The sequence below is a fragment of the Phaethon aethereus genome (genome assembly GCF_964289735.1).
Source record: "Phaethon aethereus genome assembly, chromosome: 29".
Classification (NCBI taxonomy): domain Eukaryota; kingdom Metazoa; phylum Chordata; class Aves; order Phaethontiformes; family Phaethontidae; genus Phaethon; species Phaethon aethereus.
Window position 1 is genome coordinate 1,825,026 of NC_138605.1, and position 67,166 is coordinate 1,892,191.

General features: G+C 46.5%; 4 protein-coding genes across 4 annotated transcripts in view; all 4 read left to right on the forward strand.

Moving 5' to 3' along the window:
- The first annotated feature begins 17,855 nt into the window (after window positions 1–17,855).
- HOXC13 (homeobox C13) lies at window positions 17,856–21,399 on the forward strand. Its single transcript, XM_082011902.1, has 2 exons — window positions 17,856–18,826; window positions 20,968–21,399. The coding sequence occupies exons 1-2, from the start codon at window positions 18,196–18,198 to the stop codon at window positions 21,222–21,224; spliced, it is 888 nt and encodes a 295-aa protein (XP_081868028.1). The 5' UTR covers window positions 17,856–18,195; the 3' UTR covers window positions 21,225–21,399.
- Window positions 21,400–30,354: 8,955 nt separating this feature from the next.
- HOXC12 (homeobox C12) lies at window positions 30,355–33,139 on the forward strand. Its single transcript, XM_082011904.1, has 2 exons — window positions 30,355–31,410; window positions 32,207–33,139. Exons 1-2 carry the CDS (start codon window positions 30,846–30,848, stop codon window positions 32,443–32,445), a joined length of 804 nt encoding a protein of 267 aa, XP_081868030.1. The 5' UTR covers window positions 30,355–30,845; the 3' UTR covers window positions 32,446–33,139.
- Window positions 33,140–50,375: 17,236 nt separating this feature from the next.
- On the forward strand, window positions 50,376–54,067 carry HOXC11 (homeobox C11; the record flags this gene model as incomplete). The annotated part of the gene is made up of 2 exons (XM_082011896.1): window positions 50,376–51,051; window positions 52,340–54,067. 2 exons carry the CDS (start codon window positions 50,376–50,378, stop codon window positions 52,570–52,572), a joined length of 909 nt encoding a protein of 302 aa, XP_081868022.1. The 3' UTR covers window positions 52,573–54,067.
- Window positions 54,068–63,053: 8,986 nt separating this feature from the next.
- HOXC10 (homeobox C10) overlaps window positions 63,054–67,166 on the forward strand; it is a 5,216-nt gene continuing 1,103 nt past the window's right edge. The window contains exon 1 of the mRNA XM_082011892.1: window positions 63,054–64,483. Within this exon, the coding sequence (XP_081868018.1) occupies window positions 63,700–64,483 (784 nt within the window). The 5' untranslated portion in view covers window positions 63,054–63,699. The remainder of the gene's footprint in view (window positions 64,484–67,166) is intronic.

Consider the following 67,166-nt stretch of genomic DNA (forward strand, 5'->3'; position numbering starts at 1 on the left):
AAACGTAATAGACAACCTGGGAAACACACTGGGAAAATATTCCAGAGAATAGATACTGGGTGCTGTTGTAGGGCCAGGACATTGGTGTCCCCTTTCCCTGACCACGTACATGGTGGAGGTGATGGAGAACATCAGGAACGTCCAAGGTCCACATTCGCACATGGTGCACACTGTGGTGGGTGGGTGGATGGACAGATGGACAAGCAGTCCTAAGTGGACCTTCCTTTTCTTTTCATTGCCATTGATAATTCTCTTTAGAGACCCTTGGGTAAAGATCACTCAAGAATTAAAGAAAAAAACAACCCACACCAAGCAACTTTGCATTGAAAAATAATTCAATATTTTCAGTAAAAATGAAGATTTACGCCAAAAATATAATTTGGGGAGGGAACCCTGGTGTGCGATGACCCAGACGTGGGCATTTGTTTCCATGTTGAATTCAATACTGATCCCTGCAAACCCTGGAGGTTGGGGGGTACCTTCACAAGGGCTTCAGCACCCTGGGGGCTGCAAAATCAGCCCGCTGGTCCTGCCTCCCTCTTCTCCTCTCTCTCGGTGACCTTCTTTCTGGTGACCCTGGGAACAACGGGCCTCCTCGGATGGCCACCTGTGAAGGTGCAGAGAGGACCAGGTCTTCCAGAAGAAGAGTATTTCTCACCCCACGTGTCCCGCTGTGGGAAAGGGAGTCCTGTCCCCTGTGCCCCTCCTCCCTGTGCCTCCTCCCCAGCTCCTGCCTCCAGCACACCTGCATGTTGAGAAGGAAAACGGGTGTTTCCCAAAGAGAACAAAACTCCCCAACACCTTTGAAGTCATTCTTATAATAGATGTTTACAACAGACCTCCTGGTCTTGAACCCATTTTGTCCCCCGCCCCATACGTTGCCCTCCTCTGGGTCCTTCTCTCATAGCTTGGAGCATAAATCAAGAAATCTCTCCTCAAAATAGGTTGTGCCCCAGGATACCCGGCATTTGAGACATCTGGAGCTGAAGATTGCAACCTCAACTGGAGTCTCACATACCTGGGAAGGGGAAATAAAGTCTCATTTTTCACCAGGACGGGTCCAGGCTGGGCAGATGATGCGTTTGAATAGTGCGGTGGGGACATCAGGAGGAGAGGAGAACGGCCAGAAATGCCAGAGGAGCACGAAGAGATGGGCAACGGGTGGGACGCATCCAGCTCCGAGGGACACTGCAACCGTCGCTGCCCCGATCTGAAGAGGCGATGTACCCAGACATCATTTCCACACCCCCAAAAAAAATTCCCCCGGCGAGTTGGAGAGACAACTGCGTGTCGCAGAGGCAACAAACTCATCTTGGCTTCCCACCAGCCCGAGCCCAGACAGGCACCAACCCCACCAGGGCAGAGTCGCACCAGGGTTAGAAGGGGAGCAACCAAATTATGGTATGACAAAAAATACCCGACAGCCAGGGGAGAGCGAAAAAAAAAAACCTGTGGGAATGGAAGAAGTGAGGTTGAGCTTTTTGCTCCTTTTCTTAAAAACAAATTATTGTTTTCCTCTATATTTTTTATTTAAAGAGGCGAGGGGGGACAGGGAAGAGCGGTGCGCATTGCTTGGGGCAAAAAAAGGGGGAACTGGGGCCGTACGAGCACTGCGCGGGGGGGCGCGGAGAATCCGCAGCCCGGCGCGCAGTGCCTGCTTGGGAGAGGCGCCCGTACGCGCCCGCGCAGCTCCGCCAACGCGCTGTTTCCGCAGCCGGGGAAGCAGAAGGTGCGCGGCTTTTGCTCCCGGCCTTTTCCATCCCCAAAAATATGATTTCCCGCCCCCCCCCCGGAAAAAATAAGGATGCTGGGCGGCGGGGGGTGCTCGGCGCTGCAGGTGCCGGGGGGCAGAGCCCGCCCCCCCAGCTGAGCCTGGAAGCGCTCATCGCATTAGTCATAGGTCACCGGGAAGACTCCGAGTTAAGACATGCACAAATCATCATGGAAATCTCTCCCCATTCCCACGGGAGCGAGCTGGCACCGAACCACCCGTGCAGGGCTCCTTTCCTGGCTTTTTGTTATTATTATCTTTTCTTTTTTTTTTTTTTTTTTTCCCTCCTAGGAAAGCCCCAAGTAGATCCATATTTCCCCCCCTCTCCCCGAAAATAGCCCATCGATGGGTTTTAAAAGCACCTTCCTGCCCGGGGAGGTGAAAGAAAAGACCTGAGCACTTAAAGGGAAAAAAAAATAAAGCCCGAAGAAACGATTTCCTTCCTTAAATAAATTATTACCAGTTCAAAGACCGGCGCTGCGGTTTCGCGACTGATAATGATCGAATTTTTTTCTATCAGTGCTAAATTAATAGGTATTTAAATTAAGAACAAAAAAAAAATGACTAAGGAAGGCGTGTGTTCACTCAAGAGTAGATATTTGCAAGGTTGGAACCTAAATTGAAATTCCCGAGGGAAGAACATATATAAATATGCCCTGGGGGAAAAAAAAAAAAACACACACAACGATTTTTATTTAAAAGTTGGTGCTTTTTGTGTCCTTACAGAAAACCACAACTTTAAGCCTCGAGGACCTTTTCAAGAACCTGTTTTTGCTCTTTTTAAAAGAGAGTTTCTTATTTTCGGTGCTTTTTCCCTTCAGTATTTGTAATTTTTGTCCGGCAGGTATAAGTTAAAAAGGCAGCTTTTTGGAAGGGAAGAGGGAGAAACCAGTTAAAAATCGGGTATTTTAGGGCTTGCTCGCTTTTTTAATATTATCTCCGAGAAAGTTATTTAACTGTTTTATGATTTTTTTTAACATAAAACCTGCAGAAACGACCTGCACAGGGCACCAGGTGAAAAAAGCCTCCAGGACACTGCGTGGTCAGACATCGGAGGGTGACGGCTTCCCATTTTTACCCATTTTCACCCATTTTCGTGCAACTCCTGAGCCCAAAGTGGCGTTAAACGCCGGTCCCATTTTGTCGGGGTATCAATTCCCCACGATATTCCACAATTTCTCCTGCAGCTCAGAAGACAACCGATTTGGATTTTTTTTAAAAAAGGAGAAGGAGAGAGGAAAAAAAGAAAGGAAAGAAAAAGACAAAAAAAGCCGCTAAATTAACAACTCTGCTTAAAAATTGGGAGGAAAAAGCTTGGGAGGGGGATGAGGTGACCGGAGCGATCCCACCGCGCTCCCCATTTTTGGGGGATGCTGTGAGCGAAAATGCGGGAAAATGGGGTGTGGGGGCGGATGAGGGGGAGCCCAAAAGTGCAAGAAACACAGAAAAAATTAGGCCTTTGCTGGGAAAATATCTCGGGGGAAAAACAAAATTAAAAAAACCGGAGAAAACCGGAATAAAATGAAGTGGGGAAGGGGCATCGCGGTGCCTTCCCAGAACCCATCACTCCTGGTCGGGGTGGGAAGAGGATTTTGCCGGGTTTGAGCCCAGACACGTAATTATTCTAAATTTTTAATTTTTTTTTCCCAGGTGGGATAAGGGGAAGAGCAAGAATTGTTGCTCAAGTCATCCGGGAGCACCCGGCCCAGCGTAATTATTCTCTGACAGCCGCTGGTTTTATTTCTTTGGGCATTTCGGAGTGCCTGGGTTCCAGTGGCCGTTGAAAAGCATCGCCCAGAGCATCCTTTCCACTAATTAAAGCGCAAAATCTGCGCCAGACATCCGAGAGCACGGCTCCCCCACTTCCCCCTCCCCGTACCCCAAGTCCATTAGCACTCTATAACGCTCAATTAAGGCGTTCATCGCATTTAATTAGAGCGGGGAGGAGCCGCTTTGCCTCCCTGGCTTCCTGCCGACTCCCCCCAAATCCCGGGGTTCCCCATGACGCATCTCAGCTTGCGGCTCCCCTCAAACCCCAAGGCAAGGGGAGGCCGCAAGCCGGCTGGACCCCCCTCCATGGGGAAAGGGACTGGGTGGTGCTGAGTCCCAGTAAGGGCAGGATCCGGCCCAGAGCTGCACCAAGGTTTTGCCAAAAAATAAGCTTCTTGGAAGAAACGCCGCTTCTCGTTGCCCCAGCCCAACCCATCCCGTCGCAGACACCTCCGGGTGATTATCCCGTCACACATCTATACGGACCACGTGTGTTTATTGCACACGTGTGTTCACGTGTGCAAATTTACGTGCATGTGTATCTGTGGCCGTACGTTTGCATGTGGATGTGCCGCAGAGGTGTATGAGGACACGCAGGGCGCTGGATGGAGGGAGGGAGGGATGGAGGGATTGAGGGATGGAGGGATTGAGGGATGGAGGGATGGAGGGATAGAGGGATGGAGGGATGGAAGGATGAATATGCAGATGGATAGGGAGCAGAAATACATGTTCATATGGGGTGACTGCTAAAAAAAATTAAGATTTGTGTTCAGGCTATGCCTGGGCTGGGAGCGGAGGTTGCCACCGTGCGGCTCCGTGTCACGGCCCTGCATCGGGGGGGGTGGGAATGTGCGTCTCGGTCACCACTCCATCCCAAACTGTCCCCCTGGAAAGAGAGAGGTCTGCTTGTCCCTGGGGGTGACACCTTTCCTCTCCTGGGGTCGGTGGATTTCATCCAGGATGAAGGCAGGCAGGGAGGGAAAGGGGAAATGCATTTCTCAAGGGAAATGCACGGGTAGGTGTGGCAGGGTGAGCTGGAGCAGCTTTTTGGGGTGATCTCTCCATTCCAGTGTCCCAGAGAACATGGACCAACCCAGACGACACAGGCAGAAGTTGCCGCTCAAGGCTGGCATGAGGAGGTGGCCAAGGGGACAATAAAAAAGGGGGTTGGGGGAGGTCCCTGCATCCCAGCAGCCCTGGATCAGCCGTGATGGACCCGTACCCCAAACACCGCAAGACCGAGGGGAGGTCGGAAGACGCATGCCCCTGGCACGGAAGAGGCCAGATGTGGCCAGGCCCTGGCTACCGGCTGCTCCTATTGTTTTTGGGAGGGTGGAGATGACCCCATTGTTCTCCTGGGGGGCAGGAGGGGACCTCAGTTGCTCTGACCCACGGCGGCTGCTGGTGCTTCTCCATTGTTTGGGGACCATGTTGTGCCCCACGGGGAACAGTGGGGACAGCTTCATTGTCCCAGGGTGACTGGGTGGGATGCTGAGACTGGAGCAAATTTGGGCCTAAAATGGACAAAGAGGACCATCTGTCCCAGATCTGGGGTTGGGGCTGGAAGGGAAGAGAGAGAGAAGAGCTCTCTCTGGGGGCTGTTAACTCTGAAACCTACAGCCCAGCCCTGAGGGTGGGAGAAACCCAGATGGAGGGGACAGGGCAGGGGGAGTTGCAGCAACAAGGGACCTCGGGGCTGCAGTTCATACTCATCCCCATCCAGGTGGAGAAGACCAAAAATTGGGAGCTGGAAGAGGTATCCAGGAGCAGGACACATTCCGTGGAGTCACAGGGTGCCCATGGTGGGGGCTCAGGTTCGTGGCTCTGGGGCTCATGGGATGCATCGAGCACCCCACCGGCACCCTGGGGTGCAACCTTGCCCTCGGCTCCGCAACGACCCCTCCGCAGCCCCACGGCTTGCTGTTTTGCTCAAAATGGGCAAGTGGTAAAATGTGTGGCTAGGGAGCAAAGGACAAGGAACGCCAAAAGCAGCCGCCGTTGGGAAGAGAAGAACAGTTGCAATTATCTGAAATTGGAGGTTTGCCAGTAAAATTTTTCCTCTTGTTTCTCTTGGCTTCACTTGATCTCTATTGCCTTTAAAAAAAAAGATTAAAATCAGTTTCTTTTCTCTTTTGTTTTCTTTTTTCTTTTTTCTTTTCTTTTCTTTTCTTTTCTTTTCTTTTCTTTTCTTTTCTTTTCTTTTCTTTTCTTTTCTTTTCTTTTCTTTTCTTTTCTTTTCTTTTTCCTTTCTTTTCTTTTCTTTTCTTTTCTTTTCTTCTCTTTTCTTTTCTTCTCTTTTCTTTTCTTCTCTTTTCTTCTCTTTTCTTCTCTTTTCTTTTCTTTTCTTTTCTTTTCTTTTCTTTTCTTTTCTTTTCTTTTCTTTTCTTTTCTTTTCTTTTCTTTTCTTTTCTTTTCTTTTCTTTTCTTTTCTTTTCTTTTCTTTTCTTTTCTTTTCTTTTCTTTTCTTTTCTTTTCTTTTCCTTTCTTTTCTTTTCTTTTCTTTTCTTTTCTTTTCTTTTCTTTTCTTTTTTCCTTTCTTTTTCCTTTCTTTTTCTCTTCTCTTCTCTTCTCTTCTCTTCTCTTCTCTTCTCTTCTCTTCTCTTTTTTCTTTTCTTTTTTCTTTTCTTTTTTCTCTCCTCTCCTCTCCTCTCCTCTCCTCTCCTCTCCTCTCCTCTCCTCTCCTCTCCTCTCCTCTCCTCTCCTCTCCTCTCCTCTCCTCTCCTCTCCTCTCCTCTCCTCTCCTCTCCTCTCCTCTCCTCTCCTCTCCTCTCCTCTCCTCCTCACACTCGCTCCCTTTTTTCCCCTTTTTCTCCCCTTTCTCTCTGTCTCCTTCTTTCCTTTTCTTCTCCAAAGAGGCCACGATACACCACAGAATTTGCAAGGAAATAACCACATTTTTCACCTTTGATGGCCTCTGCCTGCTGCAAAAGCTGCATCAGAATTCCCAAATTCACCTAAAAAGCCAAGGCCGGTATCCCCCAAAGTCACAGCACTGTTCCAGCTAATCCAGTGCAGCCAATTAAACTCTTAATTAAATTCCCCCAACCATTTATCCGTATCTGGATGCAAATATGCATGTATATATACATAACCACAGGCATAGCCATAAACATATATATTTAATATGCATCTGTGTAGGCATAGATCCTTTTATCCTTAAATCTCTGGCTGTATATATAGGAGCCGGGAAAAAAGGAAAAAATCATCTTTAAATTGTATTAACTTCCCCTTCAGGAATATTATTCCTGCCACGGAATGAAGAGCAATCAGGGTGACTTCGGTGCTTGCTCGCCATTAAATGCATGGGGGATGCAGGATTTGGGTCCTTTCGGGGGGTGTTTGTGTGTCGAGGGGTATTTGGGGGGTAAATAACCTCTCCTGAGCCGGGGTGTGGGATCTCTGCCCACCTCAGGGGTCGAGGAGGCAGAAGCATCCTAGGCTTGAGCTAAGAGCATCCTCCACCCCCCCACGGGGCTCTGAGTGGGAAAACCTGAGTCACCGACCTCGGGTTTGGTCCATGCTCTTTATTTTTATTTATTTTGCCAGGGAGAAATGGCAAATTTGCAGGTTTTAACTCCTTAGCGCCAGTGATTCCCCCTCCTCTCCCGCACCGGCTTTGCCGTGGGGTGAGGGATGGCTGCAAAGGCGCCAGGGCTGGTGGCCACCGTGGGGTGTCCGTGGGCCAGCAAAGGCAAGGCAGAAAAAAAAAAAAAAAGCACCTTTTTATATCGCTATTTGATTTGGGACCCCTCCAGCCCGTGGGAAGCTCCTGCCAGTTGTGTGGGTTTATCGAAATAAACCACTTTTACCCCGCAGATTTCTTGCCTTAATCCAGTCCGGCTGTAAAAAATAATTCGGGAGAAAAATGAATTTAGTGTATTTAGCCTCCTAAATCCGCGCTCACGGCACAAAACGGGGGGGTTTAATCTTATTTTGGTTTTATTATTATCATTATTAACGAGCCGGTTTGTATTCAAATCGCCCAGCTCCCAAGAACTCCGATGTTTTTTTTTTCATTGAAAACCTCAAATCCTCCCAAAATCCCGGTGCTTTTCCCAGGTGCTTGGCACATCCCTGGAGCCTTTGCAGCATTGCGTGAGCAAAACCTTTTTGCAAGAAGGAGCAAAGCCAGGAGTTTGCAATAACTTCAAAACACAGCTGGAAAAATAACGCAGAAATATTTAGGTGGGATTTGGAGGGAAAAAAAAAGCAATTTTACCAGTAAATATTTGGAGAAGACAGATACAGGCCGGTAACTGTATGTATTTGGCAGCCAGCAATGCGAAGAGGACTGCTGCAAGAGCAGCTCGCTGGGGAATAAATCACGGTGCCCACCAGCAGCTTGAAAAATACCCAAATTTCGTGGAAAAAAAAAAAATTAAAACCTACGATATGCAGAAGGGACCCGGCTGGGACTTGGCCCTCCACGCCCCGGCTTTGCCTGCAAGCCGGGAAAGGAGCTGGCTCATCGCAAACTACCAAGGGAAATGTTTCTTGCCCGCTATTTAAAAAAAAAATAGTGGAAAAATATCTTTTCCCCCGTTATTTTTCACTACTTCTTCTCAAGGGGCGAAAGGAAAGAGAGGAATTAATTTAAGGAAGATGCCAAAGCAATAGCGGGGATGACACCCAGGGAAAATCGCTTTTTTTCCACCAAACTTAGGCGCATTTTTTATTTGAACACCCAAGAACAGGATTTTTTTTTTTTTTAAGATAGTGGATCTATCGATCTGCATAGATAAAACGTGGTTTATATCCTGGATTTTTCCAGAGGTCGATCCTTTTACCCTTAGATCTTCAGGTGCTGTTACCAGAAGCCGTGAGAAGACGAATAGAGAGAAGAAATCGGAGGAAACTGGTCCTCAATAGAAATTTTACTTTTTTTTTTTCCCCCTCCGTAAATAGCTCTCCAACTCACCAGATGCACTTACATATAATAATATGATATTACGTAAGATTAATAGAACATGAAGTAATCACTGCAAAAGCCACCAAACCACTTTCCCACCGCCAACCCGCTCCCAGGAGCTGCCTGAAGTTCTCACCTCCTGCTCCCTGCAGCTGAAATATCAATTAAATCCCCCATTTCTCTTCCCCTAATTTCTCACCTGGTGAACAGTTCGGAGCGGTTTAGCTCGGGAATTAAATCCTGGCTAGCGGGTTGTGAATGTTTTGGCTCGCCACTTGATCTGCAAGGAAGAACAGGGGATAAATACCCTAGGAGTATTTAATAAAGGTTTAGTAGACATAGTATTAAATTACACTTAATATTCATAAACAATATGTTTAATATATTAAATATATTTAAATAAATTCTATTTATATAGTATTAATAATTAATTAATACCGAGTGGAGGAGCCCAAATGCCCCCGCGCGAGTCGCCAGGCATTATTTAAAGGGTTTAATTCTATATTCATCATTGGAAAGACACAACCTGCCATCGGTCCTTCAAAGCGAGCCGTGGGCAGAGGAAATACAAAGCAAAGGACCCGCGTTGCCTGCGATTATTTTGCAGAAAGAGTCGAGAAGTGACTCTTTTGTGCTTGGCTCGGCTTTTGTTTTTAGCAAAAGGAGTGAGGTTGAATGAATCGGAAAGTAAATAAAATGTGAAGTATCTCCGAGGGCTTCGGCATCCCCTCCCCGGGCAGCGTTGGAAACTTCGTCGGGTTTTAGTTTATTTAGTTTATTTTCGGAATAGAGAAGTAGGAACAGCCAGAGCCGCAGCGGGGACGATGTGCTGGGGGAAAGGGCTGTAAAGGGGGGGGTCTCGGGTCTATAAATACGATATATAATAGTATAGGATATACAATAATGGCGTGGGTGGCTGGATACCTGGGTGGCGCGGACGCTGCTCCCGGCGCTACCTGCGCAGCGCGCTGCAGCCACGCACTCGAGATCAATTAATGTCGATGTTTTCATGTATTTTTTTAATACGGACTTTCGGTTAATTTGGGGAGAAACAAAGGCGGGTGGTTGGGATTCTCTGCGGGGTGGGGAAAGGGGGCGAGGGGAAAGCCCCTCCGCCCCCCAGGAGCCCTCTGTCCCGAGGGGGTGGGGGGCAGCATCCCTCAACTGAGCCAGTCCCTGCGTGTCTGCGTGAGTCCCTGTCACGCGTGGGTCACCGCGGTCCCACTGGGGTCTGGCAGGGGAGGCTGAGGGCGGGGGGACGCGGAGGGGACCCTGGGGGGGGCTGGCGACTCCGACTAGCGTCACCCCACCACCCCCCCTGCCCTTCCCGAAATTTGGCTGAATCAGGCAAACGGGGATTTGCACCTACTTACGGCCCCCAAAATGAGTATGAGAGAAAAAAAGAATATTTTTTCCCTCCGTTTACCCCCCCAGCCCTCAGAACAGGATGAATCCTCAGCCCGACACACACTATATATGGGGAAAAAAATCACAATTTCTATAGAAGCTTGGTGTTTGGGTTGTTTTTTTTTTTTTTAAGATAAACCTCCCTATTCAGAAGTCCCCAAGAGCAAAATTTTATTCATTCCCCCATTTAACTTCTTTTTTTTCTCGGCTCAGCGTCCACAAACCCACCGCCAGACCCCCCCCTCCTGCTCCTGCCTTCCTTCCTCACTTGTAGCTGTCCCCGAGGAAGACTCTGCTTTACGCACTTGCCGCTTAAATGCCGAAAAGCCCCCGCGTGACATATACAAAAGCCGATTTTTTAAAAAAAATTTTTTTCGGTTTGCAAAGGCACATCCTCAGGGAGGAAAAAAAACACGAGGAGGGGTTTTTTTCCACGTGTTTGAGGAGGGGAAAAGCACATAGGAGCTGTACGGGTCACTCGTGGCATGCCGGAGCCTGAGAAAGCCTTGGGGGACAGGGAGGAAAACCACTTTTTTTTTTCCCCCCCAAATAATGGAGCAAAATTCCTTTTTCATCCCTTTTTTAACCGAGTGCGGAATGAAAACGTGTCTTGCTGGTGCCAAAGTTTTGCTGATGCTTTGGATGGCCTCGGAGCAGCTGAGGGAGAGGGGTGGAAAGGCAGCAGCCCTGCCTGCGTCCTGCCAGGGCTTTTTTAGCCCATCTTTAACCCCAAAATCACGAGGTTTAACCTCTTGAAAGGAGAATTTCATCAGGTTCTTGGCATTGAGGATAAACTCTGAGTATGAAAATGAAATCAGTGGAGGATGCCATGGAGGATAAATACCTGAGGTGGAGGCACAGTCCCACTCCTGAGTGAAAAATCCAGGTTATTCCCATCCAGGCGGATAAAGATCCTGCAAAAAGCAAAGCGGCCCATCCCACGCACAACCCGCACGTTTTGGGGGAAAACACAGAGATTTCAGCCTCTGTCTGCCAAAGTGGAGTCATGTATCGCTTTATTTCCCTAAGCATTTATTTGCCTTTAAAATTCAACGAGCAAATAATTTTTGGAACAGGCTGGGATCTCTCCATTTACCAAAAACGTTTTTTGAAGAGAAACATCGGGCTGCTTTTTTTTTCCGTGTTCTTGCTTCTTTGCTTATTGCATACATATTTCCCCTAGCTAATGCCTAATAAATCCCAGGTTTTCCGTAGAGAGTTACACTTCTCCCGTCGCGCTGTTGCTTGGAAATGGAGATTGCATTGCTCTTTCACACTCAGTGTGAGCGTGTGGGCATCGGTCATACCTATTCATCATTTATATTCCCCTATTTAATACATGCTAAACCCCAGTTTGGCAAACACAGTTCATTTAAGTTCAGCTTCTACCTCTGGACATGAAACTCTTCAGTGTTTTGCTTTTGAAAATGTGAATAAACTTGGCAAAGAGCTCCCGCTCTTCCCTCTCAATCCCTCCAAGCAGCTCCGAGGAATGAAATATTTGGACATCAAGTGGACCAAGAAGTAAATAGTTTGGGTGGGAGAAGGGGAGAAACAGCCCTGAACAGACAGCTCTCATATAACTGGTTCTGAATAACATTTGGCAAAAGAAAGAAGGTTTCTTACATTGGCCTGGTGTTAGTCTCCGTCCTTCCAAATGCATCTTGAGTTAATTCGGTACCAGGAGATGGGGGAAGAAAATAACCCCGGATGGCTGCAATCCCACGGCCAGAAAAAAAAAAAAAAAACACTAAAAAAAACCCCCAAAAAACTACAACTCTATGTTGTAGAGCATTTTAGAAATAAAGACATGAAATTACATTTTTGGGGGGGGAAATAAAGCCTCATCCAAGCGCAAAGGGCTATAACGCACCTGAGCTCCTCTCCCTCTTTCTCTCCTCGAGAATATGAAGGCAAAAATGATGAGAAGCGATAATTAACGCTCTCCAGATACCACTTTGTTGACACCAGCCAGACCAAATGGCCCCCTTTTCTTTTGTCAGTGCTTCAGGCGACCTCTTGTTTTAACTTGGAATTGAACTTGGACTTCCGACCAGACAGGGGCCCTAAATTGAGGCAGATATTTTATTTGTCTGTCTCTGAATCGCTGGGTCAAGAAGCACCTATTGCACCGGGCCAGAAATAATAACAATAATTAACGGTGGGGAATTGCCAAGAGCTGGGACATTCCGTGGGGGCTGTAAAAAAAAAAAAAAAAAAAAGAGAGAAACCAAACCCCAAAACAAAGTTTATTTGCCTCAAAATGTAGTGTGGCCGTGCGGGCGCAGGATTTTGGGAAGTCCCTGACAATCTGACACGTCCCCATCTTGTCACTCGTGGGGTGATGGGTCAGATGAGTGGGACGCAGACGTATTTATCCCTTTCTTCTTCTTCCTCTCAACTTTAGCACGAGGGGTTTTTTGGGGGGAAAAAAAGGGATAAAACAGGGTAATAAAGCCACGGGGTTGGAGGCGGCGAGGGCTTTGCAAACCCACCTCTGGCCCTGCCTTGGGGCGAGGGATTTTATATTTCTTTTTCTTTTTTTTTCCCCTTTCTGGTTAGCGAAATGCAGGGAAGCCGAAGCAAAACACACAAAGAACAAACTCAAGATTTAGCAAACCCCCCCAAAGTGGGGGGTTGCCCGGGGTGGGGGGGGGGTGCTGGGGGCGCCTTGTCGATGGCATCTCACAAAAACTCCAAGAAAAAGACTGGGAGGGGGTGTTGGAAAAAAGCCTCAGGGTGGATCCACTCCAAACAGGTTGCTGGAATCTGACAGGTTAGGGAGGAGAAAAGCCGGATCGTCTCGGGTCAGGCTCAATTCCCCGCCTGACACCACCCGAGACGGTTTGATCCAGCCCGGGGAGGGGGGCGAGGGGGGCGAGAGTAACCTGATAGTGTGTTTCCGTCCTCGAAGCATCTTTCCTCCTGGCTCACTCTCTCTTTAAAAGCATTTAAATTAAAGATTAGGCAGGGTTTATTTGATTTTTTTAATTGTGTTTTAAATTCTCTGTATAAACACCTTCAATGCAAGAGGGGAGGGATGAAGACTTGGTGATAATCCCAACGGCTGGGACGAATGTAAATCTCATGTAAAACTCCTTTTTTTTTCCCTCTCCCCTCCTTTTTGGGGTGGGTTTTTTGTCCCTTTTTGGGCGCAGTGCGTCAAAGCGGAGAGGACTGTATTTAATCTCCTTTTCCTGCGCTATTTCGGGCATTGCTTTTGCAAGAACGCTGCTAAAGCTTGGCCCCAGCCTCCCTGGTTGTATTAATTCAGCAACAAGCCCAACCAGGGATGTTAGGATTTATTTTTCTCTCTCTCTCTCTCAAAAAAAAAAAAAAAAAAGAAAGAAAAAAAAGGCACGCAAAGTTTGGGAAAAGAAGTCGACTTTGGCTTTTATTTATCCAAAGCACATTTTGAACAAAGCCTGGGAAAGCTTTCCTTGGATTCCTCTGCAAGAATATGAGATTTAGTGGAATAGTTTCTTCACTAAATTGGTACTCCAGTGGGAAAATTGCGTGTTGATCTCAGACTTTCTCATACCACGGGCTCTAATTTCCCTGAGGGCTCAAAAGCTAAAATTCCCCTCCTTTATTTCACCCCCCAAAAAAAGAAGAGATAAATATATATAATGGAAAATCAACTTCTCTTTCCAAATCTAGGTAGGGATTTTTCAGTGCGGGTCCGTTGTGTTTTAGAGGCAACTGACAGCGGCTGGAGCCGATTTTCCTTCAATAAATCTCATACCTTGGCCATTTTCCTTTGTATGTGAGATGGCTGGAGGTGGGAAGAACCATAAATACGGGTTTTCCTCCAGAAAATGGTATATCGAGGGGGGATTTCTAAATCTTTCAGACAACGATGAGGGGGCAAAAAGGGGGAAACAAAGGAAAAAGGAAAATTTGAAAAGGAAAAGAAAAATACCCACGTGCCGCAGATTTGCGATGTATGATTTTCCTCTATCCCCTAACTGAAATAAAGGATTTGCCTTTTTTCTTTATTCGCATCCAGCCTTTTTTTTTTTTTTTCTTTCCCCTCCAGGATATGTGGATAATAAAAAGGGATTTTATCATCAAATTCTGCAGCTGATAAATTCTCTTTTGGATGAAATTTCCCCGGCCTGGAGAAGCAGCGCTTGACTTTAAGCCACATTAGATGTGGACGAATGTTCTCTCTAGGTGTTTGGCCACGGAAATATCAGTATTTTCAGTTACCTTCGCACGTTTGGGGCAGAAATCCCTCTTTTTCAGAGTTTGCCTTGAATAGCTACAAGTCAAATTAGCTTTTTAACAAACGCGATATATTAACAACCTCAATATCTCCGGCTGCAAACACGCGTTCACCTGCAAAACTGTCTTCAGCCCTAAATTTCCGTGGTTTATTTTTTAAAGGGGAGAGTGGCAATAAAGAAAACGGCTAATTTAAAGGAGAGAGGGTAGAAAACTGCCTTAAAAACGAGCAGCTAAAGTGTTGGAGATAAGGTAGTGAGAAAGAACTCGCAGTTTTGCAAAGCAGAGCAGAGCTGGATACCGCAAGGATAAATATATATATTTTTTTTCTTCCCCCCATGGACTCGGAGATGAATCTGTTTCTCTCTTCCTTACCAGCAGGAATAAAAATAAAGAAATAAATACTGAATTTCTCCCAGGGACTGTCTTCAAGGCAGCAGAGAAAGGGAAGGGGAAGCAGGCAAACCCATAATTGTCTTCAGAAGAAGAAAATTCAGCTTCTTTCTTCTCGGAGCCGAAAAGGGAACCGCTCCCAGCAGAAATATCCATATAAAACCTTTTTCGGAGCAATCTGCAAGCCTAGAGCGGGCCTGAGGAGGGGGAGGAGGAATTTATAAGTCAGTATTATTTGATTTTGGTCAGTTTTCCCTCTTATTTCTCTAATTTAAAAAATAACCCTGAAAACGTGATGCTGCGGGATTGGTGTGTGAGCGATGAGGACTCTTCCAGCCTTTTTCTATAAATGCACAAGCAGAGGAATATTATACTTAAAAAAGAGCTTGGGGGGGGGGAAATAAAAGCTATTTAAAAAAAAAAAACACAAACACAACCAACCTAACGAAAAGGTCTCACATCTGCTTTTATTTCTAATTGCTCCTTCTCCTCTTCCTATTTTTTATTTATGGGTACCACTGTCCTAAGCGGTTCCACATTTTGGTAAGTGTAAACATCCCTGAGCTGGTTTGGGTTCATTAACCCACTCGCCATCGCGGGGAGAGCCGCCCTCAAAAGCTGAGAAGTGAAAAATGGTAAAAAAAGCCAACAACAAAGAGCGTTTTTGAAATGAAATCCTGAGTTTCGGAGCTGAGGGTTGTTTTGAACACCGACCCTCCTCCTCCCTTCCCAGCCACGGACCCTTCCCCAGGAAACCCCCGGTCTCAATGTGATTTTCCTCCTCTGTTACCTCTAGAAAAGGACCTTTTTCTCTTGTTTTCTTCTATTTTTCTTTTATTTTCTTCTCTTTTTGATCCTGGGTTGTTTTTTCTCTTTTTTCTCTTTTGTTTTTCTCTCTTTTCCCTTGTTTTCTTCTTTTTTTCTCTTTTGTTTTCTTTCTCGCGTTTTTTTCTCTATTCCTCTTGGTTTTTCTTCTCTTTTTCATTTTGTTCCTCTTCTCTTTTTCTCTTGTTTCTTCTTCTCTTTTTATCTTTTTTTCCCTCTTTTTCTCTCTTTTATCCTTCTCCTTTTCTCTTGTTTTTTTTTTTTTCTCCTTTTCTCTTGTTTTCTTCTCTTTTCCCCTCATTCTCGGCGTGCAACCCTCACTAACACACCGAACCACAAAATTCACCGTTTCATTAACCCGACATTTCCGCGGGATGCCAAGTGGCCATGCCCTTCCCCAAACCTGCCAAGGCAATTTGCTGTTATTTTGTATTTATTGTGGGGTTTGCCTTCCTCAGGGCTCCTGCCTCAACTCCCCAGCGCCTCGACACGGAGCCCTGCCCGCTGCCTGCCCGCTGCCTGCCCGCTCCGCATCCCCCGTTCCGCCTCTGTTACCCTTACCATAAATCTTTACGTTTTTAACATTTAATCCCCATCCCGCGCCGCGCAGATAGGACATATGCTACCAAATGTTAACTACTTCATAAAAATTAAAGGCGCAAAAAAAAAAGATTAAAAAATAGAGGGCTGCTTGGGGGAGGGAAGAGGGGTTTTGGTTCAGCTCCCCCCGACGTGGCAGACACCCGGCTTTAATTTACGTATCATTTCTTGGTCGGCTCCTTCCATCGCCCCTCCGAGCCATGTGGTGCTTGGGATGGGGAGGGACGTTTTTCCTGGGTGATTTCTGGATGGGCTCACGGCAATTTGTGTGGAATTCAAAGGATGCGGGCACGGCTTTTATTATTTTTTATTTATATTTATAATTATAATTTAAATTTTAATTCTAATTCTAATTTAATTTTTTAACTTTTTAATTTTATTTTTCCTTTCCTCCTATCCTATCCTATCCTATCCTATCCTATCCTATCCTATCCTATCCTATCCTATCCTATCCTATCCTATCCTATCCTATCCTATCCTTTTCCATTCCATTCCATTCCATTCCATTCCATTCCATTCCATTCCATTCTTTTACGCCATTATTTTATTCCTTTTCTTCTACCCCTGCCATCGCAACCTTTTTCAATTCCACTTTTTTAAATCCAAGACGAAGCCCTCCGGAAGGTGCCTCCGGGGCTGCATCCCCGTCAAGCACCCCACCCCCCCCCGACCCCCAGGGGGACCCGCTTGGGCTCCTTCGCCTTGAACTTGGACTTCGACGGCTCTTCAGCCGAAAACGCCTCCTCGACAGCCCGGAGCGGGGCAGGTGAAGTGCGAACTCGCCTTCGCCCTTTTCCAGGATTTGGGGCGTTTTCTGGTGTTTTTTGCATTTTTTTTCCCAGCTTTTTTTTTTTTTTTGCTATGGGGAAGAATTGGAAGAGGATGACCTGGGAGGCGAAGCTCGGGGGGGGGGGGCATTTTGGGGGTACTACCCCCAAAACCAGTAGCACCGAGAGGTGGTTTGAGGATTCAAGGGGTGACACGTGGGGTACGCACCCCATGGGGGGACGGGACAGGCGGGAACCATCTGGAGGTCCCCTCGGAGAGCTCCACTCCCCATGGTACCCCCCAGGAAAATTTGGGGGGAGGGATGCAGCGCAGGCGGAGCTCCCCTCCCGTCTCATAGCTGAGGGCACTAAATTCCGAAAAATACGTAATTTTTTTCCCCACATATCGCTCCATTTCCATTTTTTGGGGTGCTGGACACCTTTGAGCCTCCTCCCTCCCTTAATATCTCCTCCCCCGGGGGTTCCCCGAGGGCTGCGAGCCCCCCCCGAACGCCCCTGTCCATCCCCACCCCTCCCAGCCAGCAACCTGCCATTTCTCTCTGTTTTCCCCCCAATTCCGTGGCAGCCCGGCCCCGGGTTACAAAATAATTCACGTTTTTACAAACACACGCCCCACCCCCCATCAGCCTGAACCCACAGACAGCCCCGCGTGACCCCCCCCACTTTGTCCCTATCCCACATCTCCACTGGAATATTTATCACCGAACTATTAAATATCAAGGCCCACCTCACACGTGCTGAAAATCAAATTATTTCAGAGTCTGGCAGGAAAATTGCGGGGAGGGGGGAAGATTTTGGGCAGTTTTTGGTTTTTTTAACATTTTTTCGCCGGAGGGGGGAAGGACCTTGTGAAGGAAAAAGCAATCAACAGGTTCCACCCGCAAAAAAAAAAAAAAAAGGGGTGTGGGATAGACTTTTTGGCCGCCCCCTCGAAGCATCGCGGGGGGTTGTCCGTCGATTCCCCTTGAAATATCGCGGGTGGGTGGTTATCCCTGGGAGGGTCGTCCCCCCGACATATATCGTTTAGGGCATCCTTCCCCACGCTGAAACACGGGGGGGATCCTTCAAAGGAAAGCACGTGTCCCGTGTCCCCCAACGCGGTGTGCGTGCGGACCCGGGGGGGTGGGGTATCCTACCGCAGCCGACACGCGTGGGCAGGGAGGCGGCCCCCCACGCGCGGCTCTTTGTGCCAGCCCCCCCTCTTCGACGAGGCGGGCGCGGGAGGGGGGGGGGAAGTACCCAACCAATGAGCGTGACGTCATGGCGGGCGGGGACACGTCGGGGCGGGGGGGTGGGACACGCGTGGGCGTGGCCGCGGCGGATTTCTTAATGGAGCGGCGGCGGACGCGGCGGCGGCGCATGCGCGCGCGGCGCCGATATGTTGGGGGGGTCGCGGGGCGGCGGGGCGCGGCGCGGAGCTTCCCCCGACGGCGGCGGCGGCCGAGGAGGAGGAGGAGGAGGAGGAGGAAGGAGAGGAGGCGGCAGCGGGAGCAGCGCGGCATGACATGACGGCACCGCTCGGCCTCCCCCCGCGCTGGCCCGACGGCCTCGCCTGCCGCTGCGAGGACGCCCCGCGGGAGAAAAACCGCATGGAAGGGCTGGGGCACTGCCGGGAGATGATGCCCCACGCGGGACTCGCCGTACCCACCGCCCCGCCGCCGCCGCCGCCGCAGGGAGCGGCGTACGCTGAGCTGGCGGCTGCCGAGCCCCCCCGGCAGTGCCCGTCGGGGGCGGCTTCCAGCGCGGCGCTGGGCTACGGCTACCCCTTCGGTGGGGGCTACTACGGCTGCAGGTTGTCCCACTCCCACGGAGTCAACCTGCAGCAGAAACCCTGCGCTTACCACCCCGGGGAGAAGTACGCTGAGGCCGGGGGGGCCCTGCCCGGCGAGGAGCTGCCGTCGAGGGCCAAAGAATTCGCCTTTTATCCCGGTTTTCCCAGTTCCTACCAGGCGGTCCCTGGCTATTTGGACGTGTCGGTGGTCCCGGGGCTCGGTGGCCACCCGGAACCGAGACACGATGCTTTGCTTCCCATGGAAGGTTACCAACACTGGGCTCTGTCTAACGGCTGGGACGGGCAAGTGTACTGCTCCAAAGAGCAACCGCAGTCCGCGCACCTCTGGAAATCGCCTTTCCCAGGTAGGCTGCCCCGGGAACCCGCGTGTTTCCCAACCGCCGGCTCCCACCGGAGCTCGCGGATGCGCGGATGAGTGTACTTATACATATATATATATATATCTCCCCACATATACAGATAGATAGGTGTACGCCTGTATATGTAATTAAAGGGAAAGAAATGGCTCTGGAATGCCTCCTGTGCAAGGCAATGTGTACGAACATGTATGGGAAAGAAAGTGAAGCAATCATTTCTGAATCAAAATACACGCCGGGAGCTTGCTTGGAAAGTAACTTTGCCGTTTAATTCTTCCCTTTCTTCTCTCCTCCCTCTTGTTGCCTCACCTAAAGAGCGTCTCGGTGCCTTTCTCTTCGTTTTCCCCTCCGCTTGCCGCTTCTTTAAATGCAGAAAGCTTAAAAAGGGGGAAAAAAAATAATAAAAAAAAAATCCTTCTCTAGTGGTTCAGTCGAGGGAGAAGTGTCGGGGGCTGGGACAGTAAATCATATCACAATTACACACAATTATAGGAATAGGTGTCAAGTGACAAATGAATCTGTGCGGAGGGAAGGAGAGAGCAGAGGGGCTGCGGGGAGACACGGGCGTCCTTGCCCGCCTGACAGCCCGCAGGCAGCCGGGGAGGCAAGACCCCTCCTTGGAGCATCTTTTAGCCCCTCGCTCCCCTGGTCCCACCGGGCCGGGCCGGCTCCATGCCGCGACGGCAGCGGCGGCGGCGGGGGAGGAAGGTGATGGTAGGTGCTGCCTCCCGCTCCCTCTCCCCAGGCTCCTTCCAGCCCCACAGTCCCAGCTTGGGTGGGGAAGGACGCAGGAGTCGCGGGGGGGGAACCCTGCAGCATCTTGGATGGAGAAAAGGGAGGGGTCGCGTTAGTCTTTGCGGGGGCAACGGAGGGGGAGGACACTGTCCTTCTTCGGGACAAAGAGAGAGGGAGGAATGGGCTTTCCCGGGAGCTTTTTGGGGAGAGGGGAGGAATTTGGCGATGCAGTGTTTGTTCCATGACAGGTGTGGAGGGTTTTTTTTTTGGAGGGGGGGGTCCTCGCATTCAAGCTGTATGTGGGGGAGCTGCCCCCTTCCCCGCTTTCTCTCCCCATCTCCTGCGGCTCTGGTAAACCCCCCTGCAGGAGATTCCTGCCCCCCCCCGGCCTTTGCGGCACCCTCAGCACCCTCAATTTCCCCCCCCCCAAGAGCACATCGCCCCCAAAGCTCCCCTAGGGGCTCCCCAATTAACTCCTGTCAGCCATAATTGGGGCCGCGCCGGGGAGAGCTCGCCTCCATCTTCCCGCTCCAACCGGCTGGGTCACACCTTTGCGGCGAGGAGCCGCATCGCCCAGGTCGCCCCCAATCCTGGCAGGGGGCTGAAAAGGGGCTGGGGCTGCCCGAAAGCTTGGGGGGAGCTTTTCTCCCCCCCCCCCAGTGAAGATGCTCCCCGCATCCCTGCGGAACCCATTCCCCACAGCCCCTTTGCAAAGCACAGAGCATCTCCCCCTCCTCACCTCCCGCTAAAGCCATTGGAGGGGGAGGGTCTGGGGTTATTCTTACTGGGTTTGCCCCCCCCGTCCCCCCAGGGTTTCTCTGGGCTGCACCAAACCGGCAGGAGGGGCTGGGGTGCGGGGGATGCACTTGTTCCTGCACCGGGCTCGGTGTTGGTCTGCGGGGATCCCCGAGAAGATTTGCTGCTGGGTTCAAAAAAACCCCCAAAACAACAAAAGAAACAAAGGGGGTGGGGGGAGAGAAAAAGGAAGAAGAAAATGGGGGAGAAGCTCCAGATATTGCCTAAAAGCCACCCGTTTGGAAGGTCCCTTGGATTATCTGCGGGTTGACTTGATGCTCCTTGTTTACCAGCGCGGGGAGTGTCGCCAAGAAAAACAGGCTTTCACCGCGTGAATTATGAATATCGTGTCATTATTACTATTATTATAGTGCTATTCCCCTCGCTGGATGCATTTGCTGCCTGTCTTGTCTCTTCTGCCCTCTCTTTCTTCCCCTTTCTCTTCGCTCGCATTCCTCCACTCTTTATCCTCCTTTTCCCCCCCTTCCTTTCTCTCCCCGACGTGTAGAAATCCCCACTCCATGCCCCGGGATGCAGTAACCCCCCTTCTTCCCCTTTTCCTTACGTTTTGTTTTGTTTTGTTTGTTTTTTAAATCCAGACGTGGTCCCTTTACAACCCGAAGTCAGCAGCTACCGGAGGGGACGAAAAAAAAGAGTCCCTTACACCAAAATCCAACTGAAGGAGTTGGAAAAGGAATACGCGGCCAGCAAATTCATCACCAAAGAGAAGAGGAGGAGGATTTCGGCCACCACCAACCTGTCCGAACGCCAAGTGACTATCTGGTTCCAGAACCGGAGGGTCAAGGAGAAGAAGGTGGTGAGCAAATCCAAGACAGCGCATCTCCACGCCACCTGACAGAGGGTGACTTTGAGGAGAGGAGAAGGGGCAAGGAAAAGGGAGCAAGAAGCGTAAATATTTATCTGGTAGTTTGTATGATAACATCATCGGGACTCTGCTGATTCCAAGTCATTATTTAAAAAAAAAAAAATTAAAAATCGACATTCACAAATGCACACGCGCATCCCTCCCCCCCCAAAAAAACCCCACCGAACGCATCTTTGATTTATCCCTCTGCCCCGCTCTGACTGTGAAAACCCCAGTTTTGCCCTGAGAAATCCATCGATAAGGTTCAACTGTGTATATTTTTAAAAGAAAATAATAATAAGCTGAGAGCGTAGTTACGTTAAAGGAGAGATGAACTCTGAATGTCGCCCTGTAACGCGGTGTAGTCCGACCCCCTCGCCAGTCTGTCATATCTTGGGCCATTTCACCCACCGATGTATAAATGTATGGAGAACCTATGGCAAAGGTGCATCAGCTTCGTGTTTTCTCGGCACTAGGGACCGAAAATAAGAAATAAGCTGCTATTGTGGGAAGAAAACCATTGCTCGGTATCTCTTAAATACCCCGACCACGGATTTTAGGTCCCACATGGAAATAAGTCGCTGTACGGGACTGTTTTGGGTATGTTCTCACGAGGGTTTCTATATCTCTGCCGTAAAACTGGAATGTCTGTTCTCCGCTGACGAGACGGAAAAATGCACAATATTGTCTTTGGGGTTTGTTTCTTTCCCTCTCTAAACCGGCTAAATATCGACAGTGTTCTTTGGATATGTAAAAGCTTCTTTTTTTTTTTTTAAATGTCTTGTATATGTATATAATATTGTGGTGTCCAGATGAAATGTACCGACTGCAGATGACATTTCTTAAAAATAAATATCTTTTTGTTGTCGTTGTTGTTTTGCCTTGAGGAGAGGTTCTTTGTGCACCTCTTTGTAGCCCTGTGCTCCCCCCTCCAGCCCCCTCCTCTCCCCACCGCCGCAAATATCACCCGGGCGGGAACCTCCGCAGAAAAAGGATGGAAAAAAAAGGGGGGAAATCCGGCAAATTTGGGCAGAAACCGCTTAAGAAGGGGCTCGCTGAAAGCAGGCGGAGGATGGGAGGGGTAGATGCGTGTCCCCAAAGAGGGATGTTCCCAGGGGGAGTAAAAAGCGGAGAAAATAAATTGAGCCAAATGAGTGCTTTTTTTTTTTATTATTTATTCTCTCTCTTTTTTTGACCTTATTTTCCTCCCCCCGCAATTACCCCGGGTGAAAACGCGGTGGCTTTCCGGGAGACGCTTCTAATCTCTTTAAATCTCTCTCCCAAAGGACGCTTTTCGCTAAACCTGTTTGACTCCAGCTCCGGCCCCAGATAAAAATCTCTCAAACCTGCCCTTGCCCCGCCGAGCAGCGCGGAACTTACGCGGCCCCGAGCCGGCCGGGCAGCTCGGAAAGAAATACGAGAGAGGAAATTGTTTCCATAGACGGATTACAATCTACCTTAATATCTGCTAGATTTAATCACCTCGTTAAATGATCAAAAGGGGAGGGGAAAGGGGGGGAAAAAAGGCTTTTAAAGGGATGTAACCTAAAACAATGTTATTGCGGGTTAAATTTGCATTTGAGTGTGCGCATATATTTCTGCGAGGAGGCAGACAGAGCAGGCACAAGCTATATAAAGCTATATGAAAAAACCAGATTAACATCGGTGTCCACAGAAATGCGCACGGAGATATCATTCAAGCTGATACACATAAGTGCATATATATCTATAAAAATACACATTTAGACAAGGGTATATAATGGCATGTGCATATAACCGTGTATGTCCGTTTCTTTTTATGATCTGGGCGTCGGTGCATATATATTTTTATATATATATGTGTCACATGTATGTGTGCGCGGTTTGACGGTGTGCGTGTAATTTATATAATTCCGAGGATTAAGGGGATCTGTGTATCTCTATATATAGGTCTATCACGTATACTATACCGCATATAACGGCGTATCTATACTATATATAAAAATTTATATACATATGCAAGTGCACCCCTCTACATTATTATACGAAATGGTGGGTATAGACTATATATGTCATACACACAAATTTTTATATATATATGGAAGTTCAACCCTCTATATTGCCATAGGAAGTGGTGATCTCAGTTGCGGTGTGCACATATGGCTGTACATATAGCTTTATAAACGCGTCTAAGAGGTAGATACATGGGGTGTGCGTATGTATAGCGTCTCTCCGCGGGTTCAGTGCGGTGGCAGAGTGTGCCCTATGGAGTCCATACTACCAGCAGCAATGCCGGGAAAGCCCCCTGTATATGGATTTGGACGCTTCCCAGAGTGATCCCAAATCTCCGGTAAGGTGGGCTTTGTCTAACACCGGGAATGGGGCAACCGGGGGGCTGGATCCTCCCCATCCCTCGGGGGTGGGGGGGTAAAAAGGGGTCCCGGATTTCTGCCCTCCAGTCCCTGATTTCTCCGAGCGCGCAGCTGATGAGCGGAAAAACCCGGGGGTCGATCTGACGGCGTCTCCTGCATTTATTTTAGGGAACTTTGGTGTTTTGGAAGCAACGGCGGAGCCTCGATTCTTATTAATTTTTTTTTAAAGTCGCTCAGCTAGGAAATGCCGCAATACCTCGAGCAACCCACCGCCGCTGCTATAGCGGGATTAAATCGTTGGTAAAACCTGCCTTAACCCAAGAGAGCCACGGGAATATGTGGTTTGGGTGTAAAAAAAGGAAAAAAAAAGGTCTTCCTCTTAAAAAAAAAAAAAAAAAAGCTTGCTGTGTGTGCAGACACTGCAATGCCTGAGAGCAACTCCAGACAAGCCCAAATCCGACATCCCGACAGCGAGCGCGCTGTTCGCTGTGGCTCTATTCTTCCTGAATTTCACCAGTTCGGGGGGGGGGGGGGGGGAAAGTTGATGCAACTGAGGTTATTGGAAGGAATGAGGGGATATGGATAAATACTTTTTTTTTTCTTTCTTTATGGATGTGGGTAATTGAGCCCAGTTATTCACGGAGTTGCCAGTTCTGGAAGTTTTTGTCAATTGTGGTTGAATTTTGTTGGCGGGGGAGAGGGCTCGGTTTGATTTTCAACTCGTGTGGGAGGCATTAGAAGGCGGGGGGGGGGACTGAAAAGAAAAGAAAACAAACGCAAAAACAGAGAAGAAACAAGAAATTCATTCATTTTACTTCAGGGCACCAAGGCGGGGTTGGTGGTCTCGGTTGGCAGATACTGGCGGGACGGTGAAACCAGGCGATCTGCTGCCACGTTTCCCACCCTATTTTAAAATATCCTTATTTTTCCTGTGTCTCTCGACCCCTCCATCCTCCCCTGGGGGGCTGTACCCCCGCCCAAGAGCCGGGAATGCGCAGGGATGCAGGCAGGCGATGCTGAGGTGCCGGCTGGGATTTTGGGGGGATATAGACCCCCAGGGAAATGAGGACCCCCCTCCCCGACGTGCTCAGGACCTTGGGGTTCGGGTGGGGATGGCGGGGGGCGAAGTCAGGATTGGGGCCTCCGGGGTAGAGGGGGAACCCGGGAGCTCCGGACGGACAAACTTCTCCCTTCCCCCCTGCACCCACCCACGGACACATGGTCCTCCCTTTAATCCCAGCGGTTTGGGTGAAAAAAATGTGGTTTTGGGGGCCGGTCGGATGCAAATAATACCCCCACTTAATTTTTGAGGTAACTCCTTCCTGCCGACCCCAGACACGGTTGGTTTGGGGTCCTTTTTTCCCAGAAGAAGGGCAAAATACCATCTACAACCCCAGTTTTTGCTCATCCTCTTCCAAAAGCATCGCAGGAGGCTCTCGCCTGGAAGAGAAGAAAGTAAAATAAAACTTTGCGCACACACACGCAAAACCCGAGGAACAGCTCGTTATTTCCCTGCTGAAGTTCCGCGGGCGCGGAAGCCGAGCTCCCTCGGACGTCACCCCCCAGGAACACAAATCCAATGAATTTCGACCTTTTCCCACTCATTTTTTCACACCCCCGGTAGGAAAATGGCATTGGGAACCGCTTGCTTCTCTTTTCCTTGCTTATTTATCATTAACGCCCTGCTCGTAGCTCGCTGGGTATTAGGTCAGCAGGCCGTGACGTCACTCCTGTATTACCCTTGACCGTGACTAGGCGTTCTTTGACCTTGACATCACGAGCTGCGGGGATAATAAGAGAGGGGACCCTCACCCTTGATCTTCTCCTCACCAGCCAGCCCCAGGCAGCTCCCGCTCCTGTTTACAGATAAACAAGGTGTTATTTGAAGTCTAGACAGGCGGGCTAATGGCCAACAATAAAGCCCTGAAAAGGAAGTTTCCCAAGTTTAGCCTTTTCTTTCCTTTGTATCGAGGACTTTGAATAACTTCCCAACCGCAGCCTTTATGGTAAAATCCCGGGCAAGGGGGTTCCCTCGCCCATTTTTTTCCCCCTGCCACTTTCTTCTTTTTTTTTTTTCATTTTTTTCCTTCTTTTTTTTCATTTTTCCTTCTTTTTTTCTTTTTTCCTTTTTTTTTTTTAGCTCGCTCACATTTCCGTATTATTCTTTTTTTTCCCCTCTAATACATTTTTAAAAAACTAACTTCCTAATCTGGAAGGGGGAATTCTGTTCTCGCAGCCCTGTGCTCAGTGCAGAGGTGAGTATAACTCTTGCTGGTTAACTTTCTATTTGTTATGGAAGCGCTTCGTCTTAAAAAAAAAGACAATTTTTTTTTTAATTGTTAGGAGCAAAAGAGACTTCTAAAGGCTTTGCCAAGAAATTATTTCTTAAGACACTGACAGCCAACACGGGGGGGTGTGTGTACACACATCCCACAAACTCTTGCAGCACTGCTGGTTCCTCGCTTATAAACTGCCTTGCCTAGGTGGTTCAGCACATTTTAGGAAAGCCTCGTGTTTGTGGGTGTTTAAGAATCATATCCAGCAAAATGTCGTGTCTCCTGTCGCCTCCGCTTCGGGGGGAAGCTGCTGCCTGGCAGGGAGCTCAGCTGCTTCAGCCCACAGTGGGACCAGCCGTGGGTTTAATAAACTCCCTTTCCTCCCCACCACTTTCTCTTCCTTTACAAGGAACATTAAATAAGCGAAATCAGGCTTTTCAGACTCTCCAATTGCGATTTGCTCAAGAGTCGTGAATTCTAGACCATTAACTGGTTTGTTGTTACAGTTGTTGGAGGTTTTCAGCTCTCCAAGAGAATTACAGTACGAAACGCCAACTTCTCACCCAAAACAGAGCTGGCGGACAGACCAAACTTCCCTAAAGTTGGGACTAAACCTTTGCCTTACAAAGGATGCAGGCATCAGTTTACATCAACCTAATAGGAGGAGAAGATCCTCTGCTGGCAAAGCTGGGGAAAAATATAATGATATTCCAGGCATTTAACTATTCCCTGCACCGAGGCTGGGACTTATCTTCGTTAAAACTGAAAGCTGCCCCAGATGATTTGTATATTGGATGAGCTGAAGTGTCGTAGACATTTTTATTCGCATCCATTTACCACTTTTCCATGTTAATATTTATTATTTTTTTTGCGCGGCTCCTACGTATTCCGTTTTACTACCCTCTCTCTCTCTAAGTCTATACAGGGCGTCTTGTACACTTATATATCTATAAGGTGTCTATAGACATGCATTTTCCACATCAGAAAAAGTAGCCAGAGCAGGTTTCAATGATATATAGCTACCCCGAAATAACAGTTCTGTGGGCTTTCCAAAGCCTGTCTATATTTTATTCCCCGTGTCATGTATCTATATATTTATTCTAAATACTTCCTTTTTGACCCTGGCAGCTAACTTCTTGTTCGAGTCACCGCAACTCCTTACAACTCCCAACCAATTTGGGGTGAAATTCAGTTGAGCAGAAACGCTGAGCCATGACGGGATCTGTTTTTCCAACCTGCACACGCAGATGGAGACCTTTTAATTTGCCTTTTTTTTTTTTTCCTCCCCCATCTTCCAGGCAGAAAGATGCAGCCTATACGTTGCAAACTATTTTTGCCTTAGGAGGGTTAAAGTTCATGGTCTTTTCTGGGAGAAAACTGAAAGTGGGGCTATGTCCTTCTCATCTGAAACGTGAATATTTTGCTGGGGCCATTAGATTTGGGGCCATTTTAATAGATTATTTTATTTTATTTTATTTTATTTTATTTTTTGATTTCTTGAAGAGACGAGGCTGGAGGGGTGGGGGAGAAAGTCTTGGGGTTGTTGTTTTCCTCGTGCAGTGAGTGATGCTCATCCGAGACAGTCATTAGCATAAGATGTCGATCCTATTTACTACACTAGACAGTGACCTTGAACTGAGACGTTGCAATCTTGCTTTTCCAGCGACTTTTTCTCTCCCTCTTTTTCTTCGGGGGATGGTTTATTGGGGTTTTTTTCCCGGTTCTCATGGGCGGGGAGCTTCTTCCCACCAGGATTTCTCGAAAGCTGCCTGGGTAACTTGTGGAAATGGGAAAAAAAAAACCAACCTCCTTGAGAATTATTCAATATCGGCGTGGAAAAGGTCTCTCCACCTGAAAACTGGGATTCCTGCAAATGGGGAAAGGCTCAGAGATGATTTTTTTTTTTTTTTTTTTTGCTGGGCTGGGCAACTTTTAGGGGGGGGAGGAACACAGCAGAAAAAAAAAGAAGGGGGGGCTGCTCAAAGCAATAGGAGGTAGGAATGGGGATATATTTTTGAAGAGCCGGCACTCGGGTGGGTTGAGCACGAAGGAGGCTGCCTAAGCCAGCAGTGCCAGTGCCCCACGCAGGAGGACTCGGCTCAGGCTTTCGTTTTTAAGTAGCGCTCAGCCTGCGCGGAGCATTAGAAAAGCCCAAGCGCCCAACCTGAACTGGGAAATGCATTTTTAATGGGGAAGAAATTTCCCGGGGAATCGCAGCAGCTTTGACTTAAGGGTCCTGAGGGCTTCTTTTTCTTTCTTTTTTTTTTTTTTTTTAATTTTTATTTCCCTTCCTCGGACCTGCTGCCTGCCCGCAGCTGGAGCAGCGCTGAGCTGGGGAGCCCCGGTCAAGGCCACCAAGAGCAGGGAGTTACGCTCCACGCTGTGCAGCGCTTAATATATTTCTGAGCACGGCTGGAGCATTTCCCAGCTCTTACCAAAAAAAAAAAAAAAAAAAAAAAGGGAACCGGGGGTGCTTTTTCTCCCTCTCCCTTGCTGTGATGCCCATGCTGACGTTATCCCTCCACGCAGGACTCCGGCGCACAGTTTGTGGTTCACTCGCTCCGCAGCTCAGCCCTGCAAATGTTTCCTTGGAGGTAAACGTGAAATTTTATTCATTTTGATGGCGGTTTTTTGTTGTGGGTTTTGAGGGTTTTTTTTAGTTGGGTTTTTTTTTTTTCATCCAGAAAATAAGTCAAATTTAATAAAGAGGAAAAGCCCCAAATACTCGGAGACTCCTCTGGAGTAAAAACGTACTTTCCCAAGGTCCGGTGGAGAACAAAGCCATGCAGCACCCGGGCACGTCTTATATGGGGAATTTTGCAAAGGAAAAAGCAAGGTAGAGGAAGGGTTTTCTTTAAAAAAAAAAAAAGGCAAACAAAGCCAATTCAGATGGCAACCTCCGGGGATCACGTGCTCATTTTTATATAAACTATTCCTCCCCACGCTTGCCCAGCGTTGCGAGGGCTTCTTCTGCAGCGAGAAGACACTCTTGGAGAAATTGCGAGCTGCTTTTTAACTTATACCTGCAGGGAGAAAAAAAATTCCTTGGCAAGGTTTAAAAAAAAAAAAAGTGCTAAACTTTCATTCTAGCAAAAATATTTCTAGTAGTCGTATTTCTTCCTTCGCAGGCAAAACGGGTAGGAAGGTATGCACGTATCTCTGCAAGGTAGGTATGTAGCCTATCCACGGATGAGCCAGGGAGAATGAGAGGTGGGAAATGTGGAAAATAGGTTTTCCACCTTCAGGAGCTGTCCATGGAAGACGAAAAAAACACCTAAAATGAGTTACGTTATTGGCACTTCTTGCGGGGCTGGGAGGGGGCGTCAGCTGAAGCCCCAGTGTTTTGCCAGATGAGGAAAAAATGATTTTATGCTTGAGAAAGATAGTACATACTGGGTGAGGGAGGTTGGTTGCTGGCTGGGAAGGCAGCAGTTGGGGAGGTGCGGCTGCACCCGCCCGGCTCAGCCTCCGCGGAGCGCCTCCGCCCCCGCGCAGCGGTTTTACCTCTACAGGAATATTTACGGTACTTTGCAGAGTCAACCTGGCAAAGGGAGAGCTTGGGAGTTGCTTAAGGCAGGGAGGAATGCAAAGCCATGCAAAAATCCAGCAAACGGGGTGGGCATTAGGGCTGCTTAAAAAAAAATTAAAAAGGGGAGGGGGGAGAAAGAGAAAAAAAAAAAAGAGAGAGGGAACAAAACACTCCAGAAAAAAAAAAAAAACTAGCATAAACCACCCTCAAAAGTCTTCGCGTGTTCCCGGTTTCCATGTAATGCACCTTTTGCAGCTTTTTTTTTTTTTTTCTTCCCCTAACATATTTATTTTGCGCTGAAAGAAGCCAATATTGAATTTTTTTTTTCATCCCTTGTATGCCTTTGCAGCAGCTCTTTTCAGTGTGACCGGGAGAAGCCGATGGGTGGGAGGGAAGAAGAGCTCTGTGGTGGTACGAGGGCAGAATATAATGCTATAAGGTGGCGAGGAACCAGCTCCGTGTGCGTGTACCTCTTTGGGGTGGGGGCCAAAGAAATGGGGGGGAGGACTGTAATTATTATTCTTTCTCAGAAACCAAGCAAAAGAAATGGGATTTGAACACTTATTCTATACGTGTGTGCGCCTCGGTGCATATGGAATATATACCGGGTAAATTAAGGCTGTGTATAGTCGTGTTCTTCTGGCTGCTTTATTCGACACAGATCATTAATAAAAGCAATTGAGGATTGTTAAAAAATCTTCCATCCCTTTCTTGAGAGAGTGGCAAGAGCCTGGGAAGAAGCTGCATTTCCCCAGCCCACGACAAAGCCACCTAGTCCGAGAGGAGGGGAAAGAAAATGATAATAATAATAATAAAAAAGAGTAGAAAAGGTCGCAAATACCCTCCAACTCTCCCATCCCACCGCGCGTAAATATGAGCCTGTTGCGGGCACCATCATTCGTCTCCTTAAAAAGCCCGTAAACTTTATATGACACAATATCTAATAGTAATTTATTGAGGAGATATTGTAAATTCGAACTGTTTTAGTTAATAAAGGAGCTAATTAATGAGAACCAGCCTCGCTTTTGCAGATGCTGGAGGGCCCCGAAGTCTTGCCGGGGGAGGGGCGCGCAGCGGTTTCGGGGCAAAACCCTCGCTTATCGATTATTTTATGCTAAATATGAAATTTTAGGGCGCTTCGCGATTCTCAAGCCAGCGCTGGGAGCCGTTGCTTTTTTTTTTTTTTTAATAAAATGCTTTATGGGATTTTTTAATGATTTTTTATGATTGGGGGTGGGTGAAGAAGGCTGGGGGGGGGGGAGGAAGAAAAGGCGTAAAAAGGCGGAACTTGCTGTTGTGTTTTGTCTCGGCTGCCAGGGGAGGGGAGGGCCCCCCCCCTCCGAGCGCAATTTGGGGCTCACGTGACCCCCCCGGACCAATGGGGCCGAGCCGTCGGTTTAACTATGTTTAATGTCAGATAGCAATAAAGTAGAAGCTTTCGGTCAGGCCCGCGGAAATGGGCGAGCACAACCTCCTTAATCCCGGCTTTGTGGGACCTCTGGTGAACATCCACACGGGAGACACCTTCTACTTCCCCAATTTCCGTGCCTCCGGCGGGCAGCTGCCCGGTTTGCCTTCCCTCTCCTACCCCCGACGGGAGAACGTCTGCTCCCTGCCCTGGGCATCCTCGGAACCCTGCAACGGGTACCCTCAACCCTACCTGAGCAGCCCCGTCTCCATTAACCCTTCCTTCGGCAGAGCCTGCGACCTCGCCCGGGTGGAGGAAAGCAAATGTTATTACCGGGAAACCTGCTCCGACACTACCGGGCTCAAGAGGGAGGAGAGGGGCAGGGACAGTGCCTTGCTGCCCCTCGAATCCAGCCTCCCCAATGGCATGGGGGGCAATTTCGGCAAATATGACTATCCGGCCAGCGAGGCAGTGCCCCACGACCCTCCGTCCTGCCAGTCCTTGGAGTCAGACTCCAGCTCTTCCTTGCTCAATGAAGGGAATAAAGGCACGACCGGAGAAGCGGGGGGTTTGGTGTCCCCCCTGAATCAAGGCAGCACTTTAGGCACTGGTGGTAAGACCCGGGAAGGGGGTGAGGGGGGGTCTCGGGACTGGATCTGATCGTGTTGGGGTGGTGCGGGGGGGTTTGCTTGGAAACTTGCCGGTTTGGGGCTGCTTGGTGGTGTAATTCATGGGCTCAGCGATGGGAAGCGGCGTGTCTATGTGTGCTGAGACCGCTAGGGGTAGCACCGAAATCCCTAATGTTTTATTAGGTGGTGTTTCTTTTAAAAGAAAAGGCTATAAACATGTAAATATCCCATAAAAAAAAAAAAAAAAGGGAAGAGAGAGAGACGCCGAGGAGGGCAGTGGTTGTGCGTCCCTGCCCGGCGCGGAGGGTCCAGGAGCTTTTTGGGGACACGGCAGAGGTGTGTTCGCCCGAGGGAAGGGGGGAGAAAGGGAAGGGGGGTGCTTAAAAAAACACCCCTCCAGCCTTGACAGTTGGCATTGGGGTGCAGGTTTCCCTCTGTTAGTGGGGCCGGAGCCCCTCCCGATGGTGTTGCCAGGCCTGTCGCTCCCCGCCCGTCCTTTGCTCCGTCCCCCGGTTATAACGCTCCCAACATTTCCCTTCCTCTGCCCGCTTCACGCATCACGCGTGGTCCTGGAAGGCAGCTGGGAGCACCCCTAAGCACCCCCAGCCAGAACAGCAGAGGACCCTGGGGACAGCGGGGCCATCAGGGAGGTGCAGAAAGGGGCGCTGGGGATGCCCCTTTTTTTTTGTGGGTGGTTGTTTTTTTTTAAGAGGTGGGGGGTTTGGGTTCTTTTTCTTTTTTTCCTTGCCAAGTGCTCAACTCTCACTCCCCCTTTGCCAGGTGCTCCTTGGTACCCGATGCACACACGGTCCCGGAAAAAACGAAAACCCTATTCCAAGCTGCAGCTGGCAGAGCTGGAAGGGGAGTTTATGGTCAATGAATTCATTACTCGCCAAAGAAGGAGGGAGCTCTCAGACCGATTAAACCTGAGCGACCAGCAGGTGAAGATCTGGTTCCAGAACCGACGTATGAAAAAGAAAAGACTCCTTCTGAGAGAGCAAGCCCTTTCTTTCTTTTAAAGTTTTAAAAGTGTCCGTGTCGGGTATTGAAAAAAAAAACAAAACAAAGCAAAAATCAACAACAAAAAAACCCACATAGACTCTCTAGCGTTTACCCGAGCTCCCGGGACTTCACCTGATCACTCTTAACCCCCCACCTCTCCCCCCCCCGAAATCAATGAATAAAGAAATAATATTAATAAATAACCAGTTTTCCTTAAAATATGAAACCCGACAGCGAGAAAAAAAAATAATAATAATAACAATAATGCATTTTCTCCGCCGGGACGGCGGGGGAACAGACGGCTTCCAGAGATGCTCGGCGGGCTGAAGGGGAGGTTTTGAGCTCGACTTTAGCCGCTTTTCCCTTGCCAGCAGCACAGGTAGGGTTTCCGTGCAGCGCCGGGCACCGTCGGGGGCCGCCGCCTTCCCTCTCCCCCCAGCCCTCCACCCCCTCCCGGCTTCGGTTGACGGCGAGACCGGGGTTGAGGATGATGAGGGTGGATTCTTGACCCTCTCCTGGGCTGCCACGCAGGCTTTAGGGCTGGTTTGGTGTTTAGTGGGAAGACGGGAGGGAAAAAATAGCAAAAATAAAGGAATAGGGGGGGAAAAAAGTAGGGAAGGGGATGGGGGTGTTGTCTTAAAGGACCGGCCCCTCATCCTCATGGAAGATGCTTTTTTTCAGTGCACGGTGTGACCCGACATGTGTTTTTCTCGGTCTAAATTGGGTGTTTGCGGCTCATCAGCATCTCTAGGCTTAATCAGCATCTCTAGGCTTAATCAGTATCTCTAGGCTTAGTCAGTATCTCTAGGAAGAGGCGAGAGACAAAGACTGTGTATATATCCGGTGTATATGATATATATCTATATAATATATGAGGTATGTGTACCACACTATGTCCCTATAGATACGAGACTTTGATACAGGCGGTGGTGTTGTCCTCAACGCCAGAATGTCACAAGGAGAAGGAAAAGGCACCCTCCCCCCCTAAAAAACGCTCCCAGGGGAAAAAAAAAAGATCCGAATTTCCTTCCACGTAAACTGAGCCTTTCGGAGTTTTTTTTTCCCTCTCTGAATTCACGGCGTTTCTCTGCACTACCCCAAAATTCTCTCCGTCCTCTTAAAAAAAAGAAAAAAAAGACCTGTTTATTTACAACAACCCTGCTGACGGAGTATGTATGTTGTTTTGCTCCGTTTATTGAGGACAACGTAGGAAAATAGGTAGAAAAAATCCCTTTTTTTTGTCCCCCGGTGATAACAGCCTGTTGGAGTCTGAGCGCGTCGCATCTCTCCTTCCCTGGTGTAACTCGGGTGATGTGCTTTGTCGCCTGGGTGCTATTTTCTCAATTAAAAAAAAAAAAAAAAAGAGATTGTGGGTTTTTAAAAGGAAATATATCTCATTCAGCGGCCTATCATGTTAAAAACTGCAGGTTTCTAGCAAGGGCGATGCTTTCTTTACCTCCCCCAAAAGTCCTGCTACAGCTGCGAATAGAGACAGACTCATCTTTAAGAAGAGATTTCGGTTTTGGGGGGGGACGAGAGGGGGGGAATTTGGCTCCCTAAACCCCTGCCTGGCTTTTTCCCTTTCAGGGCAGTAGAGAGGGGCCTGGTAGGATGCGACGTGTTGTCTTTTGTACGTGTGCTCGGATTTCCAGGAGAAAAAAACCACCCAATTTTCGCCATTCTCCCTCAGGTCTGTGTTCGAGGCACTTTTAAGTCGAGGGGAAGCGAGGCAGGGAGGGGGGAGCAGCAGGTTTAGGGCCATGGGGAGCTTTGCCTGCATGGGAATTTGTAATTCGGAGTAAAAAGGGGGGGAAATAGGATTTTTTAAATCGAAGGGGGCGGCGGTGCTGCAGCCCCGTGCTTTGCCACGCCGTGCTTTGCTCCGTTCGTTTTATATCGGAGAGGGGATTAATTTTATGGCAAAGCAGCGTTTTCTGGGAAGTCTGAATGCTCACCACGTGCTCCCGCTTCCCCGCGTTCATGGTCATGACCAGCAGCGCCGAGGAATGCTTTTATTTACGAGCTGCAAAGGACGGAGCCGACTCCTTAAAAAAAAAAAAAAAAAAAGAAAAGAAAAGAAAAGAAAATCCCTCCCTGGCCTTTTCCTTCAGCTTTTTTCTGCAGGAGCATCCAGCAGACCCTCCTCCCTTCATCCCCATCCCTTCCCCGGCTGCTTCTCCTTATTTTTCCCTTTTTTTTTTTTAATTCCCAATCCTGGAAATGTCACAGCTTTATTTCCTTCAACTTGTTTTTGCAAGGAAGGACACACACAGCCCCCATCTCCCCCTTCAGTGCTGGCTGCTGGGCGAGGGACCCCTTTTGCCCCTTCCTCCCACACAAAGGAACCTCCGTGGAGGGTATCGCCTGTCGCGATGCTGTGCAATAAAGCCTAGGATGTGTTAAAAGACACACATATATATAGGTATATCTTTAGATGCCCCAGCTCAACCACGTGCAATTCAAAGAGGAAGGCGATGCGGAGGAACGCAATGTCTTGGAGAGATTTGGGGTGGGAGATTTGGGGGAGCTGATTTTGGGGGAGGTTTGGGGGGTGGTTGTGGCTTTGGGTGCTTCCTGAGCACCTTGTCGCTGTGTCGCGGGACCGAGCTGGCTCCGCAGAGGGTGACTTGGGGCTCTGCAGTGTCGTGGGGACCGGGGTGGGGGGGCTTGTAATTCCACGGGGAAAAAACAAACAAAAAAAAACAGACAAAAAAAGACCAAATCCACCCAGGTTTGCTGACCCGAGCTCCCCACAGCTCCCCACACCCCTTTGCAATGAGGCGGCGGTGGGGATGGAGCCTGAGGAAGGTAGAAATGAGGGTGAGTTACGGTGGGATGTCAGGAATGCTGTGTTGGATTTCAGTCCCACCACCCCCAAAAAAAACAAATCAATCCTTTTCGTTATTCTTCACCCACCGAGGGGCACTTGCACCCCCCGAAATAAACCCCCACCGTCCTCCCCAACACAAGGCCAAGACACCAGCAGCAACCCCTAGAGAAAATGCCGAAGAAAATGAAAATATATGCAATATTCTCTTCCAAATTGCTTTAAAAAGGCGGCTCGGTGGGATTTCTGTTTGTTCTGTGTTTGTTCTCCGTGTCCGTGGTATCGTTTTTTCTGCTTGTATCCCCTAGTCTAGGTTATCGCGGTTGTTAATATGCATCCTTCGCAGTATAGTTCATATGTAATGTTCCTTACCTCAAGCTATTCTATGTAGGGTCTATGCAAATGTCTGTTATAGCACGTTCTGGCTTTATATAGTCATGTAAAAAGTCGCTTCACAATAATAATTAAAAAAAATGTATTATTATGTGATTTCTTGATAATAAATAAAATTACCCAAACATCTACTTGGTGATTTACTGTTTACTATTTAAAATTAGTATTAACTTGCAAGGTTAATAAAAGAGTAACAAAAAAATATATTGGCCAGTCTTGCCTTCTGTGGCCTGTAGATCATCTTTTGGGGAAAAAAAAAAAAAAAGAAAAGAAATAATTAAATGAATGTGTAAAATGCGTTGTAAAAGGAGAGAAATATCGCTTGCTGCGTCGCTCTAAATATAATTAGAAAAATCCTGGGGAAACGAGAAGCATAAGTTAATCTCCAAATTGCTGGTTTAATGAGAGTTATACTCGTGCGCGTAGCGGTAATTGGAAGCAAAACTCAACCGAGACGCTAATTTTGGTGCTGAAGAAGCTTGAATATGGGCTAATTGGGATTCTTTTGTCTCTGGTGGAGGGTACAGCGGGACTGTACCTCTCCTGGAAGCAGCTCCCTGCCCGGCGGGCTCCCACGCCCCGAGGTACATATGGGAAACGCTATATGGATGTGTTTCCTTATAGATACAGGAACCAGAGGAACGTCAAAGAAATCCTGGGTATGACTTTAAAGATGGGAATGAGACGTGAAAGCGCGGCTCTTAAATCGGAAATATATTAGACTGGGTTTAGATTCGGGCATGTTGATGCTTATGGTTATGGTTACGGTTATTAGGACCGGCGTTATTGCGTTTCTTCGGCGTAAATTCGCAGCAAATTCATTTAACAAGAGGGAAAAAATAACCCCGTCAGGCCAATTTAAATAAATTAGATTATGATTTCCTCGATCTCTCTCCAAGCGAGTATTTTTATGTAATGGATTCTCCGCTTTTTCCTTTCGGGGGAGATGCCGTCCACTTCTCAAAGGCAGGGGAAAAAAGCTTTTAGAAGATCGATAAGGGGTTTTTATTAAAGAAATGCCAAAGGAAACCACGGTGGGAATTAACTAATCCTTCCCCCAGGCCTGGCCGTATCCAGCCCCAAGCCCAGTAACCCCCAGCTCAGTCCACCCTCCGATCTGGGCACACTGGGAGCCTCAACATAATGGACTTAAGATGAGTTTTTCTGCGAAAAGCACACGATTAAGATAAATTAATATCTGTTTCTCCCCTTCCTCAGGCCCGATTCCCCAACACAGGGTGGGTGCGCTTGGGGTCTTCCAAAATTATAAGAGGATTTATCCAGTCCGGGGCAGTTTCATCTTTTTTTTTTTTTTTTTTCTTTTTTCAGGAGCTGCTTGATTTGGGCAGGAGTGGAGGAAGGAGGAAAGCAAATATTTCTGTAGGAATGGGCCCCACTTCTGCTCCTTCCAGCAGCAAACCCCAACCACCCCTCCAGAGAGATTTAAATTCGGGGACGTGAAGAAGCAGTAGTTGGGGAAATCTGCAGGGCTTGGGGTTTCTACAGAGTGAAAATTCGCCTTTTTCCTGTAATAGTTACTCTTTTTTTGAACTTTCTTTTTGATTTTTTAACCCGGGTGCACACTCCTTCCCTCTGTTTCTCCTCCTCCAGGAGAATATATGTATACGTATAGTGTGCAAGCAAACCAAGTTTGATTTTTATTCGCTTTTATTTCTTTCTTCTTATGTCCCTGCGCCAATCCGGCAGGAAAATGGGCAGGAGGAGGAATTATGCCTAACAGGTCTGAGTGCTATAGGGTGACATAAATTGTATATATTGTAAGTCGGTTCACCTTGAACAGGAATAGTTGGATTTCAAAGACATTCAAACACTCACGAAAATAGATAAAACTTATTTATTACCAGCGAGCGGGTAGAACAAATTGTTGCTTCGCCATAAAATCTGTATTATTTCTGGGCTGGTTTCTTTTATTCAGCAGCGTATTTCATTGCTCCGGCTTTAAAATGGATTCGTTAGCGAGGAGAGAAAACCCTCATCTCTTTAATTGCGAAGAATATTTCTACCCTTAATGACAAAGACCGAGGTGCTATTTCACAGCTACTGCAAAAATCGTTGAAAATATTAATGAGTGAGCGTCAATTTTAGGGATTTATTCCCGTTTCGGTACTTGCAGCGTATATTCCATGTGGGAAATACAATGTGCAAAGCAGGAATTACAAAAAGGGTGTTTTTTTCCTGAGGCAGGAGATATGTTCTTGACACCTTTGTGCCGAAGAAATGTCTGATTTCTTTGAACTCCCCCTGCAAAACCCGACCCGACTTAGCGCTGAGCTCATGTCAAAGCCATTAAGAGCCGCTTTAAGCAAAGTTTAATGAGGCAGTCCGCGGGCAACACCGAAAATCACGGCAGAAAAATCAAAATTCTTTGCTCCCGCTCCTCATTTTCTCACAAAAGCCCTTTTCGGAGCCAAATCGGGTTTTTTTACACCCAAAGCCAAGCGGCCCCAGAGGTGGTTTAGCAGAAGGAAAAATAGGAAGAATTAAAAGTGCAGGAGAAAATAAACCCGGCCACGCTGTTGACACCCAGGTTGGTGCTTTTGCCGGGGGGGTGCTTTTGCCTGGAAACTCTTTTTCTTCCCTCCTATACATCGCCCAAAATAAAGAGTAAAGGCGTAGTATATACGTATATATACGTATAAGCTACGCCTTTACTCTTTTTAAAAAAAAAATATATATATGTATATGTATACATACATATATACACACACACAGAGCGCTATAGGCGCATAGAGGTGTCCCCCCGTGTGCGTGGGCTTTGTGTGCGCTCCAGCCCTTCGGACCATGCCAAAAAGGAGCCGCAGAAAAAGAGACATGAAAGGAGCGTGGGTGCCGGGGGGGGTGTCTTGGAGGGTGGGGGCGACCTGGACTTGCCTCTTAGAGATGCCCGTGTCCGTGCGTGGAAATATTTTGCATTCCCACTCCCTAATAACGGACAAAGGCAAAGCAGCTCCTTGCAGCTGCAGCTTGAAGTACAACAGCAATTAACAATACATATAATAATTCCCATTAAAGTGAGAAGAATGACTGGATTTCCCTCTCCAGGGTGGCTCAGGCTCCGTCCTTTGCCTAATTCCGTGTGATATATTAACTGTTTGCTTTCCTCCCCCGTGCTATTATAAGGCCTGTTTTCAGGCACATGCCCCCCCCTCCCTTATCATTAATTTGCCGAAGAATGCCTTGGTTTGGTTCCGAGTGGGGGGTTCATAAATATAAAATAAACACAGAGTGGGAATAATTAGCAGCATTTATCGGCATATGGCCACCCACCCCACTTTGAAACCTTCCAGACCCTGCGAGAGGAAAATGAAGTACGTTGCAAGTAATTAGTTTTAAGCAAATTATTTCAAATGGAAACTTATAGGTAAAGCCTAATGAAGTGCAGAAGGGGGAAAAAAAAGCCTCTTTTTTATTGCTTGGTAGGTAGCAAGTAGACACAGCAATATTTTACTGTTGAGAGAATAAATTAATTAATATATCTGTAGCTAGCAACTACAATGGCTCCATGGATGACTGCATTTAAAGGAGATATATGTATCCAGTCTCATTGGTGTTGTTAACAAGAGTGATAATAAAGATGAAAAGGATAAGAAAGATAAAAAGATCAGTCGGCTTGTACTCCTTACTGCGGCTAAATTGCGCGGATTTTCTAATGGCTGCGTCTTGTTGACTCTCCACAAACTCTTTTTTTTTTTTTTTTAGAGTCAGACTTCATTAAGTGACTTTATTTTCATGTTGCTCAAATAGGAAATAAAGTTACGCGCCCATTCGCCCCCCAATAAATCTCGTATTAACTATCCTTCCCTGCAGCTTCAGGGGAGAGGGGGTTCTCCCTTCTCCCTGTTTCAAAAAATGACTATTTTGGAAAATGAAGTCTTTCGCCTGCTTTTGTCACTGCGGAAATTTAAATATTTTTTCCTATGCTTTCCTGGTACCAGAAAAATGCGGAAATCTTATATGTCCCCCAGTCAGAATAAATCACATTTAGCTCGCGTTTTGGACTAGCTGGAATATGAGAGCATGTGCCTCAAATCCGCGTTAAAATTCTACCTGTAATTTTTTAAGAGAGCTTGTGCTTTAATTTTAGGCTTGGGTTAGCAAACACTGCCACAGAGAACACATAAACCATCAGTATATCTCATTATAAAAACGTTTGCCAAAATTAATTTATTTCAAAGGGAAAGCGTATTAATATTAATTTTTGCAGCCAGTACACTCCTGTGCCTCCCAAACCTACACGTCGACTGGAGAAGTGTCGATAATTACAGAGAGTGTGGAAATTCATTTTATTTTTATGATTAACCAGTAAACTATTATGAGGTGAGACGAGACGCTGCTAAAGGAGAAAGCATTTAAAAAATTAGGTATGGAAAAGTACAGTGTGAGACCCAAGGTAGCAATGAGGAATGTCGGGCGGGCTTCAGATCCAGTAAAATGAAGGGAAAAAAAAAAAAAGAAAAGGAAAAGGCACAAAATAAAAGGCCGTACATGCCTCAAATCAAAATATCTTAAGGTAGAAATAATATTAAAAATGGTTTTTTAATAGATGGTGTGGGCCAGGGCTTTTTTCCTTGGCTGAAAAATCAATCCCGTGGGGTTTTGCGGGGATCTGCAGGAGTAAATGCGGAGCAGAGGGGGAAATACCCGTGCAGAGCTCCGGTGTGTAACCATGGAGCAAGGTACGAGTACAGCACAGCTCACCCTGTTCACCCCCGCCCAGTCAAGGGCCGACCAGCTCATGGCACCCACGGGCACCCCGCTGCTCCGGGGGCCAGGTAAAGCAATACTGAGAATTTATATTTTTTTTTAGCCAGTCGTGCTCATTTTTTGATGGGTGCTGGGATCAGAGGGCTTTTCCTTTGGGGTTTCCCCCACTGCGGCTCTTTGCACCTCATTCCTCCCCCTAAAAAAAAAAAAAATCCCTTATTCCAACATCCAGCCGGAGCCCAAACACTGACTTTATGGGTATTTAAACCAACCATCTTCATCTGTAATTGTGGATGAAGAGTATTTATTGCTCCGGTGGATAACTAGATATATAATTATCTCTTTATAGAGAGACTGTGAAATAAAGCATCTGTCTCCCCCCCCCCGATACACACAAAGGCGAGTGAACACCGACAAAGTTACACATCTGCACAAGCACTGCTTTTTTTTTTTTTTCTTTTTTCCACCCAAAATGCATTCATCAAAGTCCGAGGAACCTCTCCACAAACTTTAAAAATCCTCCCGGCCCAATGAAATGGCTCTGCAGCGGATTGTTGGGGTTTTTTTTTTCTTTTTCTTTCCTGAATGGGGCTAAAGAAAATACAATTTTTGCAAAGAGGAGCCGCGCTGGCTGCCGCGGTTCCGCGTTGTCCTTTTTTATAGGGGAAAAGGGATTTTGGTTGGGGTAAAAAAAAAAAAAGGTGGTCGGGAAAAAAAATGTGCTGCGGGATTTTTTGGTGCCTCTTTGGGGGTCGTGGGGAAGGGGTGGGATGAACAGGGGATTTCTTGGGGAGGATGGAGGGAGACTGTAATTAAGATTATTATTTTTTTTTATGTAACGGATAAAGCTCGGCTTTACCCCCACCCTTGCCCTGCAAGATTGCAAATAAATTTTGGAAATTTTGATTTGTGGGGAGCTCCAGGGCAGGAGCTGCCCCGCACGCACCCTCCCATCCCTTATTTTATATTTTATTTTATTTTATTTTATTTTATTTTATTTTATTTTATTATTTTATTTTAATCTTTTTCTTTCCCCCGGTTTCCGCGCCTGCGGAGGGCTGCCCGCGCTGCCCTGCCTGCCCTGCCTGCTCTGCCTGCGGGAGGAGCCGTCTGGGCTACCCGTCTGGGTGGGCGGGGGCCTCCCTCGCAAAGTGAAGGTCAAGTTAAGCCTCCAGCCTCCCTTCCGCGGCCCGTCCGCGCTGCTCCGCCGCAGCCCCGCGGGCAATGCCATTGCCGCCGACCTGCCCGCTCAATGCCGCTACCCTTATTTTTCTTAAATTCCCTTTTTTTCTCCCCCCCCCCGCCCCCGCTCTGAGGGGCAGAGAGATGAGCCAAGCGCTGAAATAGCAAAGTGGGGAGGTGCCGGTTTTACGGAGCCTTTTTCTCCAAACCTTCATTTTTTTCATCCTTTCTGCCCCCCCGAGCTGGACTGCAGACTTCAAACAAGGTTTTTCCTCCCTTCTCCTCTTTTTTTTCTTTTTTTTTTTCTTTTTTTTTCCCTCCCTTTTCCTCTTTTCCCAGCAAGATGCAAACCCGTCTGCCGTGGAGGAAATTAAACATCATAAAGAAAAGCCCAATTAAGGTTTAATGTCTGAACATTACCATTTCCTCCAGAAAACAATGAAGTTCGCTCGGTAAGGAGAGAGGCAGAAAGAAAGAAAAAAGTGGGTGGAGGGAGGGAGAGGGGCAGAATATTTTGTCTCAGGGGAAAAATGGGGCATAGAGGGGTAATCATTAAATAAAACGCGGGGGTGGGGAGGGTAGGAGATATTTGGGGTCGAGCTAAGCTCGTCCGCGCTCTGTGCTCAGAGATGGCAGTAAATTGAATAAAATAATGTGGATTTTAATGTGTGGGCAAAGCTGGTTTCTGTTCATATCTGACTCCTGGAAAAGGCCTGAGCACGGGCTGAGCCGGCGCGGGGGGGGGGGCGGAAAGAGTTAATAAATAAGCAATAACTCGGGGAAAGGGGTGAAAAGGGGCTGCAAGGGGGTGGTGGATAAAATCCCTCAGCCCCTTTCCCTCTTGCCTTGCAGTAAGTGCTGCTGCCCTTCCCCGGTCTCCCTTTCTCACTCCACCCGGAGCTGGTTTCCCCCTGGCCCCCTGCGTTCCAGAAAAAAAAAAACCCAAAACACAAAAAAAACCCAAAAATGGGAGGGGAGGGGGCTAAAAATAAAAGGAAGCGGAGGAGAAGCCAACCCACCGCACCCGAAAGGGCAAAATCACCCAAACCCACTGCGCTTGGGCCGTGGGAAAACGGCAGAAAGAGGGAAAAAGCTTGGTCGGGAGGGGACTGTCGCCACATCTGGGTTTGTGTCTTTGCACCCCAATTCCCCCCTCCGAACCCCAAATCCCCCGGCCCCTCTCCCACCCCTCCACCCCCGCGAGCGGCGGGGGCTGCCTGTGCCCAACCGAGCGCGGCGTGGGGACGACACCCGCCAAAACGTGAATATTCCCCGTTTTGGGAGGGGGGGGTCCTGCTCTTTCCTTCTCTTCTAACAGGCAGGTCTTTGGTGGGGGGCGGCGGGATGTGTTCCCCCCCCCCGGTCACCGAGACGGCACCATGGATGCGACAAAGCCCCGTAACGCTGCGAGGGGACCGAGCATCGCCTGATGCTGCAGCCCCCAAAAACACGCGGAGGGAGGGAAAAGGCTCAATTTTTCTTTTTTTTTCCCCCTTCCGCGAGAAAAATGGCATTAAATATTCCCCCTGGTTTTCGGCCTCTGCCGCAGCGTCTGCCCAAAGGGCAGAAACGGTGTTGGATGCCCGGAGCTGGAAGGGATGGAAGGAGATCGGTGTAATGGAGAAGCCAATTTTGCCTACACTAGCTTTCCTTTAACGTGAAGAGATCATGACACAGTTATTTAGGTGGAAATCCATAGAAATATGCCGTCAGAATGCGTACATGGATGTGGTGTAGCAATGATTAAAGATCTGGGGGTATTTAGGGTGTAAGAGCAAATGACTTCGTATTTCTGCATAAGAGTTGCCCCGGCTGCAAACTCACAATTTTCTAATAAATATGGAAAGAAGGAAAGAGAGAAAGGGAGCAAGAGAGAAAGAGAGAAATAAAGAAAGAGGGAAAGACAGAGAGGAAGAGAAAGAGAGAAAGAGAGCAAGAAAGAAAGGGAGAAAGAAAAAAAGAAAGAGAGGAGAGAAAGAGAGCAAGAAAGAAAGAGAGAAAGAAAGAGAGAGGAAAAAAGAGAGAAAATGAGAAAGAGAGAAAGAAAGAAAATAAATATTCCGGAGGGACCAGAAGGAGGGATTAGATAAAAGTCCGATTATCGGACCGATTTTTAATTTGTAATGTATCTGCTCCCAATGCACGAGGCATTTTAAGGCCAGTACCTTATTAAAGGAGAACTCCGGGTGCATTAATTTTTATATATATTCATTTCAACCGAATGTGGCACCAACAAAATACTCAGCCCTCACCCCCGATGAAGAAAAAGATGCGAATATAATTTTTTATTCTGCAGGGGAACTTGAGGAGCCGCGCTGAGCGTAGAGGGCATAGAGTAACGCTATTTCTTAAAAAAAAAAAAGAGAGATTTCAGATCCCTCTGCTTCTTCAACTGAAAACAAGAGATGGATGCGGTTTTGAATGCGGGGGCATATTTTATAGGCGAAGGGCAGGTATATACATTAGCTCCATAGGTAGATGGAGAGGGGTGGACACAGGCGTTTGGCACCTTCCATTCCTCCGCCGGCAGCATTTAATCTTCTAAAAGCTGGATATACGTTTGGAAAATGTCACCCCGTGAAGCACCTGAAGGATTTTGCTTCATTTTATTCTGATTAATGCGGGGATGGAAGAGGGAGCCCAGCGCCATCGCGCCCTCAATTGCGAATTATTGAAGTTTATCCCCATAAACTCTCGAGATTCGCCTTTGATCAATGGTTATCTGAAGGAAATACATCTAGGTGCTAGCTGTTGTGGGGAAAAAAAAACTTTAAAAAATAAAAAAAAAAGAAGAGGGGGATGTGGGAGCCAAAGTATTAAAGTGCAATACTTGGAAATTGTTTCCTGAGTATTTAAGGATTAAATACCACGCATGCAAACGTGTGTGCGGTTTTAATAAGGCTGGGGTGGATTAGCCGCCCACCTTCTATTCTGAACTTCGCGTTTCGGGGCTATTTTCCTAATAAATGGGTTACCCAACAGAAAACACATTTCCCCTGCCACAATTTCCGACTTTTTACACAGTTTTGCACGTTTTAGTGGCGCTGCTAAAGTTATCAAGAGAGGATGTCTGGCGAATAAAGGATTTTTTTTTTTAAAGGTTTGGGTGTGTTTTATATGTCTTCCTTTGTGTTTAAATAAGTATTTTTAGAGGTTTGGAGGGAGGGGGGAAGCGAGGGAGGCTGTGGAATAGAAATAGGTGTTGCTTAACGAGCTCCTCTGGGTTTCCTGTCTCCTCTAAGCTGAATTTCGCAGCGGCTCTAGGAGAGGGTTTAGCACGCTGTGAAGTTTTACTTGAGCTCCCCAAACCTCGCCGTTTCACACGCTTCAGCAGCTCCCTGCAACTGAGCTGTGCGGAGGGAAATAAAGTAAATAAATCGATGGAAACACCCAGGCATTGATATTCCCCCGGCCTCAGCTCTCCCTGTGGAGAAGGACCCGCGGCTGATGAGAAAATAAAAATAAGGGGGAAGGCCGGTTGGCAAAGTGTGAGTTATATTGGTTATTATTAAGCCCAACTCTCCTTAACGCCTCTTCAGCATCACTTCTCCTCGGATCCGACACTCGCCGCACATTTTGATCCCAGACAGTCCCAGCCTTGCCTGCGGTTGGGAAGCATAGTTCCGTCTGCTTTTATCTTGATTAAGTCCACATGATTTTGAACTTGCAGCTCAGGTCTAGAGAGATCTAAGTCTTTTTATTTTTTTCTCTCTCTCTTTTTTTTTTTCCTTCCCCTCCTTTTGAATTGTTCACAGCTTATATAGTTTTCTTTTGCAGCCTGGCATCCATCCAATTAAATTTATCTTTGCCATTTGGGGACAATAATATTTTCCAAGCGCTTCCCACTTGTAGCTATTGTCTCTCCCTTCAGATTTCCTGTACACATACGCGGTGTCTAGTAATCTGTTTACTGGCCTGAGTTTCCTCTCTTTCTCTTTTTTTCTCTTTTTTTTTTTTTTTTTAAAGTCCATCTGAGGAAGTAATTGTAGTACCGTCGTGGAAGGGAGGGAAAAATCACTCTGAGAACATCTGATAGGCCAAAGTCATTAGACATCAGAAGTTGGAGCCTATTTAGCAAAAGCGAAGCACATCCCTGCAGCTGCTGGGAGATGCATCTGCTAAAGAAGCGCTTTTTGCACCCCCTCCCCATGCGTTTGCAGCCCCGAGTGAGCACAGGTTAGCAACGCAGGTCGGCAAAACTCCTTTCTTTTGGCCCCAAAAGCAGGAGGCAAAGCAAACTCTCATCAACTCTCTGAAATAGGGAAAGATTCAGGGTCTAAATAATACGTCAGATATCTTGAGAGCACAGTAAGTAGCAATGAGTAACGTGGTAAGCCAGGTTGGTATAAAATCTATTATCTTCTATTTTTTTCCTTTATTTTCTTTTTTTTTCCCCCCTTTCCCCCCCCCCCAGTCAACAGTTTCCCTACTGTACTGGCTCGGACAAAGATTTCTTTATGGCAATACTTACAAAAAAGTTTTTGACCGAAGTTGGGAGGTTACTAACGAATTTACATTGCGGTCGGATAACTCCAGCTTGGGGGGGGAAGGAAAAAAAAACAATCTTCTCTCCCCCGTGGGAGGAAAAAAAAGAGCAATGATTTATTGAGAAGAGTTCAAGTACAGGATTAACCTAAATCAAAATATAACTTCAGATGTTTACACAGATCAGCTAAAGCCAACTTTCACAACTCCAAGTTTTTGATTTTGGTACAATTACTACAATGTTTTTTGGTCACGAAATGCCTCTAACATCCCTTTAAAATTGATGTTAGTAACGCAAAACACATCTTACTCGCCTTGAGCCTATTTGCCTGCTGAAAACGCTGTTAAATGTGTTAAGTGTTTGCATTATATCAGGCAAATGAGTGCGGACTCTGGAGCAAGGGGGGGTTGGCTTGGGGAGGGGGTGTTGATTTTTTTTTTGTTTGTTTGTTTTGTTTTGTTTTTCCCTTGTACTTTGCTTTTTCTGCTGGGGCGATTTGGGTAGAGAGAAGTCTCCAGTTGAAATGCCAGCATAAAGCTGGGCATTTTTTTATATATATAATTGCAAAAGAGGCACAAGGAGTGAGGGGTTCGGTGGTGCCGCCTCCTTATCCTTCCTTCTGACTGAGAAATAACTAAATAAATGAGGGGGGGAATCCTCTAGACAGGGCATTTTCATCTTATACACACAGTTCTAGCAAAATCAGCAAAATCAGACCTTTCCTCCCCCCTTCTCAAGTTCCCCTAGACATTTTTTTCCTCCTTTAAAGAGCACAAATACAGCTTTTCTTTAATTTTCCCCTCCACGCTCTAACCTTTTGCATTCGCTAGGAAAGCAGGTTTCAAAAATGAAGGGGTCTGAAATGCTCTGGATGCTTTAAGGCTATGCCTTAAAGTTATTTGCTCGCTTTTTTTTTTTTTTAAGGGCAACCAAAAGGAATGCGAGCCGCCAGCCCTCATTCCGTTTTATGGTGGTCACTTTGGTGGTCAAATTCAAGTGCTGTGACTCCACAGCTGCCTCTTCTCTGCTTCCTTGCAGGAAGCAGGCAAATCCTATCCTTTAAACCGGGTTTAAAAACCAAAACGACACCAGGGCTTGGTTTAGATGTATTTACCTACGAAGAGCAATAAATTATTCAAGCACCTAGAGGAGAGACGGCCACACGGGTTTTTGTTTGCTATTGTGTTAGTTGTGGGGTTTTTTAGGGTGCCTGTGCTTTATTTTGGGTTTAAGAAGCTGCTTGGACATTGCTTTTTTCAACAACATGCTCTAATTCCTCTCCTGGATGCAAAGCTTCACGCCTACAGCCTTCCTATGGAATGTAGATCGGAATAAATATAACAAAAAAATGTCTATTTTAGAGCCTTTCCCTTTTTAATCGGAGGGAGAAGATCGTCCACGCAGGTTGCAAACAGGAGGGAATGGGGGGAGAATAATTACGCTCATAAACAATAGCTTAACATTATTAGTTTGTAGTTAGTATTAATATTGGTCCATAAAAAGCCAAGTTAAAAGATCGCTGACACTTTAATTAAAAGTTTTGCCCAAAACGACGTCCAAGTCATAAAATAGAGCAGATTACAAACCTGAAGAAATCCATCTCTGCAGCCAGAGTTCTTGCCCCTATATAAATATATATATTCATCAGCCAAACGGTGCATTAGAGAGGAAAACACAGCTCATTTTGGCATTACAGACATATTTATATGTGTGTATATCTCTATCTCCACACACACGCATTCAGAGAGACTCACACGCCCGGATTCTTTATAAAAAGGGTTTTATGAGAACGGCTTTTTAAATAGAAAATACAAAGCCAGAGGAGGGAGGGGGAGAAAGCCAGAAATTAATGAGAATAAATGATCAGGAGTGCGTTGATGCATCAGAGGGATGAAGAAGGCTCAGAGTGAGGAAAAGCACACAACCTTGGCGTGTGAAGCCGCCATGTTTCCCTTCAAGATTTCCTAATAAATACATAAAAATCCGGGCGCACCGCCTGATAACACTATAGTTGGGAAAGCTCTACTGAAATACCCGCTGTATTTTACGCTCAGGCATCTTGAAATCCTTTGCTCTCTGCTCGGCTGCAAGGTGCGGACTTGCGAGGCTGTTTTCTTCCATGAAAATCAACTTTTCCCCCCTCCTTTTTTCCTTTGCTCTGCTGCAGAATTGCAATTTATTCTTATTTTAAGCGGAGGCTCCAACCTCCGTCCGGTTGCTCGGGATGCGTTTTTCCTCCCCATTTCTCCACGTCTCGCCTAGGGATTAAGAACCCCCTCCCCGGTTAAAATGCAAACAGCAGGTTAGGTGCTAGCAAATTAAATAAAATTAAATAGAGAAGAGCGAATTGAGAAAGGAGCTGCCCAGGGATGCCCAGCTCCAAGAGGGACACCCCCGAGCGGGGCTGGGACCCTCTGATGCTTCTTTTTGGTGATTTGGTTATTTTCGGGTGAGTTTATACATTCTTTTTTTCGGGGAGCAAAGTGAAAACACGGCAGGCGTTGAGGCTTTTTCTGCTCCTAAGGCTCAGTGCTCTAAGGCTGAAATTTTCCTTTTTCCCTTCTTGCTGGTTGAATTTACTGCACCTCGATTTGACAAGACCCTCTCTACAGAAGCGTTAGTTTTGTTCGGAGTATTCAGCCCGCCGCCAAATAGATCCCATGATGGAGTTTAGTTCGGGTTTATGTGTGGACAATTCAATATTTTCATTCGTTCTTCCTTTTACTGGCTATTTTAAAAGGAATAATTCAAGGGGAAAAAAAATGCCTAAGTGGCATCCTGTAAAGAAAAGGGTAAAAAAGGGAGGGATCCGGCGCAATATTTTCATATATAGATAAAAGCAGCCACCTCTGTTCGGCAGCGAAATATTTTCCACCTCAAGCAGATGATTTCTCCCCCAGGTGAACACCCGATTAGCGCCCAATTGTTGCAGGCAATTTTGTTCCTTTAAGACTGATTCGAGGCAGTGGGATATCCCTCGGAGCCTGGTACCGCGGAAGTTACGCGTCCTTCAGGTGCACCTTTCCAGAGGGTCCGGCAGAAGAGATTCTTCCCCCCCCCCGCCCTCCCGGATAATTTTTAATAATTCTTTGCAAAACTCGGAAAATATCTGGCAGCACTTCGGAATTCCTGATTTTTCGTGTGAAAATGCAGAAGGACAGAGAAAGAGGAGGCTCCCGGGATAGAAGACAAATGACTTTAATAAGAATATTTTTTAATTCAGCTGGAAGAATAAATGATGAGAGGATTGCTGAAAGTACATTCATTGATTGACAATAAACAATTGCATTAAATATTCAATATGCCACTCTGATGTAATAAATATTTAACCAAACATTAAAGGAGGTTTTCGAATATTTATTAGCCATTGACTTAATTCATTTGTTCTATTCCTTGATATATCGCTAATCCGATATCAAAAGTCATTAAGCCAGGCCTGCTTTAACTTTAAAGTTGGAAACTTTACACGATCCCTCCGCACACTGTCATTGCTTAAATGGTATATTCTCCACAAAGCGTGCCAACTTGGTTGATGTATAGTTGATGTGCACATAGAGATCAACATAATTAGCGTATGTTAGAAGCTTGTTAATTAGCAGCAATCCCCTCACTCCCAGATAGAGAGAGATTTACTCCCAATTTCGCAGCCCAGCTCTAGGAAGAGCAGCCTGCAGCAAGGTTTCGAGAAATGTTGGAAAACTTACTTCTGCAGCTCCAGCTATTTTATTGAGCTACCTAAAGTCTATTCAGGAACACTCCTAAGGACAGAAACAGCCATAATAATAAATTATCAGCATCAGCATAATTAAAATATTTTTTAAAGGGTGGAAAAACACCGTTCGAGCTCCCTAAGACCCTCCCTCTCCCCCCTCCTCCTCTCCCCAGCCCAATTCGCCCCCACCCCACCTCCAAACCCTGCCGAAAAGCAGCAAGCAGAATCCAAATAGGAAGGAGAGGAGGGAAGGAAAAAAAAAAAGGCAAGGAGAAAAAAAAAAAAAAAAGCAGCAACTTCACAAGCCACCCCTTGTACTTGTTCTGCTGCGAGTGCTTACGGGGGGTGTGCCTTCAGGAAAATGAATACAAATCTGCAATTGATTTTCATAATGTTTCTGCGGTGTTTGCAAACCAATCGTTTGAACCTCTGAGATCTTACCTAAGTGAACCACTCCTACGCATCTAAGTGCTCCAAACTGATATATGACAATATCTACTTTGGATCACGTGTCCTCCGGAGCGACTAAGACGGATAGCGCGTCATCTCGCCTTCCCAAATTTTTTCCCCTCCGCACATCGGATCCAAAACATCTAGCTATAGGAGCAAGAAAAGGAGAAAGATGTTTAACTCGGTGAACCTGGGCAACTTCTGCTCCCAGTCGCGTAAGGAGCGGAGCGCTGAGTTTGGAGAAAGGGCAGGTTGCGCTTCTAATCTCTACCTCCCCAGCTGTACCTATTACGTCCCTGAATTTTCAACTGTGTCATCTTTCTTGCCACAGGCCCCCTCTCGCCAAATCTCCTACCCTTACTCCACCAACCTCTCGCAAGTGCAGCCCGTGCGAGAGGTCTCCTATGGTCTAGACCCCTCAAGTAAATGGCACCACCGCAGCAATTACGCCTCGTGTTATTCCGCAGAAGATCTGATGCATAGAGAGTGCATCCCGCCTTCCACCATGACCGAAATGCTAATGAAAAACGAGAGCGTGTACAGCCACCACCACCCCAGCTCCAACCACCCGGCATCGACGGGATTCTACACCAGCATGAACAAAAACACTGTCCTGCCCCAAGGTTTCGACCGCTTCTTCGAAAATGCCTATTGCGGGGCGGAAAATCCGACTGAGACCTGCCTGCAGAAGGGTGAGGGCAAAGTGGAGGCAGAGTCCCAACCCCACGCACTGTCATCCCGCGGAGAGCAAGGTATAGACCCGGAAGATGAGGAGGAAAACACAAACCCAGGGTCTTCAGCCTCGTCCTCTTCTGTCACCAAGGAAGGAAGCAAAAGCAGCAATTCGAGTAGGTAGAGCAGTAAATGGAAAGGTTAAGGGACTAGCCCGTGTGTTTTGTCGGTCAAATTTTATGTGGAGTTTTATAAGCATTCAAAGGATTTTATTATAACCTACAAAGCTCTTTCTTCCAACGAGAAGAATTTTTACGATGGGAAAAGCTCTTTGAAAAAAATGGAGATGTTAGGCGCAGACACAGTATCTTAGAGTCTGTGAAATTTTAAAAGCACACCATCGTGACAAATATTAACTTTGATCATGAACTTACATGAGCATTTTAAAAGGATTTGGTCCCGGGTTGCTGAGGGTAAAAGGCAATTGGGCAGAACACTACTTTAGCTGCCTGGGCTTTCTTTTAGACATTAAGACGCATGCAAAATGTTTGGGGCTTTTTTTTTTTTTTTAATTAAAACTGTATGTTGAGTCTTTTCTCTTGGTGGGGCTGCGGTGCTAAGGGGGAAATCTGCCGAATTTGCAGGCAAAGCTGAGCATTTTCTTCGACTTTTCTGTTTAAAGTGGCATTTATTCTCCTCCAAATCTAGTGGAGCGTCTAGCTTTTGTCAGGAAGGGCTTTTACTTACGTGGTTGTTTGCTTGGGTCTTCTGGGTTGGTGGGGTTTTTTGCATGCATTCACGTTTTCTAGGCAGTCTTAGAGGAGCTTTTATTAAAGGCTGAATTCAGGCAACTTTGCAAGTTAGCGTTCAGCGTGGGGCTCTTTTGGGAAGAGGGGAGGGTTGTTTTGTTTTCCTATTTGCTTTCGTGATGCAAGTCCCCTTTTGCAGCTCAGATGCTAAGTTCTCTTTTACTTTGATTCCTTTTTGCGTGTGTGGCGAGGACTGGAGTTAATCAAAAACTTATGCGGAACATAATATCTAGTTCCTCTAATTCCAACCTTGCTCATGCTGTTTCTATACAGATAACAGATTTGCAGCTGAGCGTGGGGTTGGTTGGGGTTTTTTTTATTTTAGTCTCTCTAAACCCTGCTCCAGCAGCCTGCTGCCTCCAGTCCCAGGCTGTTCGTTCTTTTTTTTTTTTTTTTTAAATCTATCTGCACGGAAAATGTCTGCATCTGCCTGCGTTAAGCCCCGTGCAGTGGGAAAATAATTACACCACGGTCCTTAAGACCCTGTGTAACCTCACCTCTGCTACCCCTAACAATGGGCGAACTGCTGGAAGATCTCTCGCCCTGCATGAATAACTGGAGTTATTAAGCTGCTCCTATCTATGCGGTCAGCTGTGAAGATGAGTCTGTCTTGCATTTCCTTAGGATGTTTACCCTGCCTTCTGGTTCTTTTAAGGTGCTCCCAGAACGAGGAAGAAGAGGTGCCCCTATTCGAAATTCCAGATCAGAGAGCTAGAGAGAGAATTTTTCTTCAATGTCTATATAAACAAAGAAAAAAGGCTCCAGTTGTCTAGGATGTTAAATCTTACTGACCGACAGGTTAAAATTTGGTTTCAGAACAGAAGAATGAAAGAAAAAAAATTAAGCAGAGACCGCCTGCAGTATTTCTCTGGAAATCCCTTGTTGTGAACAGCTTTTGAAATCCCCTCTGCTGGTGAAGTGTATGTGTATTGAGGAGGAACAGTTGCGAGCCTGGGTTTGCCCTTTGAGTCGACAAAGCAACCTCAAAGTTTAAACCTTTTCGTTACTTATATTTGTATGTCCGGGACAGTGTTGAGTAACAAAAGGAGTGAGATTTTCTTTCAATCCCGGCTTCAAGGACTTGAATTCCATGAACATTTTATTTAACTTTTTGGGGTTTTTTGGTTTTTTTTTTTTCCCTGAACAGGTTGGGATTCCCTTTTCTATTATTATTATTATTATTTTTGTTGTTGTTGTTGTTATTATTTAGGCACCCTACCCAGTTGAATAAATCGCAGTGCTGTGTGTTACTACCACGGTGATTTCAGTATGCAGCTGTGTTATCACAAGAGCGGCCAAAGTCTCCCTGTAGGATCAAATCACTTCATCTGGGGTGAGTGTGTGTGTGTGTGTGTGTATGTGTGTATGCACACACAGACATGTGTGTCCTTCTACGTGTGTGTGTGTGTGCACATTCACACCCACCCCGCTCATCTGTGTTCTAAGGAAGATCATGATTTCCACCTCCTCCATCCACCCTTTCTATGTAAAAATATATATATGCATATATATATGGGAATGTGTGCCTATATATCCATACATATATATTCTCTGCAGTACCATTTCTACATTTGGAGTCGGGAGGGGGTGAAATCCAGGCGAAAATACATTTGCAATAACTGTCTTTGAAATGGTTTGTAAATACATTTCGTAGTGCTTTTTTATTTCCCACCCCCCCCCGGAAATGGGAGACGAAGAACAAGAAGAGAAAAAAAAAATCCTGAAAAAATGATAATTAAAAAAAAAACAACTTTGTGTATGTAAAGTGAGTCCCCGGGATACTCTGTGAAATTCTGTGGCAAATAAAGACATTGCAAGCTGTTCTACATTATGATTTTATTTGACCATTTTATTAGAATTTCCCCTCTTAAAAGCCTCTTTGCGGTCATTGTGGTGTGGGTTTCTTCTATAGGAGTTTAAATACCTGAATGCATATCAGAAATATCATCATCCATATTCATGGGACTCACTGCAATCTGCTCTAATAGGACTGGTATTAATACGAATCCTCCACCTTGGAGTACGCGTTTGGTGCGGAGTTCATTGTATTCATCAGCGAACTGAAATTTATAGGATTTTTCTTGGCCCAGTAATGCTACTCTGAATTTGGCTCCAGATGTCTTTCGCTGTTTTCCGGTTGTAGTTAATCTTTTTGCATTTTCATGAGAACAATATATTAGTCGTCTTAAAAAAAAAAAAAAAAGGAATGAAACTCTAATTACACCGAGAAACGAGCTGCATTTCCATAAGTCAAGGATACCTTATACCTACAAAGCACAAATGCAAAGTCAAGTCCTTAAATTCCTGCTTAAGAAAAACAAGTTCAACTTCCAGGCAGAGGGCATAAAAGTGTTTTTCGGGCGCTCCCCCCATTTGCACAATGACTTTTTTCTCGCAGTGTCCGAAAGCAACACGACGTTTTCGCGGACAAAGAAATCCCGAAGATGCCGTTGGCGATGTGGTGCATGTATTTGGTGTAAATAGAACAATTCAGAAGGGTGATTTTTTGGGGGGGGGGGGTGGGGTACGTTTGAGGTTTCCAGTCTGGATGCTCTCCTGCTTTCTGATGTGGAGCCATGGGATTGTGCATCTGGAGGAGGGCGGGGAGGGGGGGGACACGACAAAGAAGGGGGGAAATAAAACCCCCAGCAGCCAAGAAACAGCACATTATATTCCCATCCATTGAGCGTGTTCTTGTAAAATTCTCATACTTGCTTTTAAATACAACCCTGTTGAATGAAAAACCCTTTGATGGTGTCTTCTGATTTTATTTGACAACGGTAGGGGAAAAAAAATGATAAAGCCACAAAAATGCTCTTCGTTTGCACCCATCCGAACAGCCCTACGCACCCCCCCGCGGAATGAAATGCAAATTTCAAGCTTTCGTGATGGACCCGTCCTGGTTACGCCACGATATGATCTTGAAAGGATGTTCAGAGGCATGGTTCTCATTAAAAGAGTGGGAAAAGGAAGAAAAAGGGCAAAGCGCTTCTTTATTTTCTTATATTTATTTTTGCAAAGCCCGCGAGCTGAAAGGACGCTTGTCCCCGGCCTAAAATCTCGCCTAAGCTTTACGCTGAGTAAACCAGGCGTTAAAGAAGGGGGTTTTTTTGTTTTTTTTTTCTTTTTTCCGAAGGAAAATAGACAAGATGAAGATAGGAGCCATCTTCCTGGCAGATGTAGCCGCACGCCGGGACCAGCCCGAGGAGGGGGCTTCGCCTCCACCGAAGGAGGGGGAGGAAAGGGCAAAAAAAAAAAGCACCTTTCTTTAATGAGTGTTTGCCAAACCTTCCCAAGGTTAGGAAAACTAAAGAGAGGTGCAATAAGGTGAATATCGGGAGGTCAGAAGCGGCAGTTAATGCTCCGTAACAGCAGCGGCTGTCCGGACAAAAGCGGCTAGTCTAGACATTGTAATAAAGACTGCAGCACTAAACAGCTTAATTTTTCTTAATTACCCCGTCTGGCTAAAGGAAAAGACTTCCGCAGTAAATAGTAAACAAATAAGGGAGCCTTGCCCAAGGAATTTTTTTTTTTCCCCCTCTTCTCTCTCCCCCCTCCCTCCCTTTTCCAAGGCTCCAGTTCAACTGCAACACAATGAAACTGTAGGCCTAGTTCAAAGTTTTCGCGAGCTAAAATGGAATGCTAGTTGTAAAATCCAAGTTTATAGACCATGTGGGAGTTTACAGCAGCATTAAGCATCAGTGCCATGTAGGAAAAGGGCTGTTAATGTTCGGGGGGCGGGGGGAGAAGGGGCTGGCGGAGGATGGGGGGGGGGTGTCACTGAAGATGCTTTGGGTACCACAACGGGGGAGCTTACAAGCAGAACAGGGTTGAGACATATGTATCTCGCCAGCCCAGTGTGCCCGCACCTATATGGAGGGTGACATATGCGGCGGGGCGAGGGGAGGGTCCGGCGCCGGATCTTTTGGGGCCGGCTCCCGTTTAAAAGCAGAAAGGCCCCCCAAAAATTGCCGTGGCGAGGGGTTTTCCGAGGCGGGCCGGGGGATGCAGGGGTGGGAGTGAGCCCCACAGGAAGAAAAATGTGAATATATGATGTCTTTGAACTTCAATAAAGTCAAGTCCATCACCTTTAACCCTTTTGTAATAAAGCGGAATCGGCGAGGGTCGCGGCTCCCCGGCCGCCCCGCCTCCAGGGAGCCGGCAGGGGGGATCGGGGGGGACACCCACATTCTCCCACCTCCCCCCCAAAAAAAACCCAACCCCAAACTCTAATTTTGAACCCCGCGTGGCGTTTATGATGCTTAATATTTAACTCAGCCGCGCAGCATTTAATGCATTTTGAAGCAGGTTTAACACACACGGCACACACGCTTTATTATTGTTATAAACCTTTTGATATCTTCACGCATGAAAAGGTTTTATAACTTTGTTTGGCGTAAAAGTTTTACAAGTTTTTCCTCTTTTTTTTTTTTTTTTTTTATTAATTCCCAGCACGCATTTAGGCTTTTCCACCAACTTTATTCCTACCTCGGATGTCCATCACAATAAAGCCTCCCTCATAGGCTGGGGAGCTCGCTCTGTGCTCTACGTTAATGACACCCAGACTAATTACGAAGGCCCTTTCCGTGTGACGTACAAACACACCAACCCAACCTGTTTCCTATTGCTCCCTGGATTTCATACACAACATATTGGAAGCAGCTCTGGGTGACTTTGTTGTGAAATATTGCAGAGAGGGAAGGAGGCGAGGGGGCCGGCTTCTAATTGGCTTCTTGCGGGATAATAATGTTCACTGATGTTGGCTCCCATACAAAGCAAATTAATTTAATTTAAAGAAAGAAACAAGAAAAAAAAAAAGGAAGAGAAAGGGGAAAAAAAGGAAAAAAAGAAAGGAAAAAAGAAAAAAGAAAAGAAAGACAAAAAAGAAAAGAAAGGACAAAGGAAAAGGAAGGACAAAAGAAAAGAAAGGACAAAAGGAAAAGAAAGGAAAAAATGGGGGAAAAAAAGGAAAAAAGGAAAAAGGAAAAAAGAAGAAAAAAAAGAAGCGTGGTTGGGGAGGGGGGACCTGTAAGAGCTGCAAATGCTGGATTAAAGTGTCCAGAGATTCTCGTTGTGTTGGACGGTGCTCCAGACCCCCACGCACACGCACCCACTTGCACCCACCCCACGACCCCACGCAGCCTCTCCCGAAGGTGCCAGGGCAGGAGCACGTAAACTTGACTGTGTGATAAGGCGAAACCTCCTCGGTGGCGCGTAAATAAACAACTTCAGCTGAACTACTCAGCGAGAGCGGCACACAATAGCCGAGAGGGGAAATCCATCCTTTTGACCATTTCCACTTTTCCTCACGGGTTTGACGTTGGTTTGCGCCTTGGCCAGAGCCGGGATTTCGCAAAAGCGAAGAAGAAAGTCAGTGGTTTTGGCAAGTGGACTCGAATCGACCATCAATTGAGCTAATCCTCGCCTGTGGATCCGAGGGTGAATTCATTTATTTGTGTACCAGGAACTTTTATAGGAGCAATAGCTGCTCCCGACGGGGAGGCAGGGCTGGGTACAGGCAAGCAGGCAGCAATCCCCAAGTCCTGGAGCCCCCTCCCAGGGACCCTGGTGGCCCATAACCTTGGCGAAAGGCGATTAAATTGGTTCTCCTGAAGCACCGCTCTGCCGAGGAGGGACCGGCGGCGAATTTGCTGCTGAAATATTGTAAAGCCACCGGCAAAAAGGAGGAGGGCGGTGGGGGGAGAGGGAGAAAACTTTGAGGAAGGTGGTGCGGATTTGAGGCAAAGCGTTTGCAAACTGGCGATTTAGTTTTTAAACCCTCGCCAAAACATAGAAATACCCCCCTAAAAATAAACAGACCCCCCCAACAGACCTCCAAAAAGAAATAGACCTCCAAAAATAGACTTCCTCAAATAAATAGCCCCCCATAAATTAATAGCCCCCCTAAAAATAAATAGCCCCCCAAAAAGGGAGGCGCGGGGCGGGGGGAACTCAGGGCTGCGCTGCCCCTCCGTTCTCTGGGAATATATTAAAAATATGACTTATATTATTTCGCCCCAAAATGGCGGCTCATTAAGGCCTGGCTTATCCGCCTTTCATAAAGTTGGGGGCTACAGGGATGCACAGCACATGTTAGATGGAAGCACGTTTCTCTGCTTTTGATAACTTCTAAATTACAACATGAAACCACGAGAATGTGGTTTGCAACCTCATAAGACGCTTTTTTTTTTTTTTTTTTTTTTATCTGGAGTTGAGGAATTAGGCTGGAGCATATTGCTGATGGAGCCCATAAAAACTTTATTCATTTTGGAGAAAAAAAAAAAGGGGGGGGGGGAAGACTTAATGTAAACATTACAATTGTTTATGTGCTACAAGTAGCAAAGTAAATTCGTTCGTTTTAATTGTTAAAAAGAGGCCTAATTCCTGTCTTTGAATGAAGTGATACACGCTCGAGAGAATCTGCAGTCCTCTGCTTTAAAGATGGGCTTGATATAAACCGTATGTGACTGTACAAATGACGGTTAAAACAGCTGAAACTCTTTGGGGGTTGTGAAGAGCGTGGGATTAAGAAAGCAGGAGACGCTCCAGGTTATCTCTCGGGATGAGGACTGCAGGTATGGAAAAAAAAAAAGCTAAAAATGAAGAAAAAAATAAAGGAGAATTACGGTGTTTTTTAAATAAAATTCTCCCCCTGCACATATGATTTTCAGTACTCTCCACCTCTGCGGCCGTGCCTGTGTTTGGAAGGTAGCTACCCTCAAAATTAGGAAAATACAGCAAAATAAACCGCTCAGGCTTGAGCTCCACTCTCTCCAGCTTCTTTCCATGCGAGAGGTGTGAAATTTATATTTATTCAGGTTTTTTTTTTTTCCTCCCCAATCGCTTCTTTTTCATTCTCGAGGAGAAACGTGAGTGTTAATCGCCCGTCCTCGCGATGCCCTCCATATTCTGTTAAAACTCTAATTGAAACAATAATGTTTATTTTGAAGCGCTCAGCAGACCGGCGTTGCCTCTTCAAAGACGCCTGTTAAATTATCAGCGTTTTAACAAAGTTTGAAAGAAATCATTTTCCTATCGTCGTATGTGAAAAATAGGAATTCTCTGAGGTTTGCTCTTAACTTGCAGGGCAGACCCACATTTTAGCACGTCCTTCATTGTTTGCAATTTTTGCAATTTTTACCTTTCATCGTTACTCTTCGCCTCCTTCAACTTGACTTTTTTTTAAACTTTATAAAAGGGGATCTCCAAAATCCACATGGCCATCAACCGCTCAATTATTTTGCAGCTTAAAACCCGCTGTTCAGCCACCAGCATTTCCCAGACCAAAAAAAAAAACCAACCCCCAAACCCACCTTTAATTTTCCAAACGTGCAATAATCCACATTTCCAGAGCTCCCACCCGGACTTTCCCACCTCTGGTAGAAATAATTCTCTTTTTGGTTTATGGGGGTTTTTTGTTGTTTTTTTTTTCTTTTTTTTTTTTTGAAGGAGGGCCAATATTTAAGTTTGTTAACGCGTTTGGAAAATTAAAGGAAACATTTCAGCACTGAATAAACTCTTCCAAAATCCCCGTGTCACATCGTTGCGCTCTGTCACCCTGCCTGCTCTTGCTTATATATGAATTACAATTTCCAAATTTCGCCCTCATGATCAAAGGGAAAGGAAAAGGGTCCAAACTCCATCCAGTACATGGGTGCTATGTTGGGGGTAGAAAAACTTGAACACAGTTTTCAATACCACCTCAAGGAACATAATATCATTCCATAATTCTTTGACTTAAGTTACTCAGAAAGAAGGAAGCGGGGTAAGAGGGATTGTAAAGTTTGATAGATTTCTTGTGGTGATAGTTTACAGTTTCTAAGCCAACATATAAAGGCGTGGGTTTTATTTTTGCATCGCTGTTATTGTACTCCAGTGTACTTTGTCATAAATCAGAATTATTTCCGCTACAACATGGGGCATAATACCGGGCAGAAATACAAATTTAAGGTAATCATTAAAGTGTTGCTACCAAATACTTCCTCGAAGCGAAAATGAATGTTTGTCATAAAAACGTAAGAAAACTTGGTAAAAAATACAATGGGCGCAAGAAGCATTTTCTACACATAACTCACGGTTAAATAATTAGATTGAAAAGGGGACAGGTAAAATATTCCGGGGAAGTCTGAGAGATGCTTTGTCTTGGAAATCGTAGACATTTATATACTCCTCGGGGTGATGGGCAGAAGAGGGGGGTTTCTGGCACCTTTTCTCCCCCCCGCCTCATCCCCTCGTCCCTGCCTAGCAGAGGCCACGGCTTCCCTGGCATCCCCAGCGCTGATTTGGGGACGTTTTAGGGCAATTGCTCCGTCTGTGGGGCTGGGGACGATGGGGGGACGCGGGGACAGCCCGCTCCTGGCATCCCACCCCCCCGGGAAAACAAGACCCGGGAAAGGAAGGGCAAAAGCCCCTTTTTTTTTTGTGTGTGTGTGTGTGCTTTGGAGTTCATGGGGTAAAAAAAACCCCTGAAGTGGCCCAAAAAGCCCAGGTTGGACCCCGAGGGATGGAAACGCGTGGGGCTGGCAGCCCGACGGCGGCGGGGGATGAACATCGACGTGTATATGGTTCCCCTAAAAGTGTGTAAAATTCAAAGTAGGTTATTAAAGTCCTTACCATGGGTAGACTCTCCCCTTTTAAGTTTTAATAGCATTTGTTCGTATTTATTTTCTGTAATTAGAGTAAAGCATTTTTCCCAACGGGGGTTCCACTTAGGCTGATGAATTTTATTTCTCTTTCCATTAATGACCCATGTTTATCATACTTCTAATTATTTTTAACTTTAAACAATATTCGGTCTCCTGAAGACGCCTCTGTGCTGCTTCCTAACGTCAACTTTCTTTTTCCACGGCCAAAAAAACCCCATCACGGTGCAGTTTCGAGGTATGTTCAGGCCGTATTTTTATGAACAATCTGATTTTATATTTACTCAGCCCCCTTTGCTCCCGAAGATGCTGATTAGCAACTCGCGAAACGAGCTTGAAACCCTTCAAACATTTACATCGGTACCTTGCGCTGGCAAAAACTGCTACACAAAACGCCTGTGAACGGTGTAAATCTTTATTTTATACTCACTACGTTTACACATTCATAAAAGATGAGGTTTCCAGCACCGGTTTTTTTTCTGTCGCCAGTAACCTGGACGGGGAGTTTTTGCTCGAGATGCTCTTGCGAAGCGCCTGGTTCTGCCGAGAAGCAAATTCAAATTATTTGATGTCACGTTTGATGTGCTCCGTGCAGCTCCTCCATGTCGCCTTCGACAACAGCACACGTCAGAATACAGGGCGAGAAAATCAGGAAAACGTATTTAATCTTTAGGCAGACAATACAGGAAACTATGAGGTCAAATTTTGGTGTCCCAAAAAATGCACATGTGTAACTGTTTGACTGAGCAGCATAAATTATTGGCCAGCCACATCAGCTGCAAAAATAAAGTAGAAGAGGAGGGGGGGAAAAAAAAATCAAACCGGGGGGAAAAAAAAAAAGCAATATAATACAAAATTGCATTGGTCTTTAATTTCATCACCTATAAATGAGAAAATATTGGCTCCCATACTAAAGTTTTATTCTTTGCTTATAAATATTATGTGGAATTTTCGTTGGATATCATAAAACTGAACGATTTCTATCAAACTGTTTTAAAAAGACCTATGCAGATAACACAAATAGAGGCAATAAAGGCGCAAATAGCTTTCCAGGGGAACCAAATGGCGTCTGAAGCCTACGAAAGCTTTTAGGGGGCTGGGGAAGGGGGCACACGAAATAGGATTATGCACTTTTAGGCTTTTTCGGCCTAAGATATTGAAACTTGTCCCACTTGGTGCAGAGGGAAGACCCGCAAGGCTCTTGAAAGTTAAGTCGAGGGGAATTTTACAGCCCTGCTTTTGAAAATCTTTGGGAAAACAGGTTTGCAGACGTGAGAATATTTAAGCAGGACTTTGCTCTAAACCGTTACAAATCACCTCAAACGGTCAAGTTCCACTTTCTCTGCTCCAATGTACTTTTTTTTTTCCACGATTTTGCGCCCTTTCCTTTTTCCCCCCTTCGTTTTCTTCTTTCCCCTCTTCTTTTCCTTTTTCTCCCTTCTTTTTCTCCCCCTCCCCTCTTTTTTTTTTTTTTAATGAAAGGTGGCGTTTTCTTTTTGTTTCCCTTGAAAGTGACTCTGAACCCGTCTCTTTCTAATCGTAATGATCTTGAAATTCCGGCTATCTCCCTTTTTATTTATTTATTCGCCATTGCCCTAATTCGCTGCTTCACCTAAAATCAGAGTTCACCCATCAGCACTACAACACGCCGGGAAAAATGATGGGGGCAAAAAACCCTATAGAGCTTAATTACTACACGATTTAGAAAATAATAAAGAAAATAAAGTCTGGGGGGAGGGCACGATAACCACGAAGTTTTAAATTCCATCGTATTTAAGGCATCAAATCTTGCTCGGAGACTTTAAATTTAAAAAAAAACGCCAACTTGAGCTGCCATCGCAGCGAATTGCACCACGAAAGAGGAGAGAGGAAATATGGGAGAGAAAAGTAACTTTCCTCGTGAAATCACCCCAGGAAAAAATGAAAATTAAATAAAATCCGACCAAATGGGGAAAGTTTCAGTTTGCAAAGCTTTCTGCATGATATTTAGCGAGTCCCAGGTTGGTTGTGGGTTTTTTTCCCCCAGGAGATATTTCCCGGAGTGGAAGAGGGAGCAGACGGAGAGACAGACAGACAGACAGGAGGGGAGGAAACCCACCACACCACCGCACCGTCTGAAAGTCGCTCCCTTTTCACAAATTCGCCCCTTTTTTTTTTCCTCTCCACGAAGAATTTTTTTTTTTTTTACCCCTCTGCACAACAGCACACATGCCATTTTAGCCCAGAAACTTAAGGCAGTTGGGGAATGAAAGTGGATAATTAAAAAAAGCTGTCTTCGCGGAGTCAGGGAGGGCGAAGCTGCTTTGCTGTGGGGAAAAAATAAAGCAAAACTCGGTTTTCATCGTCTTTTTCTTCATTAAAAACCTGCTTGGGAAATATCCAACCTGCTCTAAGGAGCTTCGGGGTTCCGCGGAAATGCCTGGCTGAAGGGTCTCCGAATTATTCCCCAATTTTTTCCCCCCCTTTTCTTCCCACATCTCCCTCGAAACAGCGAAAGCAAAAGGGCGCCGAGCGCATCACCCCAGTGGACCTCCCAAGCCCAGTCCCCCCCAAAAAACCCAAATAATTTTAATAAACATCAAAATAAAGCCAAGAAGAAGCAGCGCAGCAGCCGGCTCAGCCCAGAGGAGCTCGCCCGTGCCCAGCCTGGCTGGGGAGGGGGAGGAAGGCGCAGCCGAGCGGAGGAAGGAGAAAGCGGGAGGGGTTGTCGCTGGTTGGGAGGCAACAATTAAAAATTTCAATCGGTTTCGGGGCGCAAAGAAGCAATTCAGGGAAAGCACTGAAAGAGGGGGAAGAAAAATAAACCAAAAAAACCAAGGGGGTGGTGGTGAGATTTTTTTAATTTCAATTTTACCCGCTGCCCTGTGCGTGAGATTTTTACGATTTAAAATTTACCCGCTGCCCCGCTCCCTTCTAAATTAAAAAAAAAAAAAAATTAAATTTTGAATTTATATTTTTTTTAATTGCGGCTGTTTTGGAGGTTTGTTTTTTGGCTTTTTGTGGGGTTTTTTCCCTTTTTCCTTTTTCCCCCCTCTTTCCACGCGTGGCTCCGTTGGTAAACAAACGGGAGGGGAGCGGGGCTCTGCCTTTGTTCAACGTGAAGGTCCCGGCGCTGGCAGATGTCGCTGTTGCTCCACGGTGCCGCTCCCGGTCCCGCCAACTTGACCCCCGTGACGTCACCCCCGTCTGAATCATCAAGGCCATTTTCAATCCTCATTGGCCTGGGCATCACGTGGGGGGGGAGTGTAGCGGGGGGGGGAGAGCGATGCGTGGATAATTATGGTGCTGGATATTTTTTTTTTTTTTTTTCTCCCCTAAAAAAAAGATGTCAGCCCCTGGCTGGAGTATTCCTCCTTAAAAACCCTCTCTGAAAATGTCATGTCCCAACAATGTGACTTCTAACTCGTTTTTGATGGACTCGTTGGCCGGTACCTGTAGAGGGGAGAATTATTCCTCCAGCCAAGGGATGTACATGCAGCCTGGGAGCGATTTCAGCTGCGGAGTCATGAGGAACTGTGGAATTATCCCGTCTCTTTCCAAAAGGGACGAGGTGAATAGCGCTACCTTGTCTCTCAGCACCTATCCATCTTACCTTTCTCAGCTAGACACTTGGTGTGACCCCAAAAATACGTACAGGATCGAGCAACCTGTTGCAAGACAGCTCCCATCCTGCTCCTTCCCAACCAATGTCAAGGAAGAGAATGTTTGCTGTATGTATAACGCTGATAAAAGAGCAAAAAATGCCACAGAGACAGCCCTCTACCCCAACCAAATGCCTGAGTCTTGCCTAAATGACCATGAAGTCCCCGTTCCCAGCTACTACCGAGCAAGCCAAGGTTACCCCTCCATGGAGAAGACGTCAAACTGCAGCAATCCAAATGAGTTTGAGGCAAGTTTTGAATCCAGGGCGAGCCTGAACCCAAGGAATGAGCATCTGGAACCAGCACCACCACCTCCTCCACCTCCTCCGCCGCCCCCGGTGGCTAAAGTGAGTTTCCCCGAAAACACAAAAACAGATAATCCTCAGAACACATCCACCAACGAAATTAAAACAGAAAAAAGCGCCCCAGCACCCAAAATAAGCCCTTCGGAAGCAGAGAAAGACCTGAATAAAAACACTGACACCAGCACTGACAATTCTGACAATGAAGCAAAAGGTAAGGGAATTCGTTCATTATCAGTAGCTAATTTCAGCAATTAGTAATCATCCATAGCTAATAAGAGCAAGAGTAATGCAAATATGCAGTAATGGGCTCTCTACCCTGCCAACTTCTCCAGAAATTGGCACGATAATGTTCTGTATTGTTGCTGTCTTTTTGGGGAAAAAAATATTCTTCTAAGAAATGTTGGGTTTTTTAAAAAAATATGTATATATACATGTTAGAGCTGAGAAAAAGGAGCAGAGAGCTATTTGAGAACTCGTCCTCTCGCTGTCTATATGGAGAAAATGTGCTGTGCATGTGCTTATGCAAAAAAAAAAAAAAAAAAAAAATTGGTCCTTGCAATCAACGCTGCAGAATGTAATAAGATGAGGTGGCTTTGCTCTGAAATGGCAGAGACTTGGGGCTTGTTTGGTGGGGGGGGTCTTTGGGGGGGGGTTATGTGTTTTTTAAAGCAGATGAGCCCTGATTGTCTGGGGGGTTTTCCCCTTCATATCGCTTTCTATGCAAATGCTTTATTTCCGTGCGCTAAAGCGAAATTGTCTTCTTTGGCTTTGCTCGGTGTTAAAGTGGGGTAAAAAATTAAAACTGCGTAGAGTCTAAATTGTAGTTACAAACATCTCAGGCTGGAGTTGTGCACTGTGGCTCATTTCATTGCTTGGAAGCTCGTTGGGAGACTCAGAGAGGAAAAAGCTGCTTTTTTTTTTTTTCCTGGCGAATTGAGGTCTTGTTTGCGAAGGCAGAAAAATGTTTCTGTGTGTTGAGCAGATGTTTTAAGTTTGGGATTGTCTGAAAAGAGGCTTTCAGCGAAGACGTTTTATTTTCACTGTGGAGATTGCATATGGCTTGAGATCTACGTGTGTGTGAATATTCGGGTTCGTTTCTCTCCTAATTTGAAGCTAGGTGGATTCGGAGGTTTCTTTCAGGTCCATAAGTGGATTGAATTTGCCTAAAAGTTGGTCGAAAATACTGCTCAGATCCAAGCAGCGGGTTGCATGGTTTGCCAGGGGTATGTGGATTAAAATATCCGCCGTGGGTCAGGATCCGTGCTATAATTAGGGCTCCGGCAGCAGCGTTGTGTGTGCACGCATGTGGGTCGTGTGTGGACCCTCATGCATGCACGCCTCGGGTCTGTGGCACCAGCAAAACCCATCCTCTGGCGTTTCCCCCTCCAAAATTGGCTTTTTAAAAAGCAGAACCCAGAAACACTTCTTTGTTATTAATATCTTTTCTCTTTCTTTTTTTTTTCTCCCCCCCCTTTTTTTTTCCACCATTCCGCATAAAAAGGGAAATGATATTATCTGACAGTTGAGTTCCAATTACACACACAAAACAAAAGCAAAGTCAAGGTTATCAAAACCCCTCCAAACTTATCTGCACAAAACGCCTTCAACATCCACGCCAGGAGAGGTTTTGGTGGGAGTTAACCCGAAAGAAAGATTATATGGGGTTGGATTTGTAATTGGGGCGGAAATAAAGAATTAAATAAATACAGATAAAGGTTTTCTTTTGCTTCAGGTGTTAAATTTGAAATGGGTGCGTGGAGAAAGAGGTGGTTTCCCAGATTTTTATTTTTCTTTGCGTTTTAAAAGGCGTTTCGAGTTGTTTGCAGTGTTTTCAAACGGTCAGACCCAATTTGGGGCGGATTTTGTTTGCTTCTGTTTCTGTTGCTTCCTTTTAAAATCTTTTATAGCTTCAGTTTTCGTTTATGTTGAGCCCGAATTTTTATTCCTGCAGAAGGTAAGAGACCTCTCTCATGTCATTTAAGCATCTGGGGAGGGGGGGAGAGAGTGTTTCCGAGGGAATTTCCAGGGCTTGGTGGCATTCAAGGCTTTCTGCAAACGCGAAAGTGGGTCCATGTCACACCAGCAGATTTGGAAGGTGCCTTTGGCTAAATCAAGTTTTTCTTCGAATTTCCCGAATTTGGCACGAAGACAGTGCCGAGGAGGTTGCTGCAATTGCAGGATCTGCTTTGTTTTTTCTTACAGTTTAGGCAGAAATATTGGCCGGCTGCTGGTGCCAGGACTTTCTCATGACCAAATTCAAAGCCCAAGTATTTGCTGTGTTTATTTATGTACGTGTGAAATGCGTTTGCCTTTGCAAAGTGTATGTGTGCGGATCTGTACGAGTGTGTAGAGTGAGGAGAGTGTATATGGGATTACAATTACCTCCAAATTTACCTATATGTGCCCATACAGCTCATAAAGGCAAATCTATTTCATACAAGCCCGGCTGGCGGAAAATACACTTGACGGAAAGGCTGCTCGGGGGATCTCCAACACGAGCCAAAATAGACTTTTTCCCCCCAAATAACACGCCTTTAGGCAAATATTTCAGCCTCTGCCGTTCCTTTTGAAGCCCAGATAAATTATTATAGGTTTTTTGGGGTGGTAAAGGGTGACTTGGGGAAGCCCCGAGAGCTGCGGACGACTCCACAAGCCCCATTGCTGATCCCAGATTAATTTTTCATTCGTGGTATTTTAAGCCTCTCCATCCAGCCTAGTGAAGCCAGGATAAATCCATACCGTGATATTCTCCAGCCCCCGAGGCGGGGGAGCACGGAGCGGTGCGGTTTTTCCGTGCTGCCCCGCTCCGCCTGCGCGGCTGAGAGGTGGAGGTGAGCGCTGCTACTTCCAATTTACTCCCAGGCACCGAATGGCTTAAACCACCCCCCTTTACC

Excerpts from the sequence above, each read along its gene's own strand:
- HOXC13 (XM_082011902.1), top strand. The coding sequence starts at position 18,196 with ATGACGGCACCGCTCGGCCTCCCCCCGCGCTGGCCCGACGGCCTCGCC. Across the intron at positions 18,827-20,967 it reads CTGGAAATCGCCTTTCCCAG|ACGTGGTCCCTTTACAACCC; the intron begins GTAGGCTGCCCC and ends TTTTAAATCCAG.
- HOXC12 (XM_082011904.1), top strand. The coding sequence starts at position 30,846 with ATGGGCGAGCACAACCTCCTTAATCCCGGCTTTGTGGGACCTCTGGTG. Across the intron at positions 31,411-32,206 it reads CAGCACTTTAGGCACTGGTG|GTGCTCCTTGGTACCCGATG; the intron begins GTAAGACCCGGG and ends CCCCTTTGCCAG.